Below are 72,089 nucleotides of genomic sequence, written 5' to 3'. Positions count from 1 at the left end.
ATCACTTTTGAGGTATGGAAATGTTTGACTAACTTTGGGAGAACCATCATTTTAAGTGACTGGGCTGTGGTAAAGTGACTGTGTCAACTCCGCAGCAGCCTGTCCTTGTCTAGCTGGCTCAGGGTTCTGGCTATATATAGCACCATGAGCTGAGACTACCCAGGAGGACTGTCAGGGGCACACACACGCGCACAAACACGCATGTGCACACACACAGGCATGCGCATGCAGGTGCACACACAAGCACACTCATGCAGAAGCACACACACACACAGAGTCAGGCCAGAGTAATGGAGTTCATCAATTATATTTCCATTCCTGGCTCTCCTCCATGGGACAGGGTATAACTCCATACATCACCCAGCCAGACCTGTTTTATTATATATATATGATTGTGGACTTCAGGAAACAGCAGAGGGAACACCCCCCTATCCACATCGATGGAACAGTAGTGGAGAGGGTAGCAAGTTTTAAGTTCCTCGGCATACACATCACAGACAAACTGAATTGGTCCACTCACACAGACAGCATCGTGAAGAAGGCGCAGCAGCGCCTCTTCAACCTCAGGAGGCTGAAGAAATTCGGCTTGTCACCAAAAGCACTCACAAACTTCTACAGATGCACAATCGAGAGCATCCTGGCGGGCTGTATCACCGCCTGGTACGGCAACTGCTCCGCCCTCAACCGTAAGGCTCTCCAGAGGGTAGTGAGGTCTGCACAACACATCACCGGGGGCAAACTACCTGCCCTCCAGGACACCTACACCACCCGATGTTACAGGAAGGCCATAAAGATCATCAAGGACATCAACCACCCGAGCCACTGCCTGTTCACCCCGCTATCATCCAGAAGGCGAGGTCAGTACAGGTGCATCAAAGCTGGGACCAAGAGACTGAAAAACAGCTTCTATCTCAAGGCCATCAGACTGTTAAACAGCCACCACTAACATTGAGTGGCTGCTGCCAACACACTGACACTGACTCAACTCCAGCCACTTTAATAATGGGAATTGATGGGAAATGATGTAAATATATCACTAGCCACTTTAAACAATGCTAACTTATATAATGTTACTTACCCTACATTATTCATCTCATATGCATACGTATATACTGTACTCTATATCATCGACTGCATCCTTATGTAATACATGTATCACTAGCCACTTTAACTATGCCACTTTGTTTACATACTCATCTCATATGTATATACTGTACTCGATACCATCTACTGTATCTGGCCTATGCTGCTCTGTACCATCACTCATTCATATATCCTTATGTACATATTCTTTATCCCCTTACACTGTGTATAAGACAGTAGTTTTGGAATTGTTAGTTAGATTACTTGTTGGTTATTACTGCATTGTCGGAACTAGAAGCACAAGCATTTCGCTACACTCGCATTAACATCTGCTAACCATGTGTATGTGACAAATAAAATTTTATTTTATTTTATTTTATTTGATATATGAGAATGATCAACCATTGCCAATCTAAAGCCTGGAGTTACAGGCCTACAGCCACCACACACAAACACAACACTGGAATAGAAATAGTAGGATTTGATGAAAGGCTATAAGGTAATGGGGTTTTAGCTATTACAGTTCGTTTTTTTTTACAACTACTGTTTTGTTTAAAGAGAGATTAAGTGAAGACATAAAATCCAAAGCAAATTGATGTGTTATTTATTGCTGTTATGGTATTGATTTTTTCCTGTCTCTTCTCTATTTCCCTCTCTCTCCCTCTCTTCTCCTCTCTCCTCTCCCTGTTATCATCTACCCCTACTTCCCTCAGCTGGTTCGTTACAACCTGAACTTCTTTGACGCTGAGTGGGCCGATCAGGACTCCATCATGGCATCGTTTGACCAGCTGTATGAGGCTTGGCATGGGGGTTTGGACTGGTGCAACGCAGGGTGGGGGAGTGATAGGTAGGTTCTCACACACATTGAGAACCTATTACATTTACAGAGAAAAGAAGGGGGAGGGGAATGTGGGAGAGGAGATAGGAGAGAGGGAGGTCATGTGGAGGAAGTTAGTGGTATCACTAAAACTGTGATGTTTGATTTTTAGATACTGTAAAACACGAGGTGTGAGACAAAATCCATGTTTTTTTTGTAATCTGGGACCTGAAATTGTACAGGCATAGTTTAGGCCTGTACCATTTAAGGTTAATTTGATTTAATCTGTTATTTCTATGCAGGAACAGAAAGGGAAGATGGATTTGAGGGAGGGAGGGAGATAAAGATGATGTCACATATTCCCAAAGTGACATTGTTAGTGGATTATTCATGCCATAGCCCGAAGGACGTGCTTGGACTGAGAACAACCTGGTACAACTTCTGATAATTGGACTGATACCTTTGGACACTTACCTGTTCTGTGCAATTAAACCTAGGACAACAAAAGAACAACACTATTTACACAAAAACTAAACGCAAAGATGGTGTAGACGCAAAGATGGTGTAAACGCAAAAATGTGTAGAGGATGAAGTAGAGGCATAGCGGTACAGGATATTGTAGGACGATAGGGATAGGGGATATAGTAGGTTAGTAGAAGGGGACATATTAGGAGCCCTTGGGGTAGAGGATAAATCAGAGGATAGGTGCAGAGGACATAGTAGGAGGATATGGGTAGGGGATATGGTAGGAGGAAAAGGGTTAGAGGATATAACAAGAGGATAGTGGTAGAGGATATAGTAGGAGGATAGGGGTTGGTGATATAGTAGGAGGATAGTGGTAGAGGATATAGTAGGAGGATAGGGGTTGGTGATATAGTAGGAGGATAAGGGTTGGTGATATAGTAGGAGGATAGGGGTAGAGGATATAGAATGAGCCCTTGGGTTAAAATATATAGTAGGAGGAAAGGGGTAGGGGATATAGCAGGAGGATAGGGGAAGGGGAAAATGTAGGAGGACAAGGGTAGAGGATATAGTAGATGGATACGGGTAGACAATATGGTAGGATGATAGGGGTAGAGGTTATTGTAGGTGGAAAGGGGTAGAGGATATAGTAGGATGAATGGGGTAGAGAATATAGTAGGAAGATAGGGGCAGAGGATATAGTAGGTAGATAGGATTCAAGGATATAGTAGGAGTATGGGGTAGAGGATATAGTAGGAGGTGTCATGACGTTGGCCTGTGGGTGAGGTTTATGACCCCTCCCATAAATTATTTTCTCCCTTTCCTCTCTCTTGACTCTACAAAAGGACTCTTGAAATGCCTTTGTTTAACATAGAGAGTCTGGGAACATCAAAAGGTGGGGGGAAAGGAACCATATTTCGGTAATCCAACCAGCTGAAAATATGCATTTGTACTAAATGAATATGATGCCAGATCAGTTGGCTTCTGAGACATTATTAAAAGGTAATTTACCACCTTCACAAGTGCAGTGCTATGATGGGGTCTAAAACCAGACTGAAGCGTTTTGTATACATTGTTTGTTTTCAGAAAGGCAGTGAGTTGCTACTCAACAGCTTTTTCAAAAATTTTTGAGAGAAATGGGAGTTTCAATATCGGCCGATAGTTCTTTATATTTTCTGGGTCAAGGTTTGGCTTTTTCAAGAGAGGCTTTATTACTGCCACTTTTAGTGAGTTTGGTACACATCCGATGGATAGAGACCCGTTTAATATGTTCAACATAGGAGGGCCAAGCACAGGAAACAGCTCTTTCAGTAGTTTAGTTGGAATGGGGTCCAGTATGCAGCTTGAAGGTTTAGAGGCCATGATTATTTTCATCATTGTGTCAAGAGATATAATACTAAAACACTTGAGTGTCTCTCTTGATCCTAGGTCCTGGCAGAGTTGTGCAGACTCAGGACAACTGAGCTTTGAAGGAATACGCAGATTTAAAGAGGAGTCCGTAATTTGCTTTCTAATGATCATGATATTTTCCTCAAAGAAGTTCATGAATTTATTACTGCTGAAGTGAAAGCCATCCTCTCTTGGGGAATGCTGCTTTTTAGTTAGCTTTGCGACAGTATCAAAAATACATTTTGGATTGTTCTTATTGTTCTTCTTAAATTGAAAAGATAGGATGATCGAGCATCAGTAAGGGCTCTTCAATACTGCACGGTACTGTCTTTCCAAGCTAGTCGGAAGACTAGCACAACAGTTTGTTGTGGCGCCATTTCCGTTCCAATGTTCTGGAAGCTTGCTTCAGAGCTCGGGTATTTTCTGTATACCAGGGAGCTAGTTTCTTATGACAAGCATTTTTTGTTTTTAGGGGTGTGACTGCATCTAGGTTATTGCGCAAGGTTAAATTGAGTTCCTCAGTTAGGGGGTTAACTGATTTTTGCACTTTGACGTCCTTGGGTAGGCGGAGGGAGTCTGGAAGGGCATCTAGGAATCTTTGGGTTGTCTGAGAATTTATAGCACGACTTTTGATGATCCTTGGTTGGGGTCTGAGCAGATTATTTGTTGTGATTGCGAACTTAATAAAATGGTGGTCCGATAATGCAGGATTATGAGGAAAAACATTAAGATCCACAACATTTATTCCATGGGACAAAACTAGGTCCAGAGTATGACTGTGATAGTGAGTAGGTCCAGAGACATGTTGGACAAAACCCAATGAGTCGATGATGGCTCCGAAAGCCTTTTGGAGTGGGTCTTTATCCTAGTGTGATTGCTAAGGCGAACACTGCCATGTTTAGTTTTGCCCAACCTAAGTCGAGGCACAGACACCGTCTCAATGGGGATAGCTGAGCTGACTATACTGACTGTGCTAATGGCAGACTCCACTAAGCTGGCAGGCTGGCTAAGATCCTGCTGCCTGGCCTGCACCCTATTTCATTGTGGAGCTAGGGGAGTTAAAGCCCTGTCTATGTTCGTAGATAAGATGAGAGCTTCCCTCCAGCTAGGATGGAGTCTGTCACTCCTCAACAGGCCAGGCTTGGTCCTGTTTGTGGGTGAGTCCCAGAAAGAGGGCTAATTATCTACAAATTCTATCTTTTGGGAGGGGCAGAAAACAGTTTTCAACCAGCAATTGAGTTGTGAGACTGCTGTAGAGCTCATCACTCCCCCTAATTGGGAGGGGGCCAGAGACAATTACTTGATGCCGACACATCTTTCTAGCTGATTTACATGCTGTAGCTATGTTGCGCTTGGTGACCTCTGACTGTTTCATCCTAACATCGGTGGTGCCGACGTGGATAACAATATCCCTATACTCTCTACACTCGCCAGTTTTAGCTTTAGCCAGCACCATCTTCAGATTAGCCTTAACGTCGGTAGCCCTGCCCGCTGGTAAACAATGTAAGTCTAATACTATGGGTAATGGAGTCGCCAATGACTAGCGTTTTCAATTTGTCAGAGCTAATGGTGGGAGGCTTCGGCGTCTCAAACCCCGTAACAGGAGGAGTAGAGACCAGAGAAGGCTCGGCCTCTGACTATGACTTGCTGCTTAATGGGGAGAACCAGTTGAAAGTTTCTGTCGGCTGAATGAGCGACACCGGTTGAGCATTCCTACAGCATTTCCCTACAGAAGCCATGAGAAAGTTGTCCGGCTGCACTGACTGTGCGAGGGGATTTATACTACTATCTGTACTTATACTACTACTATTATACTACTACTATACTTACTGGTGACACAGAAGCTGTTTCATCCTTTCCTACACTTAAATTACCCTTGCATAATGATTGCGTCTGAATCTGGGCTTGTAGCACAGCTATCCTCGCCGTAGGGTGATCATTCTCCTGTATATTATGAGTACAGGAAGGCCACCAAAAATTCTGAGATTTCCATACCCAACTACATTTTCCATCAAGATAGAACTGCCAAAGGGGGAGGAGTTGCAGTCTACAGCAGAGATAGCCTGTAAAGTAATGTCATACTTTCCAGGTCCATACCCAAACAGTTCGAACTACTAATTTTAAAAATTACTCTCTCCAGAAATAAGTTTCTCACTGTTGCTGCCTGCTACTGACCCCCCTCAGCTCCCAGCTGTGCCCTGGACACCATTTGTGAATTGATCGCCCCCCATCTAGCTTCAGAGTTTGTTCTGTTAGGTGACCTAAACTGGGATTTGCTTAACACCCCGGCAGTCCTACAATCTAAGCTAGATGCCCTCAATCTCACACAAATCATCAAGGAACCCACCAGGTACAACCCTAAATCTGTAAACAAGGGCACCCTCATAGACGTCATCCTGACCAACTGGCCCTCCAAATACACCTCCGCTGTCTTCAACCAGGATCTCAGCGATCACTGCCTCATTGCCTGTATTCGCTACGGATCCGCAGTCAAACGACCACCCCTCATCACTGCCAAACGCTCCCTAAAACACTTCTGTGAGCAGGCCTTTCTAATCGACCTGGCCCGGGTATCCTGGAAGGATATTGACCTCATCCCGTCAGTTGAGGATGCCTGGTCATTCTTTAAAAGTAACTTCCTCACCATTTTAGATAAGCATGCTCCGTTCAAAAAATGCAGAACTAAGAACAGATATAGCCCTTGGTTCACTCCAGACCTGACTGCCCTCGACCAGCACAAAAACATCCTGTGGTGGACTACAATAGCATCGAATAGTCCCCGCAATATGCAACTGTTCAGGGAAGTCAGGAACCAATACACGCAGTCAGTCAGGAAAGCAAAGGCCAGATTCTCCAGGCAGAAATTTGCATCCTGTAGCTCTAACTCCAAAAAGTTCTGGGACACTGTGAAGTCCATGGAGAACAAGAGCACCTCCTCACAGCTGCCCACTGCACTGAGGCTAGGTAACACGGTCACCACCGATAAATCCATGATTATCAAAAACTTCAACAAGCATTTCTCAATGGCTGGCCATGCCTTCCTCCTGGCTCCAACCTCGGCCAACAGCTCCGCCCCCCCGCAGCTACTCGCCCAAGCCCCTCCAGGTTCTCCTTTACCCAAATCCAGATGTTCTGAAAGAGCTGCAAAACCTGGACCCGTACAAATCAGCTGGGCTTGACAATCTGGACCCTCTATTCCTGAAACTATCCGGCGCCATTGTCGCAACCCCTATTATCAGCCTGTTCAACCTCTCTTTCATATCGTCTGAGATCCCCAAGGATTGGAAAGCTGCCGCAGTCATCCCCCTCTTCAAAGGGGGAGACACCCTGGACCCAAACTGTTACAGACCTATATCCATCCTGCCCTGCCTATCTAAGGTCTTCGAAAGCCAAGTCAACAAACAGGTCACTGACCATCTCGAATCCCACCGTACCTTCTCCGCTGTACAATCTGGTTTCCGAGCCGGTCACGGGTGCAACTCAGCCACGCTCAAGGTACTAAACGATATCATAACCGCCATCGATAAAAGACAGTACTGTGCAGCCGTCTTCATCGACCTTGCCAAGGCTTTCGACTCTGTCAATCACCATATTCTTATCGGCAGACTCAGTAGCCTCGGTTTTTCTGATGACTGCCTTGCCTGGTTCACCAACTATGTTGCAGACAGAGTTCAGTGTGTCAAATGGGAGGGCATGCTGTCCGGTCCTCTGGCAGTCTCTATGGGGGTGCCACAGGGTTAAATTCTCGGGCCGACTCCTTTCTCTGTATGTATCAATGATGTTGCTCTTGCTGCGGGCGATTCCCTGATCCACCTCTACGCAGACTACACCATTCTGTATACTTCTGGCCCGTCCTTGGACACTGTGCTATCTAACCTCCAAACGAGCTTCAATGCCATACAACACTCCTTCCGTGGCCTCCAACTGCTCTTAAACGCTAGTAAAACCAAATGCATGCTTTTCAACCGTTCGCTGCCTGCACCCGCACGCCCGACTAGCATCACCACCCTGGATGGTTCCGACCTAGAATATGTGGACATCTATAAGAACCTAGGTGTCTGGCTAGACTGTAAACTCTCCTTCCAGACTCATATCCAACATCTCCAATCTAAAATCAAATCTAGAATCGGCTTTCTATTCGCAACAAAGCCTCCTTCACTCACGCCGCCAAACTTACCATAGTAAAACTGACTATCCTACCGATCTTCGACTTCGGCAATGTCATCTACAAAATAGCTTCCAACTCTCTACTCAGCAAACTGGATGCAGTTTATCACAGTGCCATCCGTTTTGTTACTAAAACACCATATTCCACCCACCACTGCGACCTGTATGCTCTAGTCTGCTGGCACTCGCTACATATTTGTCGCCAGACCCACTGGCTCCAGGTCATCAACAAGTCCATGCTAGGTAAAGCTCTGCCTTATCGCAGTTCACTGGTCACGATGGCAACACCCACCGGTAGCATGCACTCCAGCAGGTGTATCTCACTGATCATCCCTAAAGCCAACACCTAATTTGGCTGCCTTTCCTTCCAGTTCTCTGCTGCCTGTGACTGGAACGAATTGCAAAAATCGCTGAAGTTGGAGACTTTTATCTCCCTCACCAATTTCAAACATCTGCTATCTGAGCAGCTAACCAATCGCTGCAGCTGTAAATAGTCTATCGGTAAATATCCCACCCAATTTTACCTACCTCATCCCCATACTGTTTTTATTTATTTACTTTTCTGCTCTTTTGCACACCAGTATCTCTACCTGTACATGACCATCTGATCATTTATCACTCCAGTGTTAATCTGCAAAATTGTAATTATTCGCCTACCTCCTCATGCCTTTTGCACACAATGTATATAGACTCCCCTTCTTTTTCTACTGTGTTATTGACTTGTTAATTGTTTACTCCATGTGTAACTCTGTGTTGTCTGTTCACACTGCTATGCTTTATCTTGGCCAGGTCGCAGTTGCAAATGAGAACTTGTTCTCAACTAGCCTACCTGGTCAAATAAAGGTGAAATAAAATAAAAAATATAATACAGCGACTGCAATTAGAAGGCATCATGTTCATGTTACTACTTAGCTTCGGCTGTTGGAGGTCCTGACGAACCACATCCAGATAAAGTGTCCGTAGTGAAAAAGTTGAATGAAAAAAAAGTTGAGCGAGGGGAAAAACTAAAAATATAAACGGTAATTAAAAAGTAAAAACAGTCGAGTTGTCAGGTAGCAAAGTAAGGTTGGCAACAAAACGCACAGCAGCACCTAAACAAGTCTGCAAATTGTGACCGGAAGTCAAAAATGCGTTCGACAGCGACACCTGGAGGGGGTGTAAGTAAGAGGATGGGAAAGAGGATAAATTAGGAGGACGGATAGGGTATACAGAAGGAGGATAGAGGTAGGGGATATCGTAGTAGGATAGGGACAAGGATATAGTAGGAGGATAGGGGTAGAGAATATAGTAGGAGGATATGGTTAAAGGATATAGTTGGAGGATATGGGTAGAGGATGAAGTAGGAACATAGTGGCAGAGGTTATAGTAGGACGATAGGGGTAGAGGATGTAGTAGGAGGATAGGGGTAGAGGATATAGTAGGATGATAGGGGTAGAGGATATGGTGTGAGAATAGGGGTAGAGGAAATAGTTGGAAGATGTGGTAGAGGATATAGTAGGAGGAAAGGGGTAGAGGATATAGTAGGATGATAGGGGTAGAGGATATAGTAGGATGATAGGGGTAGATGATATAGTAGGAGGATAGGGGTAGAGGATATAGTAGGAGGATAGGGGTTGAGGATATAGTGGGAGGATAGGGGTTGAGGATATAGTGGGAGGATAGGTATAGGGGATATGGTAGGAGGATAGAGTTAAAGGATATAGTTGGTGGATAGGGGTCAAGGATATAGTAAGAGGATAGCGATAGATTTAGTCAGAGGATACGGGTAGAGGATATAGTAGGAGGATAGGGTTAGGGGATATAGTAAGAGGATAGGTATAGGGGATATAGTAGGAGGATAGGTATAGGGGATATGGTAGGAGGATAGGGGTTGAGGATATAGTGGGAGGATAGGTATAGATTTAGTCAGAGGATACGGGTAGAGGATATAGTAGGAGGATAGGGTTTGGGGATATAGTAGGAGGATAGGGGGCGAGGATATAGTAGGAGGATGGTGGTAGACGATTTGGTATGAGGATAGGGGTATTGGGTACCAACACACACATGCAGGCCCTCAGTAATGTACGTGTTTCCAAATGTGCGTGTTTTCCTGCCAGTTTGAGGAATTACAGAAGTACACAGGTGTCTTCTCGTGGTATTCCTGTTCTGTTCCTTGATCTTGTTACTGAAAAATGTCTTTCAAAGCAGCAGATTGTTTTAGAAGCTGGATGACGTCATGAGGGTGGTTGGTTTGCTGGCGGCGTTTCATATTTTCATGCTGGTTTCCAGAGCAAAGGGCTATTTTCATGTCCCCCACCCATTCACTCACTTCAGTCACTTATTTGTTCATTCACTTTTTGAGAATATATCATCACTCTTTAAGCGTTAGACATTAGAATGCATCCCCACTCTCTAAAATAAAGTACATTGGCTCCCTCTGTTGGTAATCAATACTTATTGCAGGTAAAGACACTATTTGTATTATTTTCAACAAGCTCCAGTGCATGTAATGACTAATCTTCTGCATTGAGATATGAAGCGAGAGAACATTGATACACATGGATAAAATCCGTCATATTTTTATTGCACACACAGCAGAAGTTGCGATGGAGCAGAGGATGGTGTATAGGTACATTGTTAGTGGGTCTTTGGCGACATACACAACATAAACATAAAAACAGACAAAGTATTCTCTGATAAATCACATTCCCTCTGCCTCCTCCGATACAGTATCCCCAACACTCTCTGGGTAGAAACAGACATGATAAAAACAGAGCAAACAGAATGTATGAAAGCAGTAAACAAAGAAGACAAATGCAGCAGAATCTTCTAACTGAGGAACAGCGATATTAGCCGATAAACTGTCAATACAGTCTCCTCTTTGTACTGTTGTTCATGCTTAATCAGGAGAAATTGATTTATACAGATATTTTACAGACGATAGTAACAGGATATATTGAAAAAGTGTTTGAGCTATTTTTTGGGGATCAAAAATGTTCCTTACGTAAAAAGGAATCATTTGTATTTCTAAAAGGTCATAGTTCAAGTGTCTTTGAGGTTGTGTTACTCTGCTTAGATGTGCCTGGATAGGTATTTTACGTATCAGCCAACAAATTCATATGTTACAACAATCTGGCGCCTAATGGTGATCTGGCACGCATCCATTGGTTGATACATGCATTGTCTGAGCAGGGGAACACGACCTGAGTGTTTCTCAAAGTTGGTTCTGTTGAGAGCAGTTTGGGGGGATTCTCCGGTACAGGTCAACCCCCTGCCCAGCACGGTAACAGCTCAGATATCTGGATTGTATAACTTTACTAAACAGGTTGTGTGCAACATAAAGAACTGAAATGAGACATAATGTAAGATACGGATCTTTCTCTGCAAGGTACAACAAGGCAGATTTTTGTAAACAGCAAAATAAGTCATTGTTGTAAAAATCACTTCAGTTCTCATGACCTTTACCAGTATCACAGTTCATTCATTGGTGTAACATAAACAATAAATGAAATGGATATGTCTTAATATATAACTTTTATCCTCTATCTTATGAGTCAGGTCTCTAGCCACAGCACACGTTCACCCACATACCTGACATTCATTATACTCTATATTTTCCTCTTTATCATTGTATACTTTGTTTGTATAAAAAAAAAACATTTTTGAAACATTATCTTTACGATGAAGGTATTACTGATGTTTTTAATACGCTGGAGAGCCACTGCAGGAGGTGACTGTCACAGATATCCCTTATATGCTAACAGTCACTTGTCATGAACAAAGATTGCACTTCATAGTGACTTTTTAATTGACCAAAGATGGTGAAAAACATGTGGCTCATTTTTTATTTATTTTTTGTTTTACATAAAATGAATTGACATGACATACTGCCTGTATGCACAATATTGAATCAAGTCTACACTGAGTATACAAAACACTAAGAACACCTGCTCTTTCCGTGACATAGACTGACCAGGTAAATCCAGGTGAAAGCTATGGTCCCTTACTGATGTCACCTGTTAAATCCCCTTCAATCAGTGTAGATGAAGGGGAGGAGACAGGTTAAAGACAGATTTGTAAGCCTTGAGGCATGGATTGTGTATGTGTGCCATTCAGTGGATGAATGGGCAAGACAAAAGATTTAAGTGCCTTTGAACAGGGTATGGTAGTAGGTGCCAGGCACACTGGTTTGTGTCAAGAACTGAAACGCTGCTGGGGTTTTAACACTCAACAGTTTTCTGTATTTATCAGTAATTGTCCTCCACCCAAAGGACATCCAGCCAACTTGACACAACTGTGGGAAGCATTGGAGTCAACATGGGCCAGCATCCATGTGGAACACTTTCAACACCTTGTAGAGTCCATGCCACAACAAGCTGAAGCTGTTCTGAAGGGGGTTGTATATGAGAACAATCAACTTCTATCTTCCATTCTGTGAGCAGAAAATATGGAATGATTCATATAAACCTTCATAACTTGCTGATGTGATTATGTGAATGCTCATTATTCCAAATAATAAACTAGGGTCTCTTTCACTGGAATAATTGCAAACTTGTCACCAGGGCACAGGCAGACATTCTAGTAGTGAGCCAAATATATATTTTATATGTCTTTTCAGTGGATTATTTCTCAGGAAAAAGAAACAGCATAAAGTGGACATTTTCAGAAAGCATTGGATTGAGATGTGTCCCTCTAGAGCAGGAACAGAAAAGCTCTCCTGTTCTAGAGACGGACACTGTTGCTGTGTTAACCATTAAGGCAGTGTGTGTTGTTGTCGGAAGAATCAGACGTGATCTGGGGTGGATTTCACTAAGCAAGATCAAGATCAAGTTAGCCAACTAACTTCAAAAATATTCTGAAACTTCATTTGTCCTAGTTGAATTTGAAATGGACTCAATACTCTGTGTTACAATGTTTATTAAACCTGTGTTTAATGAGAGTTTATCAGAGTTAGCTTGCTGATTGTGATTATGCCTTGTGAAATACCCCATGGCCCTATCCAGGGCCCTAGCTATACATATTTATAAATAGTTCTGAAAGTATGTCAATGCGTCTGGCCCTAGCTAACCCCTTGGATCTGATCTGACTCTGTCTGGGATTAGTACATTACTCAAAATTCCAGAAATCCCCATTGGAAGAGTCCTGGAATCAGGAGGGAATAACAGGAAATTCAGATTCCTCCAACCATGATTTCTGGAAAACTTTGGAATTTTGGGAAAGTTACCTGGAATTTTGCAAACTTATCTGCGCTTTTAAGGACTGACCAGAAATCAGATTAGTGTTGATGTCTCGTCTCTCTCTGGCTCTGTTGCTGCTGGTTACGGCTGCCCTGACGTTGCTAGTTGTAATTCTTCTGTTGGTCTTGGTTGTTTTAATTGTTGTATTGTTGGTTGTGATTGTACTGATTCTGGTTATGATTGTGATTATCGGTACGTTGCCGAGAAACGAAAGCCTTCTGGTAGGTAGCGGCTGAAAAAACAAAAGGAGAGATTGTTAATGTCGTTGCATCAAGGCCCTGATTAGTTGGTGGCTGTAGTCAGTTCTGGTAGTCATTGAGACAGCGGAAATGGAAGATACTCACGGCTCATACAGGTGATCTTGGGGCTGTCCCATTGGCCATTGTCACGGCAGCGGATGGTAGGGACATGTCTCTGTATGAAACCGTTTTTACAGTGGTAACGAACCAGAGTGTTGATCTCATAACGAGGCTTCATAGAACCGAACACACAGGCATCCTTTACCAATGGGGGCTGGCTGCAAGAGACTGTAGGGAGGAGAGAGGACAGGGGTAAGGTGTGTGTGTGTGTGTGTGTGTGTGTGTGTGTGTGTGTGTGTGTGTGTGTGTGTGTGTGTGTGTGTGTGTGTGTGTGTGTGTGTGTGTGTGTGTGTGTGTGTGTGTGAGAGTGTATGTCTAGGTAGCCATTTGATTAGCTGTTCAGGAGTCTTTTGGCTTGGTGGTAGAAGCTGTTTAGAAGCCTCTTGGACCTAGACTTGGCACTCCGGTACCGCTTGCCGTGCGGTAGTAGAGAGAACAGTCTATGACTGGGGTGCCTGGAGTCTTTGACAATTGTTAGGGCCTTTCTCTGACACCGCCTGGTATAGAGGTCCTGGATGGCAGGAAGCTTGGCCCCGGGGATGTACTGGGCCGTACGCACTACCCTCTGTAGTGCCTTGTGGTCGGAGGCCGAGCAGTTGCCATACCAGGCAGTGATGCAACCAGTCAGGATGCTCTCGATGGAGCAGCTGTAAAACCTTTTGAGGATCTGAGGACCCATTCCAAATCTCTTCAATGTTTTTCAATGAGAAAAATTGAAATTTGGTTTACTTTCTGAATTGACTGGAATTGAACTGGAATTGAACTGGAATTGACCCAATAGTGTTTGTGTTACCTGTGCCCTTCTTGCAGGTGAAGGTGAGGTGGTAGTTGCAGGGTACATCGTTCCACTGTCCTCCCTCATGCCAGATCATCACCACACAGTCCTCTCCAGATTGGAAGAAACTGTCTGGCTGGTTGGGACGCCAGTGCTCATATTGCTGCAAACAAACAATCACACGCTCTCATCATCACCAAAGTGTACCCCTTTTTACTACAGTCATACTCAATAGCAGCTTATCAGCTCCACAGTTACCCTGATAGCTCACACAGCCCTTACTGTATAATATCATCATTCACAGTATACATGACCTGTAAGGTAGTCACTGTATAACACAGGGGAGGAATCTCATTGTAACTTCTTTACCAATCTCATTCATCACTAGCCATTATAGGAACCAGATGACCTTTTAACAAGCCTATCGGTTTATACACAAGTTTCCTTTGTTAACCCTGCTTTTTCTGTAAGCTGTCAGAATCTTTACTTACGAACAGCCTCTAGAGGAGAGAACCCAGCGGAGACTCCTACTGTGGCAGAATAGAGCTATGCTTTAGTTACGAACAGCCTCTACGAGCCTCTAGAGGAGAGAACCCAGCGAAGACTCCTACTGTGACAGAATAGAGCTATGCTTTAGTTAGGAACAGCCTCTATGAGCCTCTAGAGGAGAGAACCCAGCGGAGACTCCTACTGTGACAGAATAGAGCTATGCTTTAGTTAGGGACAGCCTCTATGAGCCTCTAGAGGAGAGAACCCAGCGGAGACTCCTACTGTGACAGAATAGAGCTATGCTTTAGTTACGAACAGCCTCTACGAGCCTCTAGAGGAGAGAACCCAGCGGAGACTCCTACTGTGGCAGAATAGAGCTATGCTTTACTTACGAACAGCCTCTACGAGCCTCTAGAGAGAACCCAGCGGAGACTCCTACTGTGACAGAATAGTGCTGAGGTGGTTAGCATGTGGCTGTAATACACAAAGAGGTCATACGGGGGCGCTATTGCTCCATTTCATTGAGCCAGACCTATAATCTCTACTGTGAAACTGAGAACCCAGTGGAGACTCCTACTGTGACAGAATAGAGCTATGCTTTACTTACGAACAGTCTCTACGAGCCTCTAGAAGAGAGAACCCAGCGGAGACTCCTACTGTGGCAGAATAGAGCTATGCTTTAGTTACGAACAGCCTCTACGAGCCTCTAGAGGAGAGAACCCAGCGGAGACTCCTACTGTGACAGAATAGAGCTATGCTTTACTTACGAACAGCCTCTATGAGCCTCTAGAGGAGAGAACCCAGTGGAGACTCCTACTGTGACAGAATAGAGCTATGCTTTACTTACGAACAGCCTCTACGAGCCTCTAGAGGAGAGAACCCAGCGGAGACTCCTACTGTGACAGAATAGAGCTATGCTTTAGTTACGAACAGCCTCTACGAGCCTCTAGAGGAGAGAACCCAGCGGAGACTCCTACTGTGACAGAATAGAGCTATGCTTTACTTACGAACAGTCTCTACGAGCCTCTAGAAGAGAGAACCCAGCGGAGACTCCTACTGTGGCAGAATAGAGCTATGCTTTACTTACGAACAGCCTCTACGAGCCTCTAGAGAGAACCCAGCGGAGACTCCTACTGTGACAGAATAGTGCTGAGGTGGTTAGCATGTGGCTGTAATACACAAAGAGGTCATACGGGGGCGCTATTGCTCCATTTCATTGAGCCAGACCTATAATTTCTACTGTGAAACTGAACCAGATGTTTAGCTAACCCCCGACCACCAGCAACACCCTCTGGCATGGGGACAGGGGGAATTCTCCCCAATTTTCCCCGCCTCCCCCTTCCCCTTCTCTTCTTTAGGATCTTTTTGTTGCAGTGTCCCTGGTCCAAACGGCTACAGCTATGCATCAATGCATGTTAACTCAAACACACACATGTACACTTAGAACTGAACAAGGTTGTGTCTTGCAGCACTGAGCGATAACGCCGTTAAAAAACAACATTGTTTCAACAGTATCATCTGTGTCTCTCTCTTGTGGCTGTGTGTGCGCAGCAACACACACACACACACAAACACACACACACTGTCCTTACTCCATATCTCAGCTCACACTTCATACAGAGAAAACAGCTAGACATTCTCTGCGTAGTATGTGTGTGTGTGTGTGTGTGTGTCTTAAAACCATCTGTAACACCCATATCACATCATATCATACACTACATGGCCAAAAGTATGTGGAAGCCTGCTCGTCGAACGTCTCATTCCAAAATCATGGGCATTAATGTAGAGTTGGTCCCCCCTTTGCTGCTATAACAGCCTCCACTCTTCTGGGAAGGCTTTCCACTAGATGTTGGATTATTGCTGTGGGTACTTCCTTCCATTCAGCCACAAGAGTATTAATGAGGTCGGGCACTGATGTTGGGCGATTAGGCAGTCGGCGTTCCAATTCATCCCAAAGGTGTTCGATAGTGTTGAGGTCAGAGCTCTGTGCAGGCCAGTCAAGTTCTTCCGCAAACTGTTGCGACAAAGTTGGAAGCACCTAGCCCGAACCATGATAAACAGCCCCAGACCATTATTCCTCCTCCACCAAACTTTACAGTTGACACTCTTTCTCCTGGCATCCGCCAAACCCAGATTCATCCGTCGGACTGCCAGATGGTGAAGCGTGATTCCACTGCTCCAGAGTCCAATGGCGGCGGCGACCATTATACCACTCCAGCCAACGCTTGGCATTGCGCAGGGTGATCTTAGGCTTGTGTGTAGCTGCTCGGGCCATGGCAACCCCTTTCATGAAGCTCCCAACGAATAGTTATTGTGCTGACGTTGCTTCCAAAGGCAGTTTGGAACTCAGTAGTGAGTGTTGCAACCAAGGACAGACGATTTTTACACGCTACACGTTTCAACTCTCGGCGGTCCCATTCTGTGAGCTTGTGTGGCCAATCACTTTGCGACGTTTCCACTTCACAATAACAGCACTTACAGTTGTCCGGAGCAGCTCTAGCAGGGCAGAGATTTGACGAACTGACTTGTTGGAAAGGTGGCATCCTTTGACGGTGCCACACTGACAGTTACTGAGCTCTTCAGTACGGGCTATTCTACTGCCAATGTTTGTCTATGGAGATTGCATGGCTCTGTGCTGGATGTTATTCACTTGTCAGCAACGGGTGTGGCTGATATAGCTGAATCCACTCATCTGAAGGGGTGTCCACATACTTTTGACCATGTAGTGAATCTTATCAGGGAATTTTCTCCTGTTCTACCATGATGCTGCCATCTGTCCAGCGGAAGTCTCTCTCAAACATCTTGTCGTTCAGACCGATCCACTGGTAGTCATGGCCCAGACCTGGGGGTGAGAAACAACAGTTATGACTGCATCTGTCTAACTCTACAACAGCAAATCACAAATACATTTTAAGATGTGTAGATCACCAGCTTCCTGTTCCCAAAGGCTGCTTTCTAAGCCCCAAAACACTGCAGATCTCTCCCTCTTTCCCCCTTTCTAGGTGAATCAATGTTGTTTACACATCATTTCAACCAAAGATTTTATGTGATGACATTGAATCAATGTGGAAAACTGATTGGATATTTTTGTCACCCAACTTTTAAATCCAATGACATGGTGAAATGTGTTGATTTTACGCTGAATTCACGTTAGCTGACAACTCAACCAAATGTGAATCAAAACTAGACGTTGAGCTGACGTTTGTGCCCAGTGGGTAGTTTGAGGTGTGTGTATGAATGATACAGACCAAATCAGAGGGGGTACTTACTTTACAGTAGGTAAGCAGCCCTAGGGTATGACGTGAGTACCCCCTACTGTGAACTGTCCCCAATAAACTAGTCAGGAAAACTTTTGTCATGCTGTTACCACAGCCAGAGCTGCATGTTGCACAAACATCAGTCTTGTACAGTTTGTTGTGCAGACTCATCAAAACAGTTTCATTATGGAGTCCTGAGTGCTACATATGACACACAATATCTCTATGCTCCATACCCTCTGACCCCTCACCCTAACCTGGACCTGTTACCTGTGACTAATGACAACCTAAGGGAGGCGGGACTTACGGTTGACATACAGCTGCTCCTCCTGTGACAGGACACTGGCTAGGTGGGCTCCTTGGACACGACACTCCCTCTCGGCAGCGTCCCAGGTCCGACGGTGGGTGATGTACTTATAACAATGGCTCTGGAACTTCTGCCAGCCATACTCACACACCTCCGTGTCTGGGGGAGAGAGAGGAATCAATGATTAACAGATGAATCAATGGCTAACAATATCCACATGAAACAAATTGCATAAAATTAGGGGAGAAGAGAGAGAAACAGAGAGTGAAAGAGATCGAAACAGAGTGAGAGAGTTAAAGAGAGAAACTAAAATGAAGCGTGGATTGTAAAAGAGAAAGAACTCCAGCTGGTTTAGAAAGGTCCCTGACTGAATGAGCTCACAGACTCCCAGTTGGAGCTCATTATCCGCTTTGGAAACCCTCACAAGTTTCCCTGTTCTCTAGGCCAAACACACACACACACACACACACACACACACACAAGCTTGCTCGCTCTCATGCATTCATCCACATTGATCCACCTGTGTAAGTCGAGAATGGAAGAGCATGCTACTGCATTAAGGGACTGTCACTCCATACTGAACCCTCTTTGTAGTTTTGGGACTTTGCAAGATTTGTGTATGTTAGTGGGTCCACAATGCTATGTCAGAAAACCATGATCCGGCATGCTGCTGGCTTGGATGAGCTGTTGTCATAGAATTAGAATTCTGAATAGTTGTTTAGAGTAGTTGCATTCTTCTACAAGTTTATTCTGAGTGTTCTACTGTAGAATGTTGAATGGGTTCAATATGTTATGAAAAGCAACACATCATGCGTTAACATAATTTAATGATGAGACACTTGATACGACAAATGCCAATCTGCAAAAATCCCTTCTCGGGTCTGTTTAGCTTGTTTCCCGTGAGTCTTGTTGCTAAGTTCGTTGCTAGGGAATGACCAGTGTTATTCATATCATACAGGCTGAACAGGCAGGTGTTTGTTACGTCATCACTTATAATGTCTAGAGAAACATGCAAACATTATAAAGGGTTAAAGCTAGACTGGTAGACTGAGCATGTCTGTGATGTGTGTCAGGTGGTGGGTTATGGGCCGGCACGTGGCCTTGAGGTTAGAGCACTGGGCCAGTAACCGAAAGGTTGACCATTTGAATCATTTGAATCCCTGAGCCAACAAGCCAACAATCTGTATTTCTGCCCATGAGTAAAGCAGGTAATGCCCTCTCAGATTCAGAGGGTTAAAGGAGAAAGTTTCAGTTGGACCTTGAGTGCAATTGACAATGAAATGACTTTTAATCAAGGCCTCAAGGTGCATCTCTCATCAGCGAACTTCAGATCACCTTTATTAACTTATCATACCCCCGTCACTGGCTACACACACACACACAGATGCTCACACACACACGCGCTTACATACACACATGCTCACACACACAAACACAAACATACACAAACTTGTCAACGATCAGTGCTGTATTGGATAAAGAGTTGGTTTGGTCCCTGCCAGTGGTTAGTACAGCCTGCATTGATCCAGTCCACCACAGCTGCAACATCTTTCTAATAAAATAATGGACTGATTCTGTCCTTGCCCTCTCTCCTCTGGCCCAATAGCATCAGAACACAGCTGTGGCTCTCCAGGTGTGGCTGTCAGTGTGTTTGTTTAGCATGATATTTGTGTATGTACTGTTACAGATACAGTACGAGGGTGAATGCACATGTTATTGGGTGTATGCATGTGAACATGCATGTATGTACTGTATAGTTGCTGAGTAAAAGTAGCAGTACTGGGGATGGAGCTGGAACTAATCTAGTGTGCAGCCAACGCCCAGCGTTAGGGGATATCCAGGGAGCATAGACATGACTCACTGTGTGTGTGTGTGTGTGTGTGTGTGTGTGTGTCTGTGTGTGTGTGTGTGTGTGTGTGTGTGTGTGTGTGTGTGTGTGTGTGTGTGTGTGTGTGTGTGTGTGTGTGTGTGTGTGTGTGTGTGTGTGTGTGTGTGTGTGTGTGTGTGTGTGTGTGTGTGTGTGTGTGTGTGTGTGTGTGTGTGTGTGTGAATGCGTATGTGTCTGTGTGTGTGATGCACCCTATACAAAGCCATAGTCAACCTTGGACAATGGTGTTCTCAGCCTGATCCAGAGAATGGAGTCTGTTTACTGACTAAATACGATCAAGAGCTGGCAGTTCCACTAGAACCATTTAACACTTTTGGGCAGAACTGTGAGTTGTCTTGAAAGGCTGCCTCTTTCTTGTAAAAGCTTTGATTAGGGTTTTAAAACAGCTGCACTGGTGTGTGTGTTACCTTGTTCACAGAGCTGTCCTGCGTAGCTGGGCAGACACACACAGCTGAAGGAGTTGACTCCGTCCATACAGGTGGCTCCATTAGCACACGGGTTGGATTGGCACTCATCAACATCTACACAAATGACATAGAATATAATATAACTGTGTGTGTGTGTGTGTGTGTGTGCATGTGTGTGCATGCGCGTGCATGTCTTTCTCTCTTTTTCACTCTCTCTGGAGGACCAAGCTAAGACCAACAGATTCTGTTTGTGCAGAATGTGATGTGTTTGCATGTAAATGGGTGTTGCTTGTAAATGGACAGGGGTGATAATGATACAACTTCTCTATTAAAACAAGACATAAAACACCTAGAAAGCATCCAGAGCTCAACCTCGTCAAGCCACACATGTCCTCAAGGCATGACTGCAAGCACGCACACACACACGCAGCTAAATGAGGTCAGCCCTGAAGTCCTACAGCAGCCAAGGCTTCCTGACATGACATATCTCAGAGACCCCTCATAAATGTGTCTTGGGTGGTAATCTGGAGACATGAATATATTATGGAGATGTGTGTACCTGTTTGGCAACGCTGTCCGGTGTATCCAGGTGCACATACACAGATGCTGGCGTTGCCTCTCTGGTAGCAAGATGCTTTGTTCAGACACACATTTACCGTGCACTGCTGCCGAGCTGAGAAAAGACACACACATATCCTCATCATCACAGCAGTTATCATTAGCATCATCGCAAAGTTAACATCGTCATCGCTATCATTGTCATCATCATCAGCATCATTGTCATCAAAAACATTATTATCATCATCCTCATCAATAACATTATCATCATCATCAATAACATTATTATCATCATCAATAACATTATTATCATCATTAATAACATTATTATCATCATTAATAACATTATTATCATCATCAATAACATTATTATTATCATCATCAATAACATTATTTTCAACATCCATTATTATCATCATCAATAACATTATTATCATCATTAATAACATTATTATCATCATCAATAACATTACGATCATTATTAATAACATTATTATCATCATTAATAACATTATCATCATCAATAACATTACGATCATTATTAATAACATTATTATCATCATCAATAACATTATTTTCATCATCATCAATAACATTATTATCATCATTAATAACATTATTATCATCATCAATAACATTACGATCATTATTAATAATATTATTATCATCATCAATAACATTATTATCATTATCAATAACATTATTATCATCATTAATAACATTATTATCATCATTAATAACATTATTATCATCATCAATAACATTATTATCATCATTAATAACATTATTATCATCATCAATAACATTACGATCATTATTAATAATATTATTATCATCATCAATAACATTATTATCATTATCAATAACATTATTATTATCATCAACGTTCAACAACAACTAATGGCCATGATGACGTCATACACCCATCGTTAAACATTGAATAGGCTCTGAGATTTACACCTACGTCTGACATCGACGGACTGGGCCTCGATGTAGTAGTCAGTTCCTGTTTCAGGCTGATAGGTGGACTGGGGTTGCTCAGGAACAGGGGGACTGGCCTCCAGCAGAGAACCATTCACATGGTCATAATCCACAAACTCCTCCCCATCAGGCAGGAGGGTCTGGGTGGTCAGGGCCCAGTCAGGGATGGGGCGGGAGGGGCGGGCAGGAGGTGGAGTGGAGGGGTGGGCAGGAGGTGGAGTGGAGGAGTGGGTGGGAGCTGGAGTGGAGGGATGTGCAGAAGGTGGAGTGGAGGAGTGGGTGAGAGGTGGAGTGGAGGGATGTGCAGAAGGTGGAGTGGAAAGGCGGGTGAGAGGTGGAGTGGAGGGATGTGCAGAAGGTGGATTGGAGGGGCGGGTGGGAGGTAGAGTGGAGGAGTGGGTGAGAGGTGGAGTGGAGGGATATGCAGAAGGTGGAGTGGAGGAGTGGGTGAGAGGTAGAGTGGAGGAGTGGGTGAGAGGTGGAGTGGAGGGATGTGCAGAAGGTGGAGTGGAAAGGCGGGTGAGAGGTGGAGTGGAGGGATGTGCAGAAGGTGGATTGGAGGGGCGGGTGGGAGGTGGAGTGGAGGGGTGTGCAGGGGGTGTGTGTGTCAGGTTCAGGTGCAGTGTGGTCTTCTGATCTGTGGTAGAGAGGCTGGTTTGCCCCTGGTGGTGGGTGGTGGGGAATCTAGGGTGAGAGGGTTGTTTGGTTTGCTCTTTAGTGTGTGTGAGGTGATCTCTATCGTGCTGGGTGGTTTGTGTAGTGGGGTATCTGGTCTGATCCTTAGTGTGTGTGGAGTGATCTCTATCATGTGTTGGATGCTGGGTGGTTTGTGTAGTGGGGTATCTGGTCTGATCCTTAGTGTGTGTGGAGTGATCTCTATCATGTGTTGGATGCTGGGTGGTTTGTGTAGTGGGGTATCTGGTATGATCCTTAGTGTGTGTGGAGTGATCTCTATCATGTGTTGGATGCTGGGTGGTTTGTGTCGTGGGGTATCTGGTCTGATCCTTAGTGTGTGTGGAGAGATCTTTATCCTGTGTGGTAGGCTGGAGGGGGTAGTCTGTGTGCTGTGTAGAAGAGTCTATGTGATTTGCAGTGCGGTCTCCTACAGTCTCTCCTGCCTGGGCTGGTCTGGCTCCTGGTCTGGCTCCCGGTTCGGGTGTAACAGTCACCTGTCCCTCCACCCCAGGCCCCACCAGGGGAGCCTCAATGGCTCCAGGGCTGCCAGGGCTGGTGAATCTGGGGTCTTCATGTGGGTACACCTCCTGGGCCGAGCCTTCCTCTTCTGCCGACGTACACCCCTCAAAGTCTTCTACCTCGGTCTGTGAGGGAGTTTGTGTGTCTTTGGTGTAAGTGTGGTGTGTGTGAGATGGAGTGTGTGCGACGCTCTCCGCCCCTCCAATCTCTGTCTCGTCCGTGACCACACCTGGTTGGCTATCTGAGGCTGGGGTGGGCCGGGTATCATCTGCTGAGCCCTCCTGGGTATGGCCGCTTGACCACTCCATGTCCTCATAGGGGAAGATGCCATCTGGGGAAGTATCGGGGGAACCAGGGTATGAGGCTGAGACTGGGGAAGAGACTGGGAAAGAGACTGAGAAAGAGACTGGGAAAGAGACTGGGAAAGAGCCTGGAGAAGAGACTGGGAAAGAGACTGCGGAAGAGACTGGGGAAGAGACTGGGGAAGAGACTGGGGAAGAGACTGGGGTAGAGACTGGGGAAGAGCCTGAGGAAGAGACTGGGGTAGAGACTGGGGTAGAGACTGGGGTAGAGACTGGGGAAGAGACTGGGGAAGAGACTGGGGAAGAGACTGGGGTAGAGACTGGGGAAGAGCCTGGGGAAGAGACTGGAGAAGAGACTGGGGAAGAGACTGGGGTAGAGACTGGGGAAGAGCCTGGGGAAGAGACTGGAGAAGAGACTGGGGTAGAGACTGGGGAAGAGCCTGAGGAAGAGACTGGGGTAGAGACTGGGGTAGAGACTGGGGAAGAGACTGGGGTAGAGACTGGGGAAGAGCCTGGGGAAGAGACTGGAGAAGAGACTGGGGAAGAGCCTGGGGAAGAGACTGGGGTAGAGACTGGGGGAGAGACTAGGGAAGAGACTGGGGATGTGTGTAGGGAAGAAGGGGTTGTTTCTTTAGAGCTTTCTGTCTTTCCTCCTGTCTGTGTCCTCTCTCTGTCTGTATATCGGTCTGTGACTGAAGTTGTGTGTCTATCTGTGACTCTGTCTGTGTCTCTGTCTGTATCGCTGTCTGCAGTTGTGTGTCTGTCTGTGTCTCTGTCTGTGTCTGTAGTTGTGTCTCTGTCTGTAGTTGTGTCTCTGTCTGTAGTTGTGTCTCTGTCTGTAGTTGTGTCTCTGTCTGTGTCTATGTCTGTGTCTCTGTCTGTAGTAGTGGACTCTCTGGTCTCTCCAGTATGAATAGCTCCATAGTCAAAGGGAGTGAGGCTCTTCTCCTCCTCGTCATGATCCATCTCTTCCCCCAGTTCAATGTGGACTGGTGTGGCCGTCTCAAACTGGTCTCCTCTCGCCTCCTGCTCCTTCTCCGGCAGCTCTGGCTCCAGAGTCACCTAAATGAATGAATTCATTTTCATTTTCCTGTTGTGTCACTTTATGCAACCCATCCTGACGATGATTTTCTACTTCCATTGTCCTTGAAAGAGATGCTGAATATATCTCACAAATCCAGACAACCACAGTAAATCTGACCTGGTGTTTCCCGTTGATGAAGCTGAGTGTTGGGGGGAGAGTGATGGGATGGATACTGTCCTCGCTGCCCTGGATGGCCTCAGTCTGGATGAATGGGAAGGCTGGGATGAGAGGGGACTGGAAATCTCCATTACCCCCTAGAGGCTGGCCAAGGATCTGCAGGATGTGGTCGACTGGAAGCACAGGGCAACACAGGGAGAAGTCAGAGAGTGTGTGTGTGGGTTGGTTCTATCCTAGTGGGGACCCACAAGGATAGTAAAACAAGAAAAATGCTCCCTTGTGGACATATCCCACGATGTTGATGATGATGTGCTTTCTTGCATGGTGGTTGGGGGGGGGGCTGATTCCAGAAGCTGCTCATTTGACTGCTACATAAAATACCAGCCCTTCGTAGCACGCTTGGACAGCCTCTGATACACTGTGATACTTATATTTGTCAGTCTCAGCCACATTCATAGGCTTGCAGTATGTGGCCTCCAGACCAAAGCAAAACAGTTGGCTAGGTACTGCTCTGTTTCAGCTGTTAGAGGCAGCCTAGCTGTTTGGAGAAGGAGGCTTCTTTATCTTTCAGTGTCCATGTATACAGGGACCTTTGAGAGGTTTGGATACCTCTTGAAATCTACATCCAAATAAGTGTGTGTGTGTGTGTGTGTGTGTGTGTGTGTGTGTGTGTGTGTGTGTGTGTGTGTGTGTGTGTGTGTGTGTGTGTGTGTGTGCATCAGGACCTGCAGATTAAGGTCTACCAGAAACACCATGGGGAATCCCTCTTCCACATTTCTGATAAATTATAATTGTTTCAGCATTGCAATACCATCCACAAAGAGTGAATAGTGTCTGCTGTGTGTTGGCTATGACTGGGTCGATCCGAGCCAGACGTATTACTGGAACAAGGCAGGTTTGTGTGTCTTCATTAGGTCTTTATGGTACACATGGAACATATATCGTGGGAACGGGTGCAAGGGGGAAGCACATATGGACAGGCAGCACTAAACCTGAGGTTAGTTATATCTCTGGGGACAAATAAAAACCGTGACAAGATGGTATAAATAAATCATTTTAATCTGTGTGTGTGTGTGTGTGTGTGTGTGTGTGTGTGTGTGTGTGTGTGTGTGTGTGTGTGTGTGTGTGTGTGTGTGTGTGTGTGTGTGTGTGTGTGTGTGTGTGTGTGTGTGTATATGTGTGTGTGTGTATATGTGTGTGTGTGTATGTGTGTGTGTGTGTGTGTGTGTGTGTATATATATATATATCCGGCCTAGCGGTTAAGAGAGTTGGGCCAGTAAACTAAGGGTCACTGGTTCAAATCCCTGAGCCAACTGGGTGAAAGATCTGTCGACATGCCCTTGAGCTCCTGTAAGTCCCTCTGGATAACAGCGTCTAATAAATGACTTAAATGTGTGTGTGCGTCAGACTTACCCATCTTAATAAAACCCACTCCCAACCTAAAGAGGTGTCCAATTGTGACCCTGAATCAAAAATATCTACTATATGTGAAACAGGATGTGTGAACCATAATACTATATATTTCAATTTCTCAATTTCCTCTAATGTAGAAACAATGGGACTATAACCCACTTAACAACTGAGCTCTTATTGAGTTACTGGGTGAAATGTTACCTAATTTTTACTACAATATACAATATACCCCTTTAATAATAAACAATAGCCATTCACAAATGTTATACCTTGGATGGGGGTAGGGGAGCAGTGTCGACTCACGCACATCAAAGGGGAAAAAGGGAGAGGCACGGGGACGGGGGAGTTAGGGGGATGAAGGTTGGAGAAGGAGGGAGTAATTAGTTGACAATGATTACATCGCTGATTGAGCTAAAACAGGCTCTGCCAGTTGACCTTGTGTGTGTGTGTGTGTGTGTGTGTGTGTGTGTGTGTGTGTGTGTGTGTGTGTGTGTGTGTGTGTGTGTGTGTGTGTGTGTGTGTGCGTGCGTGCGTGCGTGCGTGTGCGTGTGCGTGCGTGTGCGTGTGCGTGTGCGTGTGTGTGTGTGTGTGTGTGCGCGTCTTTCTCTCTTTTTTCACTCTCTCTGGAGGACCAAGCTAAGACCAACAGATTCTGTTTGTGCAGAATGTGATGTGTTTGCATGTAAATGGGTGTTGCTTGTAAATGGACAGGGGTGATAATGATACAACTTCTCTATTAAAACAAGACATAAAACACCTAGAAAGCATCCAGAGCTCAACCTCGTCAAGCCACACATGTCCTCAAGGCATGACTGCAAGCACGCACACACACACACGCAGCTAAATGAGGTCAGCCCTGAATCTAAAAATGCTCCCACAGACCCTGAAGTCCTACAGCAGCCAAGGCTTCCTGATATGACAGATCTCAGAGACCCCTCGTAAATGTGTCTTGGGTGGTAATCTGGAGATATGAATATATTATGGAGATGTATCAGGTCAGTTTAGGTCACAGTTGTCCAGCAGTAGTCTGGTTTAAGAGTGGTCACTGTCTCCTTCCTGTCCATGGTACACACACTCTTTAACAATGTGTCCTGTATACTCTCTTTCCATGTGATCTCTCTCTCTCTCTATTCGGTCTGCCTACAGAGCATCAATATAAGCAGGCCACTGTGGGTACAGTGAGTACAGAGTCCTTCAGCACACAGTAACCCACAGAGACTCAGAATATTAGAGTACACAACATTAAAGTCACTTCACAACAAGAGGGCTGAGACACTGCATAGTTTGGTGATACAATCGTGAGGAAAATACCTCTAAACACAAGTGTTACAGTGCGTCTACTTAGCAGTCCTGAGATAAGAGTTAGGCTGGTTGTGAAGTACATTATTGTGTTTATCTCCACACCATGTCACTAGAGTCAACAGTAAACTCTCACCTGTTTGGTTCTTGTCATGCACGTTGACAATGATGAGGTGGAAGGGTGGTTTGGTGGGAGATGCCTCATGAGGGATCGCCACCGATTGGTCCACGCTGTATGATTCCATGGCTCCTGCTATGCTATGGGTTGTTTTTCTAGAGCTCTGGCCCTCCTCCTCCTTGTAGACCACAGCAGGCTTCTGTCCTGTCACTCTGTCCCAGCCTGGTTGGCCCTGCTCTGGGGTGACTGACCCTGGACGTCCTGGGTAACCTGGTTGTCCTGGGCGTGAAGGGTCTGATCCCATCCCTGTCCCGGCCATGAAGCCCTGTGTAGGAATCACTACTACCCTGTCCTCCCCCTCACTTCCCCCATCACTACTGCTCCCCTCCCCACTACCACTGCTCTCCCCTCTGCCTGAGCCTATCTGAGTCTCTCCCTGTCCCACCTGGTCTCCCCCCTGGTTGATGTCGAGGTGGGGGTGGATGGGCTGGGAGCGGGTGGTGGGGAGAGGGGGCAGCTGCATAGGGAACAGGGTATCACCCCTGCTTGGAACTGACTCTACCTTGGTTAGGTCTGGGCCAAAGTCATCCACGTCATACTCAGGGAACAGAGTGGTACCAACAGTGAAGTCTGTTTTTCTGCCTGTAGTTCTGTCTTTGTCTATTGTCGTATAGTCAGTGGTGTGATGTTTGTGTTTGGTGGTGTGTGTTCTATCAGTAGCTGTGTGATGTCTGTCTGTGCCTGTATAAGCTGTCTCATGTAGTCCACCTGCATGCTGACTTCTGTCTTGCTCTGCAGTAGTCTGGTGTGGTCTGTCTGTGGGGTGAGGTTTCTCTGTAACTGTGTGAGTTCTGTCTGTAACTGTGTGGTCAGTTCTGGCTGTGTGAGTTCTGTCTGTAACTGTGTGGTCAGTTCTGGCTGTGTGAGTTCTGTCTGTAACTGTGTGGTCAGTTCTGGCTGTGTGAGTTCTGTCTGTAACTGTGTGGTCAGTTCTGGCTGTGTGAGTTGGGTCTGTAACTGTGTGGTCAGTTCTGGCTGTATGAGTTCTGTCTGTAACTGTGTGGTCAGTTCTGGCTGTGTGAGTTCTGTCTGTAACTGTGTGGTCAGTTCTGGCTGTGTGAGTTCTGTCTGTAACTGTGTGGTCAGTTCTGGCTGTGTGAGTTGGGTCTGTAACTGTGTGGTCAGTTCTGGCTGTGTGAGTTCTGTCTGTAACTGTGTGGTCAGTTCTGGCTGTGTGAGTTGGGTCTGTAACTGTGTGGTCAGTTCTGGCTGAGTGAATCGGGTCTGTAACTGTGTGGTCAGTTCTGCCTGTGTGGTAGATGGCATCAGGTTTGTCTGGAGCTGTGTCTGTCCTGCGAGCGTCTGTGGTCGTCACAGGTCCAGGAGAGGTGATCTCTGGTTCCTTCCCTGCAGAGACAGAGAGACGGGAGATGCTGAGCTGTGGTCACAACACCTTTAACAGGAACATATACCCCCACCTGAGATAACAGTCAAGGTACAGTCATGTTCCAGATGAACCATGGGGGTCAGATGAGGGTTAGATGGGGGTCAGATATCCAGATGAACCATGGGGGTCAGATGAGGGTTAGATGGGGGACAGATATACAGATGAACCATGGGGGTCAGATGAGGGTTAGATGGGGGACAGATATCCAGATGAACCATGGGGGTCAGCTGAGGGTTAGATGGGGGACAGATATCCAGATGAACCATGGGGGTCAGATGAGGGTTAGATGGGGGACAGATATACAGATGAACCATGGGGGTCAGATGGGGGTCAGATGGGGTCAGATGTTCGATGCTGTGCCATAGTAAATAAAAAACTAACAAGAATCTCAACGTTAACAGAGAATGCTAAACATTGTCAGAATCAGAACGGTGTCAGCTCACAGCAACGGGCTGTAAAAGGCAATCCAACTCAGAGAGTTTTATTTTTAAAGAGAGACGTCAGTCGTCAAGAATAAACTAGTGGAAGTGTCAGTGCCAGTGGTGTCAATCTGTCAGCATAATAACCCTCTCTCTCTAACTGCCAGGAGGTCTGTATTTTTAGACAGCATGGTGTCTGAACTGTGTTAAAACGTGCAGTTTTACAACAACTGTACACCTCCAACCTCCTTTTCCCCTTGGGAGATTCTTTGGCATAAGCACACACACACACACACAAGCACACACACACACACACACACACACACACACACACACACGCACCCTTTTGGCTTCACATAACCTGCTATGTTTCAACACTGGAGCACATCTTAAGCCAACATGTTGGCCCTCCCTCTTTTCTAGCCTTACCCAAAGTCTTTACATTGTCTGCCTATATAATCCACCCACAGGTTGTCTGTGTAAACCACCAAGAAATATGAATTTGGCATCCAACAACATCTGTGGATCCCTAGTAAATCTTTACACACACACACACACACACACACACACACACACACACACACACACACACACACACACACACACACACACACATGGGCAGCTGTCGCATGTTAACCTTATTGACACACGGTAATGACATAATTATGCTTAATGTATATATTCCATTTCAGCACCCCACCTCCTCTCAAAATGTTGAGTCCATGTATAGATGAAGGAGCTGGGTCCCCCCCCCTTACCGCTTCTCACTCCCTCTCTCTCTTTCCCAACCTTTCACTTTCTTTTTCCCTCTCTCTCTCTGCCGTTCACTCCGTCTCCATCACTATATTGTCCTCTCCACCCCCACCCCCCTCTTTCTCTCTCTCTGTGTGAGTGTTGGGGGCGTTTATAGCTGGCATTACTCTGAGCAGAGACCCTCAGGGGAGTTAGTTAGCCTGCTCACTCACACTGTGAGGGGAACAGCTCCTGCTTAGCTCCAGTCCAGGTCTGATGTCATGTGTTTGGCTGGGCCAGGCTATCTGGTTGGCTGGGCTGCAGTCTGTCCCCTGTCCCTATAGCCATGTCACGTCCACTGTGCATGAGGCAGCTCACATATACTGTACGTTCTGAGCTGTATAAATCACTACCACACTGTCAGAGACCTTACTGTTTCAGATGATTTACATGGGAATTATGTCATGGATTTCATTTTCTGGTATTTTAGAAACCACTAGATTGCAACATAATATTTTGTTCCTGGAAAAAGAAGGTTGCAAGTGCGTAAATCTATTCTGACGATGATCATGATGATGATAATGATACTCCTGGGCAAGTATTACTTGCCTGCTCGCTCTCCTACTCAGTATCTCTCTCTCCCTCCTCTTTTGCTTTCTCTCTCGTTACACTCTCTCTCTGGGAAGGGGCCAGCTCTAGTGCATTAGGGACCTGTCCTGTTTCTGTCTTAGAGAGCATGAGTTGGGTTTTCCCCTCGTAAAAAACACACAGCCCCAAATGTGAGGAACAGGAGAGAGATAGAGTTAAACAGAGCCCTATTTCTCTGCAGAAACCATCCACCTTACAACACCACACTATAAACTTGGGTTCCTAACTGTAACTGGGTCTCTGCTGCGACCCACCTACAGTTTTTAAAGTTTTCTAGTGACCCAACAAATCAGAGCCATGTTTCGAGCCAGGATCCAGTCTTAAGCCCTGAACCTTAAAGAATTGGCCTTAACCAACCATGTTGGAGACATTGGGCTAAATCAGCCATGGAGTTGGAGACTGTAAGGTAGGGAGAGGGTTGAAGAGGTAGGGGAGGTTGGAGACTGCAGTATGGCAGGGAAGCAGGGACAAGAAGAGGAGTTTGGAGACTTGGAGACTGCAGTAAGGCAGAATAATGGGAGGTAGGAGACTGCAGACAACAGCAAGGCAAGTAGAGGAGATGTTGCAGACTGCAGATAAGGTAGAGAGAGGATGGAGATGTTGGTGACTGCAGTTAGGTAGAGAGAGGATGGAGATGTTGGTGACTGCAGTAAGGTAGAGAGAGGATGGAGAGGTTGGTGACTGCAGTTAGGTAGAGAGAGGATGGAGATGTTGGTGACTGCAGTAAGGTAGAGAGAGGGTGGAGAGGTTGTTGACTGCAGTTAGATAGAGAGAGGATGGAGAGGTTGGTGACTGCAGTAAGGTAGAGAGGATGGAGAGGTTGGTGACTGCAGTAAGGTAGAGAGGATGGAGAGGTTGGTGACTGCAGTTAGGTAGAGAGAGGATGGAGAGGTTGGTGACTGCAGTAAGGTAGAGATGATGGAGATGTTGGTGACTGCAGTAAGGTAGAGTGGGGATGGAGAGGTTGGTGACTGCAGTAAGGTAGAGAGAGGATGGAGAGGTTGGTGACTGCAGTAAGGTAGAGAGAGGAAGGAGAGGTTGGTGTCTGCAGTAAGGTAGAGAGAGGATGGAGAGGTTGGTGACTGCAGTAAGGTAGAGAGAGGATGGAGAGGTTGGTGACTGCAGTAAGGTAGAGAGAGGATGGAGAGGTTGGTGACTGCAGTAAGGTAGAGAGAGGATGGAGAGGTTGGTGACTGCAGTAAGGTAGACAGGATGAAGAGGTTGGTGACTGCAGTAAGGTAGAGAGGATGGAGAGGTTGGTGACTGCAGTAAGGTAGAGAGAGGATGGAGAGGTTGGTGACTGCAGTGAGATAGAGAGAAAATGGAGAGGTTGGTGACTGCAGTAAGGTAGAGAGAGGATGGAGAGGTTGGTGACTGCAGTAAGGTAGAGAGCATGGAGAGGTTGGTGACCAAGTAAGTCTGGGAGTACGGGGTGATAGAGTAAGTCAGGGAGTATGGGGTGATACAGTAAGTCAGGGAGTATGGGGTGATACAGAAAGTCTGGGTGTATGGGGTGATACAGTAAGCCAGGGAGTATGGGGTGATACAGTAAGTCAGGGAGTATGGGGTGATACAGTAAGTCAGGGAGTATGGGGTGATAGAGTAAGTCAGGGAGTATGGGGTGATACAGTAAGTCAGGGAGTATGGGGTGATACAGTAAGTCTGGGAGTATGGGGTGATACAGTAAGTCTGGGAGTATGGGGTGATACAGTAAGTCTGGGAGTATGGGGTGATACAGTAAGTCTGGGAGTATGGGGTGATACAGTAAGTCTGGGAGTATGGGGTGATACAGTAAGTCAGGGAGTATGGGGTGATACAGTAAGTCAGGGAGTATGGGGTGATACAGTAAGTCAGGGAGTATTGGGTGATACAGAAAGTCTGGAGTATGGGGTGATACAGTAAGTCTGGGTGTATGGGGTGATACAGAAAGTCAGGGAGTATGGGGTGATACAGTAAGTCAGGGAGTATGGGGTGATACAGAAAGTCAGGGAGTATGGGGTGATACAGTAAGTCAGGGAGTATGGGGTGATACAGTAAGTCAGGGAGTATGGGGTGATACAGAAAGTCTGGGAGTATGGGGTGATACAGTAAGTCAGGGAGTATTGGGTGATACAGTAAGTCAGGGAGTATTGGGTGATACAGAAAGTCTGGAGTATGGGGTGATACAGTAAGTCAGGGAGTATTGGGTGATACAGAAAGTCTGGAGTATGGGGTGATACAGTAAGTCAGGGAGTATGGGGTGATACAGTAAGTCAGGGAGTATGGGGTGATACAGTAAGTCAGGGAGTATGGGGTGATACAGTAAGTCAGGGAGTATGGGGTGATACAGTAAGTCAGGGAGTATGGGGTGATACAGTAAGTCAGGGAGTATGGGGTGATACAGTAAGTCAGGGAGTATTGGGTGATACAGAAAGTCTGGAGTATGGGGTGATACAGTAAGTCAGGGAGTATGGGGTGATACAGTAAGTCAGGGAGTATGGGGTGATACAGTAAGTCTGGAGTATGGGGTGATACAGAAAGTCTGGGTGTATGGGGTGATACAGTAAGCCAGGGAGTATGGGGTGATACAGTAAGTCAGGGAGTATGGGGTGATACAGTAAGTCAGGGAGTATGGGGTGATACAGTAAGTCTGGGAGTATGGGGTGATACAGTAAGTCAGGGAGTATGGGGTGATACAGTAAGTCTGGGAGTATGGGGTGATACAGTAAGTCTGGGAGTATGGGGTGATACAGTAAGTCAGGGAGTATGGGGTGATACAGTAAGTCAGGGAGTATGGGGTGATACTGTAAGGCGGAGAGTCTTGGGTGATACAGTAAGTCTGGGAGTATGGGGTGATACAGTAAGTCTGGGAGTATGGGGTGATACAGTAAGTCAGGGAGTATGGGGTGATACAGTAAGTCAGGGAGTATGGGGTGATACAGTAAGTCAGGGAGTATGGGGTGATACAGTAAGTCAGGGAGTATGGGGTGATACAGTAAGTCAGGGAGTATGGGGTGATACAGTAAGTCAGGGAGTATGGGGTGATACAGTAAGTCAGGGAGTATGGGGTGATACAGTAAGTCTGGGAGTATGGGGTGATACAGTAAGTCAGGGAGTATGGGGTGATACAGTAAGTCAGGGAGTATGGGGTGATACAGTAAGTCAGGGAGTATGGGGTGATACAGTAAGTCAGGGAGTATGGGGTGATACTGTAAGGCGGAGAGTCTTGGGTGATACAGTAGGTCTGGGAGAGGAAGGGAGTGGGCCATTGTCTTTCCAGATGTGATATAAAGTAAACGCTCAGTGCGTAAACAGACATGTCCAACATGATAACACAATAAAAGCTTTGAACACTTAGTGGGCCAGATCCTAACGTAGAACACATGCCCGTAACTTTAACTATTACATAAATCATGCATTGATATCAACGGGAGATGTAGGAATAAATGTGGGTTACATGCATATTTCTTAAGTCTTTTGCTGTAAAGGGACTTTCACGTAACACTGCCATCCTCCTCTCCCCCTTTTTGTCTCTCTCGCTCTTTCTCATTCTACTCCTCCCTCATTCCCTCCATAATCTCACTTTCTCTCTCCCCATCCCCTCCTCGCTCTCTGTACTGAGATGTGATCTGTCCCCCCAGGCTTGGCCATTTAGACAACCCTCAGCAGGAAGTGAAAACAGGGTGAGAGTTCTTCCTCACACAGGACGGGTCATAACTCATTGAGCCAGAGAGAAACTCAAGCTGCATAAATATCCCTGGTGATCCTCCCCTGCCAAGTCTGCCTGTCTGTTACTACAATAGAGGATCGACTCTCTCACTTTTCCTCTGTCTTTTCGAGAGAGAGAGCGAGAGAGAGAGAGAGAGCATGTCTCCTCTCTCCCCCTTTCTCCTCCTACTCCTCTCTTTCTCATTATCTTCCTCCTCTTCATTTTCTCCCTCCTCATCCTCGTCCTCCTCCTCTTCCTTCCTATCCTCATTAGCATAAATGTAATTGCCATTGTCATCATTTTCTTAGCAGCAGCGACAGCAACTTCAGTAACAGTGGTGGTAATAGTATTACAGTAGTCTTACCCTTGAAACAGAAAGCTCCATGTCTGTCAATAGGGTTGGGGAAGCCTGACTGGTCTGGGAATCGGTACAGGGTCCGGACCCCCAGCAGCCCTCCTCCACACTGGGGCCTGGGGACGGAGATGGGGTAGCGGGCGCTGCCATCTGACAGCCAGCCGTAATCACAGCGATCCAGTCCTCCACGCCACGCAGCGAACAGGTTACCAGGGGAGGCGAGCACCGCCCCCTGCCTCTCACACTCATGCTTGGCCTGGCGAAGGGTCAGCTTGTAGCTGACAGGAGTGTAGAACACCTCGCCTACAGTACAGGGGAGATATACACACACTTTACCCAAAGAGGCACACGCTGACATAGATTTAGCTCACTATCATGAAACACCAACAATAACACTCCCTCACCGTGTAGTTTATCTACATAGCAGTAGACGTCATAGGTCTCTTTAGGGTCTCTGAGCCCATACGTCCTGATCCCAGGTCTGTGCTTCATATCGCCCATGCAACCAGGACGGGGCTTCGTGATTGGGTATCTACAGGGAAGCGAGAGAGAGCACAGGAAATGTAGTCTTCAATACAAACTCTGACAGGATGGAGGTATCCCTGAGATGGGTATATCAGTTGAGAGCTCAGGTAACACACACACCTGACAGTCTGGTCAGCTATCCAGCCGGCGTCACACTGGTCCAGTCCGTCCTCGAAGGCGGCGGTCAGCTGTTCGGCTGTAGCGATGGTGGCCCCGGCAGCGAGACACGCTTCAATGGCCCCAGGGAAGGACAAGGTGTAACGACTAGAGCTAGACCTGTAGTGAAACACCACACCTGGAGAGACAAAGACAGGAGGTCAGTGTGTGTGTGTGTGTGTGTGTGTGTGTGTGTGTGTGTGTGTGTGTGTGTGTGTGTGTGTGTGTGTGTGTGTGTGTGTTGTGTGTGATCCACTATTATCCAGATCCACTTACTGTACAAAAGGTGCATTCAAATAAGGAAACTGCGACAACCAAGTAACACGACTATGGTTCTGCAGAGGTATCAGACCCCTATTTTCCAAGTTCATAAGAGTTGAATATTTTTCCCTCTAGGAAGCTGGCTCCAGTTATAGAGTTCACTGAGTAGTTTGACGTGCAGTAAAAGGACAGTTGTTAGTCTGATAGAACAGTCTCTGTCTGTTGCCTAGTGAACAGAGACTGAACAGAGGCTGTATCTACACACACACAAAGGCTGTACTATATCAACAGGCTGTTGTTCATCTCTAATGTGGAATCTATGATAATCTGGGCTATTTAGGGGGTCTCTCCTTTTGAAAGATACCCAGCTTGAATGCCACACACAGTAGTACATTGTAACCCACACCACCCCCCAAATGAGCTACATAACACAATGTATAGGACAAATCTATCAGAGCAGAATATTTGGAACACAGGTTTCTATGTTTAGTGAACAATACTACAGGTGTAGAGCCAGCTGACATCAGCATGCTACCCAGAAAGACTCCCAGAGAGACCTGCAGACAATGTGTGGTTTTGTTTACTAATGGACACTTGATGGACACTTGACTGCCGTGCTGTGAAACATGGTGATACTAGCTACTGTAGACTACTGATGGATTTGTCAGATGAGGGATACAGTTCTAGGTTAAGAGCAGACCACCTCTACCTTATCCTCAGAAGACCTACACCAGCCCTGTAGGTCTGCACAGATCAGACCCAGCATGAGGTAATGTGTTACAACCAGAGTAACATAGCAGTACTCCCAGGGCAGAATACACAATAATGTTTCTCCATCTACGTATGCAGACCTGCTAAATGTTTCAGCCAGCCATCTGCTCTCCCTCACACATCACAGTCCCAGTCTGAATCTCCTGCCATCTGAGCAGGTAATGATGAAGCTGAGTCACTAACACCAGTCTCCAGGTCTCATGATGTACAAGACAGTCCCAGTCTGAATCTCCTGCCATCTGAGCAGGTAATGATGAAGCTGAGTCACTAACACCAGTCTTCAGGTCTCAAGATGTACAAGACCGTCCCCCTCCTGGAGTCCTACAACACCACTGTCTGCCAGTTACTTCCTCCGTCTAGCGATGATGACTTGGCCTGCTGCTCAGCTCTGCTGTCCAAGAAAGCTAACTGCACTATTCCACCATATTAAGGCTGATACATGACCACACCGTGGCACCTTTACAGACTAACTAGAGGCTCCCTATGGACCAGCATGTCTGAGTGGGAATAACAGGAAACAGTTAGTATTAGAGAGTTTCACATTATTTATATTACCCAACAACTACTGGAACTAAAGACAAAAGCACATGGACCACCCCTACGCAAAATATATGCCGCATGACTGTAAGTCGCTTTGGATAAAAGAGTCTGCTAAATGGCGTATATTATGTTATTTACACATTCTAATGGGCGAAATGTGTGTGTGAGTGTGTGCTACTGTGTGTGTCTGCTACCGTGTGTGTGTCCACTCACCACTGACATTGAGATGAACAGTATCCTGGGTGTCCTCCATCCCATGCATGACTTCGCAGCGATAGAGCCCAGCGTCGCTAGCCCTCAGGTGGACAACGATCAGCGAGGCATCCCCTACTGCCTGGGGGTGGCTGGGCACAGACACCCTTCCCTTGTACTCCTGCCCCACCTTGATCACTCCTCCATGGGCTACCAGCACCACACGCTCCCCATCTCCTTCCACCTTGCTCCACTTGATCCTCAGCTGGTCCTCTGGGCCCTGGGTGCTAGGGGTGAGTGTGGGGGTGTGTGTGGTGGGGGTGATGGAGAAGTGGCATGGTAGCACCACCCTGCCAGCCAGAGAACCACTAACGGGGGCAGCCTTCTCTACCGTCATCCTCCATGATGGATCTAAAGACAGAGAAAGAGGGAGTTACTACCTAGCCATGCAAGTAAGGACACAAGTGTCTATATTATCAAAACTGATGAGCAAGTATATGAGGTTTGGGATCATGGCTAGGGATCGGGGTTAAAGGTCATAAAGTGAGGGTCTAGTCACTGCAAGTCACTAAATGACAAAGAGCAGACAGATACACAGAGCATGGGTTTAGTTTGTGAATGGGTTTAGTTTGTGAATGGGCTTAGTTTGTGAATGGGTTTAGTTTGTGAATGGGTTTAGTTTGTGAATGGGTTTAGTTTGTGAATGGGTTTAGTTTGTGAATGGGTTTAGTTTGTGAATGGGTTTAGTTTGTGAATGGGTTTAGTTTGTGAATGGGTTTAGTTTGTGAATGGGTTTAGTTTGTGAATGGGATTAGTTTGTGAATGGGTTTAGTTTGTGAATGGGTTTAGTTTGTGAATGGGTTTAGTTTGTGAATGGGATTAGTTTGTGAATGGTTTAGTTTGTGAATGGGATTAGTTTGTGAATGGGTTTAGTTTGTGAATGGGTTTAGTTTGTGAATGGGATTAGTTTGTGAATGGGTTTAGTTTGTGAATGGGTTTAGTTTGTGAATGGGTTTAGTTTGTGAATGGGATTAGTTTGTGAATGGGTTAGTTTGTGAATGGGATTAGTTTGTGAATGGGATTAGTTTGTGAATGGGTTTAGTTTGTGAATGGGTTTAGTTTGTGAATGGGTTTAGTTTGTGAATGGGATTAGTTTGTGAATGGGTTAGTTTGTGAATGGGATTAGTTTGTGATGGATCATTTTTGTCTTCTTCTAATGCCTCTTAATGGGAAAGTAATCAGATTACGTTACTGAGTTTGGGTAATGCAAACATGATTATGATGGTTAATGATTATAATTTTGGACAGTTAACTAGTAACTAACAGATTACATTTAGAAAGTTACTTAAGCAACCCTGTGTGCATGTGTGTGTGCGTTTCTTGAGGATTGAGAAAGATGAATGGAGCTGCGTGAATGTCTCTTTCTGCTTTTGTGTAAAACGAATGACCTGTTTCCAGTTTGTCAGTGAAAAAACACCCACACGCATACACACACACACACATGCACACACATACACACACATACACACACACACATACACACACAGCAAGACTCACCTTTTTTAGCTAAAGCAGAACAGAGAAACATCAGCCAGAGCAGGTGTCTGAGATGTAACATTTCTATAGAACCTGTGGAACCAATACACACTGAGTTCATTATATCAAAATGATCATGAATGACATACAGTATATACCTACTTTAACATCAACTGTAGCGATTGAGGGGGGAAATCCAAAGTGGGACCTAAACTAGTGACTCTACCTGTGCACACATGCACACACTCCAGGGCCCTCACCTTGCATGGCCCTATTGGAACAGCTATGCACAGTCAGTTTTTACTACAAGTATTGACCAAGTCTGAGCAAGTGACATAAACAAAGTTTATTTGTCACGTGACTCTACCTGTGAAATGCAGGCTCTAGAGGTGTGTGTGTGTGTGTGTGTGTGTGTGTGTGTGTGTGTGTGTGTGTGTGTGTGTGTGTGTGTGTGTGTGTGTGTAGGTAGCAACAGTAAAAAGACATTTGAAAATAAGAGGAGCAAGGCTATATACAGACACCTGTTAAACTTATTGAGGTAGTATGGATATGGTTAAAGTGACTATGCATATATGATGAACAGAGAGTGCAGTAGTGTAAAAAGACACACAATGCAGATAGCCCGGTTAGCCAATGTGCGGGAGCACTGGTTGGTCGGCCCAATTGAGGTAGTATTTACATTAATGTATAGTTAAAGTGACTATGCATATATGATAAACAGAGAGTAGCAGCAGCGTAAAAGAGGGGTTGGGGTACACAATGCAAATAGTTCGGGTAACCATTTGGTTATCTGTTCAGGAGTCTTATGGCTTGGGGGTAAAAACTGTTGAGAAGCCTTTTTGTCCTAGACTTGGCACTCCGGTACCACTTGCCATGCGGTAGTAGAGAGAACAGTCTATGACTGGGGTGGCTGGGGTCTTTAACAATTTTCAGGGCCTTCCTCTGACACCGCCTGGTGTAGAGGTCCTGGATGGCAGGCAGCTTTGCCCCAGTGATGTACTGGGCCGTACGCACTACCCTCTGAAGTGCCTTGCGGTTGGAGGCCAAGCAATTGCCGTACCAGGCAGTGATGCAACCAGTCAGGATGCTCTCGATGTTGCAGCTGTAGAACCTTTTGAGGATCTCAGGACCCATGCCAAATATTATTAGTTTCCTGAGGGGGAATAGGCTTTGTCGTGCCCTCTTCACGACTGTCTTGGTGTGTTTGGACCATTCTAGTTTGTTGTTGATGTGGACACCAAGGAACTTGAAGCTCTCAACCTGCTCCAGTACATCCCCATCGATGAGAATGGGGGTGTCCTCGGTCCTCCTTTTCCTGTAGTCCACAATCATCTCTTTAGTCTTGGTTACGTTGAGGGAGAGGTTGTCATTCTGGCACCACCCAGCCAGGTCTCTGACCTCCTCCTATAGGCTGTCTCGTCGTTGTCGGTGATCAGGCCTACCACTGTTGTGTCGTCTGCTAACTTGATGATGGTGTTGGAGTCGTTCCTGGCCATGCAGTCGTGGGTGAACAGGGAGTACAGGAGGGGGCTGAGTACGCACCCCTCGGGAGCTCCAGTGTTGAAGATCAGTGTGGCAGATGTGTTGCTACCTAACCTCACCACCCGGGGGCGGCCCGTCAGGAAGTCCAGGATCCAGTTGCAGAGGGAGCTGCTTAGTCCCAGGGTCCTTAGCGTAGTGATGAGCTTTGAGGGTACTATGGTGTGGAACGCTGAGCTGTAGTCAATGAATAGCATTCTCACATAGGTGTTCCTTTTGTCCAGGTGGGGAAGGGCAGTGTGGAGTGCAATAGAGATTGCATCCTCTGTGGATATGTTTGGGCGGTATGCAAATTGGAGTGGGTCTAGGGTTTCTGGGATAATGGTGTTGATGTGAGCCATTACCAGCCTTTCAGTAGACTATGTACTTAACATGATTTTTTTTGTTTAGCCTTTGTGTTGAAATGCCTACATGCTAAATTTACTACAACCTACTTCACTTCACTATGGTGTTGAAAGGTAAAACACAAATACACAGAGCTAGGAGCCCTATTGTCTGACAATAGAGAGTGGTGCTGTTCTTGAACAGGGGAACCAATGGACAAGAGACCCATGACTATAAAAGCTACAGCCACTAAGTAGGATAATGGAACTAATAAAAACCTTGTTGGGACACTGCGTTGAGTCGTATTGGAACAATCAGTGAAATGACACACTGAAAACAGCTTTGACAAGCAGGGACATCTCCAGCAGCTCCGTAGAAAATGGCTAAACACACACACACACCTGGCTGAAGCTGAGGGCAATGGGGACAACTTCACTCCAGATGTTCCTTCGCGCAATTGGACAACTGTGACGTGCGCCACTCAGAGGCGTCCCGAAACAGAAATTATAAATTCGCTTGCCTCTCGATCGTCTACAGCAGCAGCTGTGCTGAAAAGGTTATATGTTGTCGATCACTGTAAATGGCCTGGCCATTAAAGCGCTAACCCCTGGTGTGATGTCTGTTAATGGAGCTGTTGTAGGCTATAGGTCCTCGATCATTGAGAACCTTCCTCAACCTGACCACCCAAACACATCTCTCTTTGAATGCCCGTGGATATACAGTATAGACGGTGATAAATCACAACAAGCAAAGCGTGAAAAATGTCAATGAGCAGACATCAATGTGAACCATCACCTACAACAGAGGCCTTGTTACAAAGACGTCCACTGCAAATCGACTCATATGCGACGGAGAAAACGGCAGTTTATTAAAAAGTAATAATAAGACTACCCTTACTTAGCCTATGACAAATGACAACAGGCATATATAAAAAAGCAATTCGATCAAGCAACGATAATATCCTACCTTGGGTCCAGATATCCACCAACTAAGTTTTCGATCAAGTTTCCAAAGATTCCGGATTCTAGTTCTAGAACCAGACTAATATACGTTCTAGTTCCCGCTGTATAGAGCTCTCTTTCTCTCCTCAGAGCGCAGTCTACTCGGACATCAGCTAGGAGTCTCCTCCAATCTGCCCCGGCTTCAAGTTCAAATCCACCTCACACCCACTACTATTATCCGTCACCAGCTAGAGGAGGGGCGCACATGCCCTACACACAAATGTCTATACCGCCCCGTATCATAAAACACAAGGGGGTAGAGAGAGAGAGAGAGAGAGAGAGAGATGGGGTTGCCTAAAACAATTTATGCTCCATAAGTTAAAATGACTCAGTAGCGCACCCAGGCAGAATCCCAACAAAATAAGTTACCGGTAATCATTTCACAATGTTTTCAATGTCCTCCGGGATGCGATATAAAGGATGCCATATAAGATAACTGTCTTTCCATCATTGTCTGTGTGTAGCCCCCCCCCAAAACAGATCATAATCAAACCACAGTTAACATACTAGAGAACACAACAGCCCTTGTTATATTTTATCTTAGCCTTCACTTTATTTTATTTCACTGTATTAGAGTTTCATACACATAAGGAACTGACACTTTTGTTCATCATCTTAAAATAAGCACCCTGAGCTTTAGTTCATGTTCCTCCATCTTGAGGATACAAATATCCCTTACGTTATTATAAATGATCCCATTTGGTAAACAATGGTACAGTATAAAAATACTTCATCACTTCTGTCTATTTAACAGTCTATTTGGCATCCTCTGTAATTCTGTTCAGTAGTTTCAGTGATAGAGGATGGCACAGGATTGAGTGGTCGGGGAGTTCTATACAGCTGGAACTAGAACGTCTTGATAGGCGGAGAGATGGAGGATAGAGCAAGGGTGGCCAACCCTTTTCTCTAGAGCTAGTGGGCTTTAGTTCCAGCCCTGCCATTACACCTGATTCAGCTTGCCAAGGTCCTTATGATGAGCAGCTGATTAGTACCAGGTGTTGGCCACACCTGTGTAGAGGGATAGAGAGACAGAGAAAGCAAGGGATGGAGGATAGAGAGGGAAAATAGTGAGTGATAGAATATCCCAATGTGCTCCCTACCCCTTCCCCTTGGCCCTAACCCTTTGATGTTTGCAGATGTGGAAGGAATGTGGTGGAAGCTCCATCACTACACTGCTTATACCTATCCAGATCTTGTAGATTTACAAACATATAAGGGTTAATTAGGGCTAAGGGGTAGGGGTAGGGAGCGAGCTGGGACCAGCTGATAGAGTGACAGAGAAGTAAGTGATGGAGGATAGAGAGATAAAAGGAGTGAGGGATAGGCAGAATTTGATGGAGGAGTGAAAAGTCAATACTCAGAAGTCCTTAAACAGGTCTTCAGAGTCAGGACTAACATCAGTAGAACGCTGGAGAGCCTGATCCTCATTGGTTGCAGCCTTGGACGATGACGGGGTTCCCTCCTTCCAACACACACACTAAAACGTCAGTATAATCCAAACAGTAAAACAATGTACTGATATTTATTGCATGTACTCCATCAGAGCAATGAGAGTGTGCTGGGTTCTTTTTTTTCTCGAACCATGGCTGTATACCTGTATGAAAACCACATTGGAATGTATGCTACTGAGATTCAAACCAATGGCTGTATAACCTGTATGAAAACCACATTGGAATGTATGCTACTGAGATTCAAACCAATGGCTGTATAACCTGTATGAAAACCACATTGGAATGTATGCTACTGAGATTCAAACCAATGGCTGTATACCTGTATGAAAACCACATTGGAATGTATGCTACTGAGATTCAAGTGCAAGGAAGGAAGGGGGGGAACAGGTCATTGGGCTAATGAAGCAGGTTTACAGCCTGGTCTCCATGTGGAAACAGGAAGTGTGTATCAGGTAGCCTGTTAGGCAGGACTGGAAACATATGGGCATGTTGAATACCTGTGTGTGTGTGTGTGTGTGTGTGTGTGTGTGTGTGTGTGTGTGTGTGTCTGTCAGGGACAGCAGGGGAAAATAAAACATCAGCTTCACTCACCCGCTGAACGACCTACATCAAACAGAAGACAGTAGTGTGATTGACTACAGTCGGTCTGACACCACAGGTTGGCTTGTTAAAGGGTTCAACTTTTATACATTTTTACCAATTTATATCAGGTTTTCACTACATTTAGTATAGTATAGCATAGTGTTACTCATCCTGAAACACTCAAAGACTCATATCAACCCTGGAGGCAACACTCACAGGGAGAGATGGACTTCAATATAGAGTTTATGACACACACACACACACACACACACACACACACACACACACACACACACACACACACACACACACACACACACACACACACACACACACACACACACACACACACACAGACACACACAGACACAGACACACACAGACACACACAGACACACACAGACACACACACAGCACAGATGCACACATACACACACACTCAAACCATTAACACTCCCCCCAAAAGTTCAAACAAAACATGTGAACCATTTTCACACACTTTGAGCTCTCTCCTGTGTGGAAACAGTGTGTCAGTAGTTGGGAGCAATTTAAACTGTGTGTGTGTGTGTACTCATCTGAAAGCTGAGTCACTCCACTGTAACATACTACAGTGACTGCTAATGAGTAAACAGGTTTGATACACACCACTTTAACAGAGATATTAGTTATAATGCTGAACTAACAGCAGAACCTAACATCACTATCACAACAAACTCCTCACTTCCTTCACCATCTAACAGTCCCATTGTTAAACACCCCAATGTCAATGTGGTGTGTGTGTGTGTGTGTGTGTGTGTAGTGTATGAAGAGAGCAAAGCCATTCAACTTGTTAGAAATCATTATCACCAATATGAACACATTTAAACTCCTGAAAGTAGTTGGGCAAGGTGAGATCACACAGACATAGGGGAGTGCATGGAGAGATGAGAACAGTAGACTACGGATGGACACACATACATACGGGTGGTCCTGTGACACATCAGTAACCCCCTCCATGGTAATGCTTCTGTATGAAACAGAAGGTAGTACTGACTGATGTAAACACAGGTCCGTCTCTGAGCCTCAGATGGAGGAGATTAGTGTGTGTGTGTGTGTGTGCCAGGTATTGTTTACAAATCCAGTCACATGCAACCACACACATGGAGTACACACACAGAGCTGTATCAATACCAGCGATTATAAGTGCTTATCGTTTGCAGAGCTTGTGTGTGTGTGTGTGTGTGTATACGTGTGTGTGTGTGTACGTGTGTGTGTGTATCTGTGTGTGTGTGTACTGCAGTCTATCTTAAAACAGAGAGGGCCAGTTTGTCATGGGAAAATCAACCTATGCACAGCAGAACTGTAAACTGACAAATGCATTCTCTTGAACTAGTATAAAGCCTTTAACACAAGGACATGACAATAATACCATGTTTTACATAATCATTCTTATGAGAGCTACCAGTGGACTGTCAGTCTGCTCAACCTCCTTTGCTTTACCCAGAATCGACCAGGTGAATCCAGGTGAAAGTTATGATCTCAAGGCCATCAGACTGTTAAACAGCCACCACTAACATTGAGTGGCTACTGCCAACACACTGTCAATGACACTGACTCTACTCCAGCCACTTTAATAATGGGAATTGATGGGAAATGATGTAAATATATCACTAGCCACTTTAAACAATGCTACCTTATATAATGTTACTTACCCTACATTATTCATCTCATATGCATACGTAGATACTGTACTCTATATCATCAACTGCATCCTTATGTAATACATGTATCACTAGCCACTTTAACTATGCCACTTGGTTTACATACTCATCTCATATGTATATACTGTACTCGATATCATCTACTGTATCTTGCCTATGCTGCTCTGTACCATCACTCATTCATATATCCTTATGTACATATTCTTTATCCCCTTACACTGTGTATAAGACAGTAGTTTTTTTGGAATTGTTAGTTAGATTACTTGTTCGTTATTACTGCATTGTCGGAACTAGAAGCACAAGCATTTCGCTACACTCGCATTAACATCTGCTAACCATGTGTATGTGACAAATAAAATTTGATTTGATTTGATTTGATTTGATCCCTTATTGATGTCACTTATTAAATCCACTTCAATGTAGATGAAGGGGAGGAGACAGGTTAAAGATGGATGTTTAAGCCTTGAGACAATTGAGACATGGATTTTGTAGGAGTGCCATTCAGAGGGTGAATGGGAAAGACAACACATTTAAGTGCCTTTGAACGCGGTATGGTAGTAGTTGGTAGGCTCAGCCACACCGGTTTGAGTCAAGAACTTCACAGCTGCTGGTTTTTCACGCTCAACAGTTTCCCATGTGCATCAGTTATGGTCCACCACCAAAAGGACATCTAGCCAACATGACACAACTGTGGGAAGCATTGGAGCCAACATGGGCCAGCATCCTTGTGGAACGCTTTCGACACCTTATAAAGTCCATGCCACGACGAATTGATTCTGTTCTGAGAGCAAAAGGGGGGTGTTCCTAATGTTTGGTATACTCAGCGTACACTACCGTTCCAGTTACGATAGTCATTTACAACATTAACAATGTCTACACTGTATTTCTGATTAATTTGATGTTATTTTAATGGACACAAAAATGTGCTTTTCTTTCAAAACAAAGGAAATGTTTAAGTGACCCCAAATTTTTGAACGGTAGTGTATGTGTAAACCTCTAAATAATGCATGTGTCACACCCTGACCATAGAGAGCCCTTGTTTCTGTATGGTGTAGTAGGTCAGGGCGTGACTAGGGGGTATTCTAGTTTATCATTTATATGTTGTGTTCTAGTTTATATTTTCTATGTTGGTGTTTTGTATGATTCCCAATTAGAGGCAGCTGGTAATCGTTGTCTCTAATTGGGGATCCTATTTAAGTAGATATTTCTCCCACCTGTGTTTGTGGGATATTGTTTTCTGTTTGTGCCTGTGCAACACGTACACACGTTTAGTTGTTCGTTTATTGATTTATTGTTTATTGTTTAAGTTTCACTTTACAATAAATATGTGGAACTCAACATCCGCTGCGCCTTGGTCCTGTTCTTACGACAACTGTGACAGCATGGGACGAGACCCGTAAAACAAGTGCACAATAACACGCAGCATGGAAGCCGATACAACAGCATAGGTACTCACACAACCAACGGACATTATAACAATAACCGACAAGGACAATGGGGAACATATATGTGCCCTCTGTTCCCTCTGTTCCCCATTGTCCTTGTCGGTTCATGTCCGTTGGTTGTGTGAGTACCTGTGCTGTTGTATCGGCTTCCATGCTGTGTGTTATTGTGCACTTGTTTTACGGGTCTCGTCCCGAGTATTATTTAGAGGTTTACACCTCGCTATTTTGTTTGGGTGGGGAAAATATTACGTATTCTGGCGCCTGTCTCCAATCATTATACAATGTGACATATAGATTGTGTTTGATTACTGCTACTGTGCTATTTGGGTTGCTAAATAAATTTGTCCCACCATTCTTGAATTCTTGCCTTTTTCCCCCTATACATTTGAATTGTTTGACATTTTGCTGCATTGTTAGGAGCTAGTAACACAAGCATTTTGCTGCACCCGCTATAACACCTGCTAAACTGTGTATAAGACGAATAAACTCTCATGTGATTTTCTAACCATCAGACATACAGGATGACTAGACCAGCTGTTATATCAACACCAGACTGCCAGGCTGAGAAATCAATCAGAGCAGAGAGCAGCAGTTAAAACATGGCTGCTTCAGGTCTTATTGTGTTAACAGTTATTTCTCCTGGGGTACCAGCCTTCTCATGACCAGCTGGACCACCTGAAGCTACCGTGTGTGTGTGTGTGTGTGTGTGTGTGTGTGTGTGTGTGTGTGTGTGTGTGTGTGTGTGTGTGTGTGTGTGTGTGTGTGTGTGTGTGTGTGTGTCTGTGTGTTCCAGTCTAAAACACAATCAGCATTACCATAAAGCCAGAGAGCCTGCAGGAGAGCAGGTGTTTTCTACAGGTTGTTCTCCTCCATACTGCAGGAGAGCAGGTGTTTTCTACAGGTTGTTCTCCTCCATACTGCAGGAGACCAGGTGTTTTCTACAGGTTGTTCTACTCCATACTGCAGGAGACCAGGTGTTTTCTACAGGTTGTCCTCCACCATACTGCAGGAGACCAGGTGTTTTCTACAGGTTGTTCTACTCCATACTGCAGGAGACCAGGTGTTTTCTACAGGTTGTCCTCCACCATACTGCAGGAGACCAGGTGTTTTCTACAGGTTGTCCTCCACCATACTGCAGGAGACCAGGTGTTTTCTACAGGTTGTCCTCCCCCATACTGCAGGAGACCATGGACCAATAAAAACACTGTTCTGTTCTGTTGAATCTCCTCTCCTTCTCCCCTCCTCAGAACTAGGAGGCAGTGTCATTATGTCTTCTTCATCTGTCACTGCATGACAGCCACAAGCAGATCCATGACACCAGGAACGATGTCACACAGTTAAGTACGTGGTGACAGAATGACGAATAAGAGATCCTTAAGAGCTAGCCTCTTTAATGACACTTGGAATTTATTAGGATCCCCATTAGCCACCGCAAAAGCATCAGCTACTCTTCCTGGGTCCACATGAACATGAACAAATAGATAGCACAGAACATTATTAGTCAAGGACTGAAATATATACATTTTTAAAAATCACACAGTGTACATATCAGTACATACACACAATACTGTATATAGGTCTAATACTGTATATAGGTCTAATAAAGTGAATTACAATACAATATATATAAAATGGCTGTCTCTTCACAGTCCCTTTTGTGCATTAAGGTGTTTTTAATCTGTTTTGTAAACTGGTTTAATGCTAGCTTGAGTTACCTGGGGTGGCAGAGAGGTCCATGAAGTCATGGCTCTATTTAATACTGTGTGTTTCCTAGCCTCTGTTCTGGACCTGGGGACTGTGTCTTGTGTTGTACCGATGAGTGTCCGAACTGTGTGCCAACTGCTTGAACAGACAGTTTGGTACCTTCAACACATCAATACCTCGCACAAAGACCAATAGTGATGAAGTCAATCTCTCTTCAACTTTGAGCCAGGAGAGACTGACATGCATGTTACTGACACTTTCCCTCTGTGTACATCTACAGCTGAAGTCGGAAGTTTACATACACTTAGGTTGGAATCATTAAAACTCGTTTTTCAACCACTCCACACATTTCTTGTTAACAAACTATAGTTTTGGCATGTACTTTGTGCATGACACAAGTCATTTTTCCAACAATTGTTTACACAATTGTTTAACTTATAATTCACTATATCACAATTCCAGTGGGTCAGAAGTTCACATACACTAAGTTGACTGTGTCTTTAATCAGCTTGGAAAATTCCAGGAAATTATGTCATGGCTTTAGAAGCTTCTGATAGGCTAATTGACATAATTTGAGTCAATTGGAGGTGTACCTGTGGATGTATTTCAAGGCCTAATTTCAAACTCACTGCCTCTTTGCTTGACATCATGGGAAAATTAAAAAAGAAATCAGCCAGTACCTTAGGGGGAAAAAATTGTAGACCTCCACAAGTCTGGTTCATCCTTGGAAGAAATTTCCAAATGCCTGAAGGTACCACATTCATCTGTACAAACAATAGTACACAAGTATAAACACCATGGGACCACACAGCCATCATACCGCTCAGGAAGGAGACACGTTCTGTCTCCTAGAGATGAACATACTTTGGTGTGAAAAGGGCAAATCAATCCCAGAACAACAGCAAAGGACCTTGTGAAGATGCTAGAGGAAACAGGTACAAAAGTATCTATATCCACAGTAAAACGAGTCCTATATCGACATAACCTGAAAGGCCGCTCAGCAAGGAAGAAGCCACTGCTCCAAAACCACAATAAAAAAAGCCAGACTACGGTTTGCAACTGCACATGGGGACAAAGATCGTACTTTTTGGAGAAATGTCCTCTGGTCTGATGAAACAAAAATAGAACTGTTTGGCCATAATGACCATCGATATGTTCGGAGGAAAAAGGGGGAGGCTTGCAAGCCAAAGAACCCCATCCCAACCGTGAAGCACGGGGGTGGCAGCATCATGTTGTGGGGGGTGCTTTGCTGCAGGAGGGACTGGTGCACTTCACAAAATAGATGGCATCTTGAGGAAGGAGAAGTATGTGGATATATTGAAGCAACATCTCAAGACATCAGTCAGGAAGTTAAATCTTGGTTGCAAATGAGTCTTCCAAATGGACAATGACCCCAAGCATACTTCCAAAGTTGTGGCAAAATGGCTTAAGGACAACAAAGTCAAGGTATTGGAGTGGCCATCAAAAAGCCCAGACCTCAATCCCATAGAAAATGTGTGGGTAGAACTGAAAAAGTGTGTGTGAGCAAGGAGGCCTACAAACCTGACTCAGTTACACCAGCTCTGTCAGGAGGAATGGGCCAAAATTCACCCAACTTATTGTGGGAAGCTTGTGGAAGGCTACCCAAAACGTTTGACCCAAGTTAAACGATTTAAAGGCAATGCTACTAAATACTAATTGAGTGTATGTAATCTTCTGACACACCGGGAATGTGATGAAAGAAATAAAAGCTGAAAGAAATAATTCTCTCTACATTTATTCTGACATTTCACATTATTGAAATAAAGTGGTGATCCTAACTGACCTGACAGGGAATTTTTACTATGATTAAATGTCAGGAATTGTGGAAACTGAGTTTAAATGTATTTGGCTAAGGTGTATGTAAACATCCGACTTCAACTGTAAGTGCGATGTGTGCTGCTTTGTTCTGGACCAACTGCAATTTACCTGTAACATGTCTGGTAGACTGAGATGTCAAGAAGGCAGAGCTTCCTGGCCTATCATGGACAGACCTCTTCCCCTTTTAGCAACCATTGAGTCTATATGTTTTGACCATGACAGCTTGCTATCTATGGTTTCACCCAGCCGTTTCCTCTCCTCAACTTGCTTAATAGCCACGTTATTCAATATTAGATCTAAACGAGGTTTAGTTTTGAGAGAGTGATTTTTCCCAAAAATGTTGCTTTTAGTTTGAGATATTTATCACCAGCCTATTGCTAGTTACCCATTCTTAAACTGACTGGAGCTCTATGTTAAGTGTCTCAGTTATTTATTTTTTGCCACAATGTATTCCGCTACCAACCTCAGCAATTTACTATCCAGGTTGTCGGTACCAGGTGGTTTGTCCTTATTTATAGATAGCAAAAATAAATTAACCTCTTCCACACACACTTTGTGAAACTCAAAACTACAGTCATGGCCAAAAGTTTTGAGAATGACACAAATTTTAATTTCCACAAAGTTTGCTGCTTCAGTGTCTTTAGGTATTTTTGTCAGATGTTACTATGGAATATGAAGTATAATTACAAGCATTTCATAAGGGTCAAAGGCTTTTATTGACAATTACATGAAGTTGATGCAAAGAGTCAATATTTGCAGTGTTGAGCCTTCTTTTTCAAGACCTCTGCAATCCGCCCTGGCATGCTGTCAATTAACTTCTGGGCCACATGTTGACTGATGGCAGCCCATTCTTGCATAATCAATGCTGGGAGTTTCTCAGAATTTGAAGGGTTTTGTTTGTCCACCGGCCTCTTGAGGATTGACCACAAGTTCTCAATGGGATTAAGGTCTGGGGAGTTTCCTGGCCATGGACCCAAAAAATTGATGTTTTGCTCCCCGAGCCACTTAGTTATCACAAGGTGCTCCATTGTGCTGGAAAAGGCATTGTTTTTCACCAAACTGTTCCTGGATGTTTGGGAGAAGTTGCTCTCGGAGGATGTGTTGGTACCATTCTTTATTCATGGCTGTGTTCTTAGGCAAAATTGTGAGTGAGACCACTCCCTTGGCTGAGAATCAACCCCACAAATGAATAGTCTCAGGATGCTTTACTGTTGGCATGCTGATGGTAGCGCTCAACTTGTCTTCTCCGGACAAGCTTTTTTCCAGGTGCCCCAAACAATCAGAAAGGGGATTCATCAGAGAAAAGGTCTTTACCCCAGTCCTCAGCAGTCCAATCCCTGTACCTTTTGCAGAATATCAGTCTGTCCTGATGTTTTTCCTGGAAAGAAGTGGCTTCTTTGTTCTTTGTACCGCTCTCCTTGAAGTTCTTGATGATCCAATAAATGGTTGATTTAGGTGCAATCTTACTGGCAGCAATATCCTTGCCTGTGAAGCCCTTTTTGTGCAAAGCAATGATGACGGCACGTGTTTCCTTGCAGGTAACCATGTTTGACAGAGGAAGAACAATGATTCCAAGCAGCACCCTCCTTTTGAAGCTTCCAGTCTGTTATTCGAACTCAATCAGCATGACAGAGTGATCTCCAGCCTTGTCCTCGTCAACACTCACACCTGTGTTAACGAGAGAATCACTGACACGATGTCAGCTGGTCCTTTTGTGGCAGGGCTGAAATGCAGTGAAATGTTTTTTGGGGGGGATTCAGTTCATTTGCATGGCAAAGAGGGACTTTGCAATTAATTGCAATTCATCTGATAACTCTTCACAACATTCTGGAGTATATGCAAATTGCCATCTCCTCTTCTGTCCTGTCTTCTCCTCTCCTCTCCTCCCATCTCCTGTCTCCTCCTCTATAAACCAACAGTGATGAGTTAATCGCGACAGACCAGTAGCATTGTTGGATTCATCTAATGTTGCATCATACAACATGTTCGTTTACTATGCCAAGCTACTGTCTGTAGGTTATAGGGTGTTTTTATTTATAGGGATTATTTAAGGTACTTTTAAAAGTCAGGCTCTTCCAAGACCCTCTGAGTCGGTCCAAGAGTGACTTAACTCCAGTCAGTCAGCCAAAAGTTTGAGCTCTTTAGCTCTCACAGTAAACATAGACTGCTGGCCTGGTGATGAAATGTTTTCACTGCCTGTCATGTGTGACTCCTGGACAAGAGCAGGGAGAGAGGCTCTGTCACATGTTTATACATGCACTCGCACTGACTCACACACACATTCCAGTGTGCACGTATGCACAAGCGCACAAACACACTCTGTCTGAGAGATGTTGTCACCAATGTGAAGTGGCCAGTGGACCAGTTTATGACAGCTACCATGTAAATCCTATACGCCATTTGGCTCAAATATTTTGGTTTTCAAATGTACAGTATGTCCCTATGTTGTGGCTATTAAAGAGGCAACAGCAGTCTAGTTTGAGAGCTCATCTGAAGCTAGGAGTGTAAAGCTGAACCATCCATAAACACAGACAGAAACAGACTTCCAGTGGAAAAGCCAGGGCCTTTTATATGTCTCTGGCAAAGTTTCAGACAGTGAGAGAGGTGGGGTGGGAGGGAGAGAGAGAGAGGCAGAGAAGTGTGTGTGTGGGGTTGGGCGGGGGCAACGAAGTAACATGTCTATTTCAGAGAAGAGGAATACAGAGAAAGACCAAATCCCAGTGGATGTGTGTTTGGCAGACTGGAAACAAGCTTTCAGGAGACCATGTTGGGAAACTCATCATCACATCACCCCTCTATTTCTCAGCCACCTTTTCCTCTATTTGTGTCTGTGAGTGCGTGTGTGTGTGTGTGTGTGGGGGGGGCTATTTTCAATCACAGGTGTAACACCCTCACTAGGTAGACCCATTTGAGGATTACCTAATGATTTACAGTTTGGCAGTACACATATCTGAGAAGGAAACATGGAGAGACTTACCAGAGAGAGAGAGAGAGAAGAGAGAGAGAGAGAGAGAGAGAGAGAGTGTTTACTGTTATTTTTTACTGTTTATTTCACTTTTGTTTATTATCTATTTCACTTGCTTTGGCATGCCAATAAAGCCCTTTGAATTGAATTGAGAGAGAGAGTGTGCGAGAGGGAGAGTGTGAGTGAGTGAGGCTGTGTGTGTGTGTGCGTTGTATCAGTATGTCTGTTTCTGCGCTGGCTCTGGGGTTGGTCTCTTAGCAACCGTGTCAGGAGGTTGCAGGTGACGGAAGTGGCGTTTACGGCAGGGCACCATGTCTGTGATGTCATTCAGACTGTCATCCAATGGGCTTTGGCTACGCAATGTCCCTGAGGAGAGAACGTGCAGGAGTCAGTACAGAGGTTAAATATATGAATTTAACCTTTGAGCTACTGAGTCACATAGAGTCAATATAGGAGTCCAATTGTAAGATTGGTTTCAGACCAATCGTCTACAACAGAATGTTTGACTCTACTATAGAATATGTTAAAAACTTCCACTACATAGCTACATGTGTCTCAGCTTCTTAAACAGACTGAACACAAGCAGAGTTTGGGTCTGCAGCCACCAACATCTGGGTTGTCCAGAAGGAAGGAGTTGTATGTTTCTCCTTTCCTTGTCTCTCTAACCCCCCTTCTCTGTCTCAGAGAGAACAGGTGTCTTCCTTCCTTAAACAGGTCAGCATGTCTGACTGATGGGAAGATAGGGAAACGTGCCCAAAGAGACAAGTGGAGGGAGGAGGAGAGCGGGAAATAGACACATGAATGGAGGGAGGAGAAGAGGAAGAGATGACACATCACCATCATCAAAATGGTTGCTTGCTTATGATTCCATTAAACCAATTACAGGTCAAATTCCTGTTTTAGTAGTATTACTAATATACTGTGGTATGTCACATAGACTAGTAGAGTCCTATTCAGTGTGTAACAGCAACATGAGTCTCAAGGTCACTCAGGCTGGCGGTCTGTAAAAACACTGTGTTAAAGGTAAATGACTTCATTCATCACATCAGGCAAGCAGCTGGTAGCCAGGCAGGCAGGTATATATACCATAACAAGCTAACAACTGCAGTGGGTGAGACATTGGGTATATGTGGTCAGTCTATGTGACACCTAGGTCATTATAAACCCTGTCACACACAGACACACAGTCGTGCACACATACACACACACACACACAGACTGTATTTCTCAAACTCTTAGTGAAAACAACCACTTTTCCCTATCCCCTCTGCCCTTCCTGGCAACACACCAACAAACTGACTCATTGTCGTAGCAACCAAAGCAACACAAGAACCTGTGAATAGTCATTGAATAGAGCACACCAGCTTGTAGTGCTAAAAGACGGAAATGAGTTACCTCTGGTTCGTTCAGCCATTCCTATGGGAAACATTAACGGGGAGAGAAAAGGGTTTGGGAATAATCACCAAAAATAAGGTCTGAGGTTAACACAGGCTTAGGAGATCTTATACGTTTGCTTCCATGAGATAATATCAGTCAGTTAACATGACCTTTATGAATAATGAAGCCTTTAAGTGCTTTATGTGCTTGTTTTATTAAATACATTTGTCAAAATTCACAAAAAGTGACGTTAGTTGATGAAGATTATCTCATAGAACAAAACATATATTACCTCCTAACAATTATTTTCTGCATTTATCCAAAACCCTACAAAAACACAATTATTTTTTTTCCCATTGGCTTTGTCCAACGAATCATGGCAGAGTGCCTATAAAAAGACTACCACTATCCATTACCTACCTACCAACCAAATACCCATGATGCAACTCTAATCCACCACCTCAATCACAGCACACAGCTGGGAGAGACCAAGAGACTTCTAGGGATCATACCTACCATTACAAGCCTCAGATAAAAGAAGAGTAGGTAAACCTTGTCTCAGTCAGAACGGCCAACATAACTGACTATACACCCCTACTACAGCCCTTATCTACCATCTCAACTACAACACACTATACCAGCCAAATGTACTATACCCACGATACCAGCCTAGTGTACAATACCCAGTATACCAGCCTAGTGTACTATACCCACTATACCAGCCAAGTGTACTGTACCCACTATACCAGCCTAGTGTAATATACCCACTATACTAGCCTAGTGTACAATACCCACTATACCAGCCTAGTGTAATATACCCACTAAACCAGCCTAGTGTAATATACCCACTATACCAGCCTAGTGTAATATACCCACTATACCAGCCTAGAGTACAATACACACTATACCAGCTTAGTGTACTATACCCACTATACCAGCCTAGTGTACTATACCCACTATACCAGCCTTGTGTACTATACACACTATACCAGCCTAGTGTACTATACCCACTATACCAGCCTAGTTTACTCTGCCAGCCTAGTGTACTATACCCACTATACCAGCCTAGTTTACTATACCAGCCTAGTGTACAATACATACTATACCAGCCTAGTGTAATATACCCACTATACCAGCCTAGTGTACTATACTCACTATACCAGCCTAGTGTAATATACCCACTATACCAGCCTAGTGTACTATACTCACTATACCAGCCTAGTGTAATATACCCACTATACCAGCCTAGTGTACTATACCCACTATACCAGCCAGGTGTACTATACCCACAATACTAGCCTAGTGTACTATACCCACTATACCAGCCTAGTTTACTCTGCCAGCCTAGTGTACTATACCCACTATACCAGCCTAGTGTACCATACCCACTATACCAGCCTAGTTTACTATACCAGCCGAGTGTACCATACCCACTATACCAGCCTAGTTTACTATACCCAATATACCAGCCTAGTGTTATATACCCACTATACCAGCCTAGCGTACTATACCCACTATACCAGCCTAGTGTAATTTACCCACTATACCAGCCTCATGTACTACACCCACTATACCAGCCTAGTGTACTATACCCACTATATCAGCCTAGTGTACTATACCAGCCTAGTGTAATATACCCACTAAACCAGCCTAGTGTACTATACACACTATACCAGCCAAGTGTACTATACCCAGTATACCAGCCAAGTGTACTATACCAGCCTAGTGTACTATACCCACTATATCAGCCTAGTGTACTACACCCACTATACCAGCCTAGTGTACAATACCCACTATACCAGCCTAGTGTACAATACCCACTGTACCAACCTAGTGTTCTTCACCCACAACACCAGCCTAGTGTACTATACCAGTCTAGTGTACTATACCCACTATATCAGCCTAGTGTACTACACCCACTATACCAGCCTAGTGTACAATACCCACTATACCAGCCTAGTGTACAATACCCACTGTACCAACCTAGTGTACTTCACCCACAACACCAGCCTAGTGTACTATACCAGCCTAGTGTACTGTACCCACTACACCAGCCTAATGTACTATACCAGCCTAGTGTAATATACCCACTATACCAGCCTAGTTTACTATACCAACTATACCAGCCTAGTGTAATATATCCACTATACCAGCCTAGTGTACTATACCCACTATACCAGCCTAGTGTACTATACCAGCCTAGTGTACTGTAAACACTACACCTGCCTAATGTACTATACCAGCCTAGTGTAATATACCCACTATACCAGCCTAGCGTACAATACTCACTATACCAGCCTAGTGTACTATACTCACTATACCAGCCTAGTGTAATATACCCACAATACCAGCCTAGTGTACTATACCCACTATACCAGCCAGGTGTACTATACCCACTATACCAGCCTAGTGTACTATACCCACTATACCAGCCTAGTGTACTATACCCACTATACCAGCTTAGTTTTACTATACCAGCCGAGTGTACTATACCCACTATACCAGCCAAGTGTACCATACCCACTATACCAGCCTAGTGTAATATACCCTCTATACCAGCCTAGTGTAAGATACCCACTATACCAGCCTAGTGTACTATACCCTCTATACCAGCCTAGTGCACCGTACCCTCTTTACCAGCCTAGTATAAGATACCCACTATACCAGCCTAGTGTACTATACCCACTATACCAGCCTAGTGTACTATACCCACTATACAAGCCTAGTGTACCATACCCACTATTCCAGCCTAGTGTAATATACCCACTATACCAGCCTAGTGTACTAAACCCACTATACCAGCCTAGTGTAATATACCCACTATACCAGCCTAGTGTACTATACCCTCTATACCAGCCTAGTGCACCATACCCTCTTTACCAGCCTAGTGTACTAAACCCACTATACCAGCCTAGTGTAATATACCCACTATACCAGCCTAGTGTACTATACCCTCTATACCAGCCTAGTGCACCTAGTGCACTACAAAGTGTACAGCACTTTGAGATATCAGCTGATGTACGAAGGGCTATGTAAATAAATTTGATTTGATTTGATTTGATTTGATACCCTCTTTACCAGCCTAGTATAAGATACCCACTATACCAGCCTAGTGTACTATACCCACTATACAAGCCTAGTGTACCATACCCTCTATACCAGCCTAGTGTAAGATACCCACTATACCAGCCTAGTGTACTATACCCACTATTCCAGCCTAGTGTAATATACCCACTACACCAGCCTCATGTACTACACCTACTATACCAGCCTAGTGTACTATACCCACTATATCAGCCTAGTGTACTATACCAGCCTAGTGTACAATACCCACTATATCAGCCTAGTGTAATATACCCACTAAACCAGCCTAGTGTACTATACCCACTATACCAGCCTAGTGTACAATACCCACTATACCAGCCTAGTGTACTACACCCACTATACCAGCCTCGTGTACTATACCCACTATATCAGCCTAGTGTACTATAATACCAGCCTAGTGCACAATACCCACTGTACCAACCTAGTGTACTTCACCCACAACACCAGCCTAGTGTACTATACCAGCCTAGTGTACTGTACCCACTACACCAGCCTAATGTACTATACCAGCCTAGTGTAATATACCCACTATACCAGCCTAGTTTACTATACCCACTATACCAGCCTAGTGCACTATACCAGCCTAGTTTACTATACCAGCCTAGTGTACCATACCCACTATACCATCCTAGTGTACCATACCCACTATACCAGCTTAGTTTTACTATACCAGCCTAGTGTACTATACCCACTATACCAGCCAAGTGTACCAATACCCACTATACCAGCCTAGTGTACTATACCCACTATACCAGCCTAGTGTACTATACCCACTATACCAGCCTAGTGTACTATACCCACTATACCAGCCTAGTGTACCATACCCTCTATACCAGCCTAGTGTAAGATACCCACTATACCAGCCTAGTGTACTATACCCACTATACCAGCCTAGTGTACAATACCCACTATACCAGCCTAGTGTACTATACCCACTATACCAGCCTAGTGTACCATACACTCTATACCAGCCTAGTGTAAGATACCCACTATACCAGCCTAGTCTACTATACCCACTATTCCAGCCTAGTGTAACATACCCACTATACCAGCCTAGTGTACTATACCCACTATACCAGCCTAGTTTACTATACCAGCCTAGTTTACTATGCCAGCCTAGTGTACTATACCCACTATACCAGCCTAGTGTACTATACCCACTATACCAGCCTAGTTCCCTATACCAGCCTAGTTTACTATACCAGCCTAGTGTACAATACCCACTATACCAGCCTAGTGTACTATACCCACTATACCAGCCTAGTGTACCATACCCTCTATACCAGCCCAGTGTAAGATACCCACTATACCAGCCTAGTGTACTATACCCACTATACCAGCCTAGTGTACTATGCCCTCTATACCAGCCTAGTGTACCATACCCTCTTTACCAGCCTAGTGTAATATACCCACTATACCAGCCTAGTGTACTTAACCCACTATACCAGCCTAGTGTACTATAACCACTATACCAGCCTTGTGTACTATACCCACTATACCAGCCTAGTGTAATATACCCACTATACCAGCCTAGTGTGTAAATATCTCCTAAACATCTCTTACTGTTTCCCCTTACTTGAAGATAAGACCAGGCTGCTCTGTATAACAAACAACTTCCTTTCCTGTTTACAACTACTATGGTGATAATAAATGTGTGTGTATATATATATATATACCCTGGGTAGGTGCTGTTGAGGCAGGCTTATATTGAACAGTATGGTTTTGGATAAATCACACATGTGCAACCAGATTAACAACATCATGATATCACAAGGTGTTACCACATTCTATAGATTATGAATATATGACAGGAGACATATATTCAGAGGGGTGTGGACATTATATGAGCGGTTCCTCATGTTCAGACAAACCCCTTTGGGGTAACGTTAGGTTAGGTCATAGATGGGGGATGTGTGTGTACTATGTACCTGGTCTCCTGCAGGTGTGTGGTGTTCTCCTATAGACTGAGAGTACAGCTCTGACTCTAGTCTCCTTATCACTGATGTACCACTGCAACCCCCAACCCAACGCATCAGAGCCAGAACAGGAGAGCAAGGTTAGAGTTGGTTAGAGTTAGTTGTGAGGGGATGGAAGAAAATGCAGCAACAGTGTGACTGGGATATTTATATCCTTAGATAACCTTGTGATAACCTAAGGGGACATAATCGAATACCCCAGCCCTGACACAGCCACTAGCCACCAGCCACCCCTTCCCTCTGAATACAGGCAGGGTTTGGGTCTGTTGCGTCTGGTAATGGTTGCCAAGGAACCTAGACAAGGTTTTTCCCCCCCATCCGAAACCCAATCCCTCTATTTTCTATTGAGAATCAGAGAAACTACACCAGTGAGATGATCAGAAACACATGGACTCACTCTACGTGATGGGAACTGCACTCAACAATCACTTGTGAGGGATTCCCTCATACTTTGTGTGTGTGTATGTGTGTGTGTGTGTTTGATCTTTGTCTCTGTGTTGAACTCTGTAGTCTGTGCGTCATTGAGGCCCCCTTTCAGCTCTCTTTTCCAGTCTCAGCAACCACGCGCACACACACGGCACGCACACACACGGCACGCACACACACGGCACGCACACACACGGCACACACACACACGCACACACACGTGACATCAGCCCCTAGACAATGTGAGGTGCAGTGGCAGCCCCACCCTGTAGATTTATGGGATAGGATAATGACTCCTAGAAAGAAGGGAAGTGAGCTGTGTGTGTGTGTGTTCTTACTCTAAATTGATGTGTTGTAGCTCATATCTGAGTCTGTGGTTCAAATCAAATCAAACTTTATTTGTCACATGCGCCGAATACAACAAGTGTAGACTTTGATGTGAAATGCTTATTGTTGTGGGACTTTTATGAATAATGACTAAATGATGTATACATTTAACTTCGAACTATAACTAAACAGAATACTACTCTGTTACTGTATGAATCTTATTATAATCATAATACTGAATATAATGTGCGTAGTTTTAGTCAAGAATTAGAACAAGGACTTTCTGTTCCTTGTTAGAAATGAATGGAGCTATCATCAGACCGGCTGGAATACTGTGTTCCTTACAGGACATTCTGTCCCTACCCAGGAAGGGGAGAGACCTTGGGCTTGTAGTAGATTGTTTAACAGGTGGCAGACAATGTGAGAAGACTTGGGAACTATATCGCCATAGTATCTGAGAGGAGGAGGGACATTTATGACAAAATGTGAGGTATATAGACCAATGTACCGGAAATGATAGGGAGAACGTTCCCGTGAATAAACATTTAACTATTGTACTATTGTAGACTGGGCCTCTGTCTGTCTTCCTTTCTATCAGTATCCTACAAATCCTGATATAGCAGACTGAGTAGTTTAATTGAGTTGGTTAATGAACACGAGAACTAAATTCTCCTGACACTTATTTACAAGCCCTTAACCAACAGTGCAGTTCAAGAAGAGTTAAGAAAATATTTACCAAGTAGACTAAAATAAAAAGTAATAATAAAAAGTAACGCAATAATAATAACGAGGCTATATACAGGGGTCAATGATAATTGTCCTGTGGCGATTTTATTAATTGTTCAGCAGTCTTATGGCTTGGGGGTAGAAGCTGTTGAGGAGCCTTTTGGTCCTAGACTTGGTGCTCCGGTACCGCTTGCCGTGCGGTAGCAGAGAAAACAGTCTATAACTTGGATTCTCCTCCTTTAGTGAGTGGTTGAAGTTCTGCAGTGGGGTTCCACGTTCTAGACCGTGAGTCAGTAACACCCTGACCTCCTCCACTGGCTCTAGAACCTCACAAAACAACACAGAACCCAGGAGGGAGAGGGATGGGATAGACAGGGGCAAGATTGGAGAAGGAAAAGAGTTCATCTGTGCACCTGCAACACACATATACTAGTGCACACACCCACACACTCCCCCTCTTCTGTCTCCTTCCCCCTCTCTCTGGTATATTTACAGCAGGGTAATATGTGCCAGTCATGACTTCATCTCCTCTGAGTAACATTAGGTAAACATCAGCAGACTAAACATCAACCTAATAATACTAGACTGAATATTACCTATATTACTAACATTACACTGAATACTATAGTTCTTCCTGACCACGTGACCTGACAAGGGAAACCTCAGGGCCCTAGTTAGGACTAACAGGCCTCAGTAAGGCTAGCTGGACCCTAACGAGTTGGACAGTTACTTAATTGGCCGGTAAAGACATGGGCAGTAAAACGATTGGTCAACAATGATTTGGCCCAGAACACTATTGGCCGGTATCATGATGTATCGCACCAAGTTGGCTACAAAATGTTGACTTGGGCAGAGCTTCCATAAGTTGTCATAGAAACGCTACTGTTTCAGACTCTCTCTCAATTTCCCTCTCTCTCTGTGACTCAGATTAAATTATTAACTACTGGAGAGAATTAGGAGCAATTTAGATAGCCTGTCGCTACTACATCACTGTGGTGTCCTATATTAAACTGGATTACTCCTATAGGAGTCACAAACACTGCTGTAACCACTGCTGTTTCTGGGCGAAATTCACAGTGGAGTGTAGAGGTGGTGAGGTGACTGGTAACTAGATAACAGGATGATAGAAAGTGGAGAGAGGGAGAGGAGGTCAAGTCCAATGTTGTTGTTGTGAACACAGGTTTGTGTCACGGGTTGATCATACAGGTACTCTCTTTACACTGGTCCATCTACTGGGGATGAAAACCATTAACATCCACTGCCATAAACATACACACATTTACACACACATAGCCCTGCCACACACACATTTACACACACATAGCCCTACCAAACACACACTGTACACAGTTACACACACATATCCCTGCCACACACACATTTACACACACATATCCCTGCCACACACACACACTGTACACACATTTACACACACAAGCCCTGCCACACACACACTGTGCACACATTCACACACACATAGCCCTATCACACACACACTGTACACACATTTACACACACATAGCCATGCCACACACATACACACAGTCCTGGTGTAAATGGATCCACATGCTAGTTCTGGATGTGGTTTTCAAAGCAGGTCTCAGAGAGAATAATCAGTCGGTTCAGGGGTAGTTTAGACCTGTGACACCACACACACACACACACACACACACACACACACACACACACACACACACACACACACACACACACACACACACACACACACACACACACACACACACACACACAAAGAGAGACCACACATCCTCACACACACGAAGCTCTTCTGAACACAAAAGAACGACAGGAGGAAAGACACATGAGAGGGACAGAAGGACAGGAGAAAAGACAGGGAAGACAGGAGGAAAGAGACACATCAGAGGAAGACAGGAGGAAGACAGGAGAAAAGACACATCAGAGGGACAGGAGAAGACAGGAGAAAAGGAGGGAAGACAGGGGAAAAGACACATCAGAGGGACAGAAGGAGAAGACAGGAGAAAAGACACATCAGAGGACAGAAGGAGAGAAGACAGGAGAAAAGACACATCAGAGGGACAGAAGGAGAAGACAGGAGAAAAGACACATCAGAGGGACAGAAGGAGAAGACAGGAGAAAAGACACATCAGAGGGACAGAAGGAGAAAATGGGAGAAAAGACACATCAGAGGAAGACAGGAGGAGAAGACAGGAGAAAAGACACATCAGAGGGACAGAAGGAGAAGACAGGAGGAAAGACACATCAGAGGGACAGAAGGAGAAGACACATTTGAGGGACAGAAGGAGAAGGCAGGAGAAAATACACATCAGAGGAAGACAGGAGGAGAAGACAGGACAAAAGACACATCAGAGGAAGACAGGAGGAGAAGACAGGAGAAAAGACACATCAGAGGGACAGAAGGAGAAGACAGGAGAAAAGACACATCAGAGGGACAGAAGGAGAAGACAGGAGAAAAGACACATCAGAGGGACAGAAGGAGAAGATAGGAGGAAAGACACACCAGAGGGACAGGAGGAGAAGACAGGAGAAAAGACACATCAGAGGGACAGAAGGAGAAGACAGGAGAAAAGACACATCAGAGGGACAGAAGGAGAAGACACATCAGAGGGACAGGAGGAGAAGACAGGAGAAAAGACACATCAGAGGGACAGAAGGAGAAGACAGGAGGAAAGACACATCAGAGGGACAGGAGGAGAAGACAGGAGAAAAGACACATCAGAGGGACAGAAGGAGAAGACAGGAGGAATGACACATCAGAGGGACAGAAGGAGAAGACAGGAGGAAAGACACATCAGAGGGACAGAAGGAGAAAACACATCAGAGGGACAGAAGGAGAAGACAGGAGAAAAGACACATCAGAGGGACAGGAGAAGAAAGACACATCAGAGGGACAGGAGGAGAAGACAGGAGAAAAGACACATCAGAGGGACAGAAGGAGAAGACAGGAGGAAAGACACATCAGAGGGACAGAAGGAGGAGACAGGAGGAAAGACAGAGACAGAAGGAAAGACACATCAGAGGGACAGAAGGAGAAGACAGGAGAAAAGACACATCAGAGGGACAGAGGGACAGAAGGAGAAGACAGGAGAAAAGACAGGAGAAAAGACAGGAGAAAAGACATCAGAGGGACAGGAGGAGAAGACAGGAGAAAAGACACATCAGAGGAAGACAGGAGGAGAAGACAGGAGAAAAGACACATCAGAGGGACAGAAGGAGAAGACAGGGGAAAAGACACATCAGAGGGACAGAAGGAGAAGACAGGAGAAAAGACACATTAGAGGGACAGAAGGAGAAGACAGGAGAAAAGACACATCAGAGGGACAGAAGGAGAAGATAGGAGGAAAGACACACCAGAGGGACAGAAGGAGAAGACAGGAGAAAAGACACATCAGAGGGACAGAAGGAGAAGACAGGAGAAAAGACACATCAGAGGGACAGAAGGAGAAGACAGGAGAAAAGACACATCAGAGGGACAGGAGGAGAAGACAGGAGAAAAGACACATCAGAGGGACAGAAGGAGAAGACAGGAGAAAAGACACATCAGAGGGACAGAAGGAGAAGACAGGAGAAAAGACACATCAGAGGGACAGGAGGAGAAGACAGGAGAAAAGACACATCAGAGGGACAGAAGGAGAAGACAGGAGAAAAGACACATCAGAGGGACAGAAGGAGAAGACAGGAGAAAAGACACATCAGAGGGACAGAAGGAGAAACAGGAGAAAAAGACACATCAGAGGGACAGGAGGAGAAGACAGGAGAAAAGACACATCAGAGGGACAGAAGGAGAAGACAGGAGAAAAGACACATCAGAGGGACAGAAGGAGAAGACAGGAAAAGACACATCAGAGGGACAGGAGGAGAAGACAGGAGAAAAGACACATCAGAGGGACAGAAGGAGAAGACAGGAGAAAAGACACATCAGAGGGACAGAAGGAGACAGGAGAAAAGACACATCAGAGGGACAGGAGGAAAGACAGGAGAAAAGACACATCAGAGGGACAGAAGGAGAAGACAGGAGAAAAGACACATCAGAGGGACAGGAGGAGAAGACAGGAGAAAAGACACATCAGAGGGACAGGAGGAGAAGACAGGAGAAGACAGGAGAAAAGACACATCAGAGGGACAGGAGGAGAAGACAGGAGAAAAGACACATCAGAGGGACAGGAGGAGAAGACAGGAGAAAAGACACATCAGAGGGACAGAAGGAGAAGACAGGAGGAAAGACACATCAGAGGGACAGGAGGAAAGACAGGAGAAAAGACACATCAGAGGGACAGGAGGAGAAGACAGGAGAAAAGACACATCAGAGGGACAGAAGGAGAAGAGGAGAAAGACACATCAGAGGGACAGAAGGAGAAGACAGGAGAAAAGACACATCAGAGGGACAGGAGGAGAAGACAGGAGAAAAGACACATCAGAGGGACAGGAGGAGAAGACAGGAGAAAAGACACATCAGAGGGACAGAAGGAGAAGACAGGAGAAAAGACACATCAGAGGGACAGGAGGAGAAGACAGGAGAAAAGACACATCAGAGGGACAGAGGGAAAAGACAAGACAGGAGAAAAGACACATCAGAGGGACAGGAGGAGAAGACAGGAGAAAAGACACATCAGAGGGACAGAAGGAGGAGAAGACAGGAGAAATGACACATCAGAGGGGGACAGGAGGAGAAGACAGGAGAAAAGACACATCAGAGGGACAGGAGGAGAAGACAGGAGGAAAGACACATCAGAGGGACAGGAGGAGAAGACAGGAGAAAAGACACATCAGAGGGACAGAAGGAGAAGACAGGAGAAAAGACACATCAGAGGGACAGAAGGAGAAGACAGGAGGAAAGACACATCAGAGGGACAGGAGGAGAAGACACATCAGAGGGACAGAAGGAGAAAGGAAAGACACATCAGAGGGACAGAAGGAGAAGACAGGAGAAAAGACACATCAGAGGGACAGAAGGAGAAGACAGGAGAAAAGACACATCAGAGGGACAGAGGAGAAGACAGGAGAAAAGACACATCAGAGGGACAGGAGGAGAAGACAGGAGAAAAGACACATCAGAGGGACAGAAGGAGAAGACAGGAGAAAAGACACATCAGAGGGACAGAAGGAGAAGACAGGAGAAGACAGATCAGAGGGACAGGAGAAAGAAAAGACACATCAGAGGGACAGGAAGGAGAAGACAGGAGGAGAAAGACACATCAGAGGGACAGAAGGAGAAGACAGGAGAAAGACACATCAGAGGGACAGGAGGAGAAGACAGGAGAAAAGACACATCAGAGGAAGACAGGAGGAGAAGACAGGAGAAAAGACACATCAGAGGGACAGAAGGACAGGAGAAAGACACATCAGAGGGACAGAAGGAGAAGACAGGAGAAAAGACACATCAGAGGGACAGGAGGAGAAGACAGGAGAAAAGACACATCAGAGGGACAGAAGGAGAAGACAGGAGAAAAGACACATCAGAGGGACAGAGGAGAAGACAGGAGAAAAGACACATCAGAGGGACAGAAGGAGAAGACAGGAGAAAAGACACATCAGAGGGACAGAAGGAGAAGACAGGAGAAAAGACACATCAGAGGGACAGGAGGAGAAGACAGGAGAAAAGACACATCAGAGGGACAGAAGGAGAAGACAGGAGAAAAGACACATCAGAGGGACAGAAGGAGAAGACAGAGAAAAGACAGGAGAAGAGGGACAGAAGAGGACAGAAAAAGACACATCAGAGGGACAGAAAAGACACATCAGAGGGACAGGAGGAGAAGACAGGAGAAAAGACACATCAGAGGGACAGAGGAGAAAAGACAGGAGAAAAGACACATCAGAGGGACAGAAGGAGAAGACAGGAGGAAAGACACATCAGAGGGACAGGAGGAGAAGACAGGAGAAAAGACACATCAGAGGGACAGGAGGAGAAGACAGGAGAAAAGACACATCAGAGGGGGACAGGAAGAAAAGACACATCAGAGGGACAGGAGGAGAAGACAGGAGAAAAGACACATCAGAGGGACAGAAGGAGAAGACAGGAGAAATGACACATCAGAGGGGACAGGAGGAGAAGACAGGAGAAAAGACACATCAGAGGGACAGGAGGAGAAGACAGGAGACACATCAGAGGGACAGGAGAAGACAGAAAAGACACATCAGAGGGACAGGAGGAGAAACAGGAGAAAAGACATCAGAGGGACAGACAGGAGAAAAAAAAAGACACATCAGAGGGACAGGAGGAGAAGACAGGAGAAAAGACACATCAGAGGGACAGAAGGAGAAGACAGGAGAAAAGACACATCAGAGGGACAGAAGGAGAAGACAGGAGGAAGACACATCAGAGGGACAGGAGGAGAAGACAGGAGAAAAGACACATCAGAACAGGAAGACAGAGGAGGAGAAGACAGGAGGAAAGACACATCAGAGGGACAGGAAGGAGAAGACAGGAGAAAAGACACATCAGAGGGACAGAAGGAGAAGACAGGAGAAAATACACATCAGAGGGACAGGAGGAGAAGACAGGAGAAAAGACACATCAGAGGGACAGGAGGAGAAAAAGACACATCAGAGAAAAGACACATCAGAGGGACAGAAGGAGAAGACAGGAGGAAAGACACATCAGAGGGACAGGAGGAGAAGACAGGAGAAAAGACACATCAGAGGGACAGGAGGAGAAGACAGGAGAAAAGACACATCAGAGGGGAGAAGGACAGGAAGAAAAGACACATCAGAGGGACAGGAGGAGAAGACAGGAGAAAAGACACATCAGAGGGACAGAAGGAGAAGACAGGAGAAAAGACACATCAGAGGGACAGGAGGAGGAGAAGACAGAGGGACAGAAGGAGACAGGAGAAAGACACATCAGAGGGACAGGAGGAGAAGACAGGAGAAAAGACACATCAGAGGGACAGGAGGAGAAGACAGGAGAAAAGACACATCAGAGGGACAGAAGGAGAAGACAGGAGGAAAGACAGGGGAGAAGGAAAGACAGGAGAAAAGACACATCAGAGGGACAGAAGGAGAAGACAGGAGAAAAGACACATCAGAGGGACAGAAGGAGAAGACAGGAGAAAAGACACATCAGAGGGACAGAAGGAGAAGACAGGAGAAAAGACACATCAGAGGGACAGAAGGAGAAGACAGGAGAAGAGAAAAGAGAGACAGGAGAAACAGACACATCAGAGGGACAGGAGGAGAAGACAGGAGAAAAGACACATCAGAGGGACAGAGGAGAAGACAGGAGAAAAGACACATCAGAGGGACAGAAGGAGAAGACAGGAGAAAAGACACATCAGAGGGACAGAAGGAGAAGACAGGAGGTAAGACACATCAGAGGGACAGGAGGAGAAGACAGGAGAAAAGACACATCAGAGGGACAGGAGGAGAAGACAGGAGAAAAGACACATCAGAGGGACAGAAGGAGAAGACAGGAGAAAAAGACACATCAGAGGGACAGGAGGAGAAGACAGGAGAAAAGACACATCAGAGGGACAGAAGGAGAAGACAGGAGAAAAGACACATCAGAGGGACAGGAGGAGAAGAGAAGACAGGAGAAAAGACACATCAGAGGGACAGAAGGAGAAGACAGGAGAAAAGACACATCAGAGGGACAGAGGGAGGGACAGAAGGAGAAGACAGGAGAAAAGACACATCAGAGGGACAGGGAGGAGAAGACAGGAGAAAAGACACATCAGAGGGACAGGAGGAGAAGACAGGAGAAAAGACACATCAGAGGGACAGGAGGAGAAGACAGGAGAAAAGACACATCAGAGGGACAGGACAGGAGGAGAAGACAGGAGAAAAGACACATCAGAGGGACAGAAGGAGAAGACAGGAGAAAAGACACATCAGAGGGACAGGAGGAGAAGACAGGAGAAAAGACACATCAGAGGGACAGAAGGAGAAGACAGGAGGAAAGACACATCAGAGGGACAGGAGGAGAAGACAGGAGAAAAGACACATCAGAGGGACAGGAGGAGAAGACAGGAGAAAAGACACATCAGAGGGACAGGAAGGAGAGGAGACAGGAGAAAAGACACATCAGAGGGACAGAAGGAGAAGACAGGAGAAAAGACACATCAGAGGGACAGGAGGAGAAGACAGGAGAAAGACACATCAGAGGGACAGAAGGAGAAGACAGGAGAAAAGACACATCAGAGGGACAGGAGGAGAAGACAGGAGAAAAGACACATCAGAGGGACAGAAGGAGAAGACAGGAGAAAGACACATCAGAGGGACAGGAGGAGAAGACAGGAGAAAAGACACATCAGAGGGACAGGAGGAGAAGACAGGAGAAAAGACACATCAGAGGGGGAGAAGACAGGAAGAAAAGACACATCAGAGAAGACAGGAGAAAAGACACATCAGAGGGACAGAAGGAGAAGACAGGAGAAAAGACACATCAGAGGGGAGACAGGAGGAGAAGACAGGAGAAAAGAAGAGGGACAGAAGAGAAGACAGAGGAAAGAAGACACATCAGAGGGACAGGAGGAGAAGACAGGAGAAAAGACACATCAGAGGGACAGGAGGAGAAGACAGGAGAAAAGACACATCAGAGGGGGACAGGAAGAAAAGACACATCAGAGGGACAGGAGGAGAAGACAGGAGAAAAGACACATCAGAGGGACAGAAGGAGAAGACAGGAGAAAAGACACATCAGAGGGGGACAGGAGGAGAAGACAGGAGAAAAGACACATCAGAGGGACAGGAGGAGAAGACAGGAGGAAAGACACATCAGAGGGACAGGAGGAGAAGACAGGAGAAAAGACACATCAGAGGGACAGAAGGAGAAGACAGGAGGAAAGACACATCAGAGGGACAGAAGGAGAAGACAGGAGGAAAGACACATCAGAGGGACAGAAGGAGAAGACAGGAGAAAAGACACATCAGAGGGACAGAAGGAAAAGACCGGAGGAAAGACACATCAGAGGGACAGAAGGAGAAGACACATTTGAGGGACAGAAGGAGAAGGCAGGAGAAAATACACATCAGAGGAAGACAGGAGGAGAAGACAGGACAAAAGACACATCAGAGGGACAGGAGGAGAAAGGAGAAAAGACACATCAGAGGGACAGAAGGAGAAGACAGGAGGAAAGACACATCAGAGGGACAGGAGGAGAAGACAGGAGAAAAGACACATCAGAGGGACAGGAGGAGAAGACAGGAGAAAAGACACATCAGAGGGGGACAGGAAGAAAAGACACATCAGAGGGACAGGAGGAGAAGACAGGAGAAAAGACACATCAGAGGGACAGAAGGAGAAGACAGGAGAAATGACACATCAGAGGGGGACAGGAGGAGAAGACAGGAGAAAAGACACATCAGAGGGACAGGAGGAGAAGACAGGAGGAAAGACACATCAGAGGGACAGGAGGAGAAGACAGGAGAAAAGACACATCAGAGGGACAGAAGGAGAAGACAGGAGAAAAGACACATCAGAGGGACAGAAGGAGAAGACAGGAGGTAAGACACATCAGAGGGACAGGAGGAGAAGACAGGAGAAAAGACACACATCAGAAGGACAGAAGGAGAAGACAGGAGGAAAGACACATCAGAGGGACAGAAGGAGAAGACAGGAGAAAAGACACATCAGAGGGACAGAAGGAGAAGACAGGAGAAAATACACATCAGAGGGACAGGAGGAGAAGACAGGAGAAAAGACACATCAGAGGGACAGGAGGAGAAAGGAGAAAAGACACATCAGAGGGACAGAAGGAGAAGACAGGAGGAAAGACACATCAGAGGGACAGGAGGAGAAGACAGGAGAAAAGACACATCAGAGGGACAGGAGGAGAAGACAGGAGAAAAGACACATCAGAGGGGGACAGGAAGAAAAGACACATCAGAGGGACAGGAGGAGAAGACAGGAGAAAAGACACATCAGAGGGACAGAAGGAGAAGACAGGAGAAATGACACATCAGAGGGGGACAGGAGGAGAAGACAGGAGAAAAGACACATCAGAGGGACAGGAGGAGAAGACAGGAGGAAAGACACATCAGAGGGACAGGAGGAGAAGACAGGAGAAAAGACACATCAGAGGGACAGAAGGAGAAGACAGGAGAAAAGACACATCAGAGGGACAGAAGGAGAAGACAGGAGGTAAGAAGACACATCAGAGGGACAGGAGGAGAAGACAGGAGAAAAGACACATCAGAAGGACAGAAGGAGAAGACAGGAGGAAAGACACATCAGAGGGACAGAAGGAGAAGACAGGAGAAAAGACACATCAGAGGGACAGAAGGAGAAGACAGGAGAAAATACACATCAGAGGGACAGGAGGAGAAGACAGGAGAAAAGACACATCAGAGGGACAGAAGGAGAAGACAGGAGAAAAGACACATCAGAGGGACAGAAGGAGAAGACAGGAGAAAAGACACATCAGAGGGAAGAGGAGAGGGACAGAAGGAGAAGACAGGAGGAAAGACACATCAGAGGGACAGGAGGAGAAGACAGGAGAAAAGACACATCAGAGGGACAGAGGACAGGAGAAAAGACAGGACAGGAGAAAGACAGGAGAAAAGACACATCAGAGGGACAGAAGGAGGAGGGACAGGAGAAGAAAGACACATCAGAGGGACAGAAGGAGAAGACAGGAGAAAAGACACATCAGAGGGACAGGAGGAGAAGACAGGAGAAAAGACACATCAGAGGGACAGACAGAGACAGAG

The 72,089-nt window shown here is 45.4% G+C and overlaps 1 protein-coding gene across 1 annotated transcript; it reads right to left on the bottom strand.

Moving 5' to 3' along the window:
* Positions 1 to 12,018: 12,018 nt before the first annotated feature.
* Positions 12,019 to 42,052, bottom strand: LOC112219928 (mucin-12). Its single transcript, XM_042302034.1, has 19 exons — positions 41,782 to 42,052; positions 38,974 to 39,045; positions 37,438 to 37,827; positions 35,617 to 35,791; positions 35,376 to 35,503; positions 34,981 to 35,274; positions 27,701 to 29,089; positions 24,853 to 25,025; positions 24,129 to 24,713; positions 24,033 to 24,043; positions 23,901 to 23,983; positions 22,139 to 23,851; positions 21,176 to 21,289; positions 20,617 to 20,730; positions 18,322 to 18,480; positions 17,517 to 17,599; positions 14,287 to 14,431; positions 13,479 to 13,661; positions 12,019 to 13,366 (listed from the first exon to the last, which is right to left on the bottom strand). The coding sequence occupies exons 2-19, from the start codon at positions 39,032 to 39,034 to the stop codon at positions 13,269 to 13,271; spliced, it is 5,898 nt and encodes a 1,965-aa protein (XP_042157968.1). The 5' UTR covers positions 39,035 to 39,045; positions 41,782 to 42,052; the 3' UTR covers positions 12,019 to 13,268.
* Between the last annotated feature and the right edge of the window lie 30,037 nt (positions 42,053 to 72,089).

This window comes from Oncorhynchus tshawytscha, linkage group LG20 (genome assembly GCF_018296145.1).
Source record: "Oncorhynchus tshawytscha isolate Ot180627B linkage group LG20, Otsh_v2.0, whole genome shotgun sequence".
NCBI classification, from domain to species: domain Eukaryota; kingdom Metazoa; phylum Chordata; class Actinopteri; order Salmoniformes; family Salmonidae; genus Oncorhynchus; species Oncorhynchus tshawytscha.
Note: the sequence above shows the minus strand (reverse complement) of the source record. Positions and strands in the feature narration are given on the sequence as shown.

Coding starts and splice junctions, on each gene's coding strand:
- LOC112219928 (XM_042302034.1), bottom strand. CDS start 39,034: ATGTTACATCTCAGACACCTGCTCTGGCTGATGTTTCTCTGTTCTGCT. Junction 29,090..34,980: donor TGGAGCTTTCTGTTTCAAGG/GTAAGACTACTG, acceptor CTGTCTCTGCAG/GGAAGGAACCAGAGATCACC. Junction 24,714..24,852: donor TCATCAACGGGAAACACCAG/GTCAGATTTACT, acceptor TCATTCATTTAG/GTGACTCTGGAGCCAGAGCT.